Below are 72,089 nucleotides of genomic sequence, written 5' to 3' on the forward strand. Positions count from 1 at the left end.
GATATTCTTTGTAATATTCAACCTGCTGCTGCAGAACCTCTTCCTGCCGTCATCACCTTCTTGATATGACTTATACATTGCTCTGAAGGAAATTTTTTGTATTAAGTAAAATGTGTTGATATGTTTTTTTTGGACTCTATGCCATTTCTTTGACACTATAATTTTGCATATTATTATCTTGTATAGACATGGGATTTCAGAATAGATTAAATGTATTTAATGTTTGTTATTTCCTGGATGACATTGTATTTTGTGTATACCATGTGGGGGACCCTGTGTACACTATATGTCAGGGCTATTGACTTTTGTGCACTTTATATACAATTTGAAAATGTGTTATTTTTGTATACAAGTATTATCTGTATCTTAATAAAGTTTTTTTAATTAATGGTGGGACAATGTTATGTACTTGGGGTCACTTTTTTTTCCGTCACCATGTTTTCTATGTATGAATATACTGTAATAAAGTACCAAATCCACTGTCTTTGAGTGAAACTTCTTCTAACTTAACCAACTAATGGAAAAAATGGTATTATATTGAGCAGGGGCGGGCTGGGCCAGGGGGCAGAGGGGCACATGCTCACCGGGCCGGCCACCAAGCAGCTGTTGAGGGCCGCCCAGCCATCTGCTGCTTTAGAGAACGCAGGGCGGCCCTGTATATGTAAATGTGTACATGTGCCGGCCGGGCGTCTGCAGCGCAGCACAGCAGGCACTGCTCACATTCTTCTGCCTGCCGGAGAGAAGCTTCAGCCGCTGAGCAGTACCGGAGAGCAGACATCTTTGATTCCTATAAGTCTGAGCTCCGGATAGCGCTGGGACAGGAGATTTATGCTTTTTGTAGAGTGTGGAAGTGGCAGGACGCTGTTCACCTCCTGACAAGTCCAGAGGCCGGATCCTGAATGTGATCTATGGACGTTCTGCTGATGATCAGAAAGATTTATTGTAGCAGATGGACCCTTCATGCAGGTTGGGGTCGCGCTGTCAGTGTGAGGTTATCGCCCCTCATCTGTATGAATGTTCAAATCACATCGGACCCGAGATAGAGACCCTGCAGACCTGACTATAAAGACCCCTGCCCAAGACTGATCCTGCACCGACTACAGGACAACACAGATTATATATATATATACTGCCATCTCTACAAAGTGATGTCTTGTAGTCGGTGCAGGATCAGTCCAGGGCCTATATGATCTAATGTCAGTGCACAATATAGAAATATGACTATCAAAAGACTGACCGTCACTTCCAAACAGAAAACAGGTGTGTACAGGCATACCTCCCAACTTTGGAAGAAGAGAAAGAAGGACAGATCGGCAAATTTGGCCGTGCCCCTGGCCACACCCATTTACCATTTCTTATTCCCAGGGCTGGCTCCAGGTTTCAGCAGGTCCCGGGCCAAAGAGTCTCAGTGGGCTCCTTTAACACATACCATGATACGTGACCCACAGATATGGCAGAGAAATCCCTGTGCAAGCCCCCAAATGACCCTTTTCCTGTGCAAGCCCCCAACATTACATCCTACCCTGTGCAAGTCTCTCAACATGACCCCCTTCCCTTTGAAAGCCCCCAACATGACCTCCTACCCTGTGCAAGCCCCCAAATGCTGAGACTTGTAATCCTTATTCCTCACTAAGACTATGTTAATACTAATGATGACAAAAAGTACAAAAAAGTAATAGTACTTGTAGTGCCATACCCTTTCCTACTTCCATTTGCCTGATGACAGAGCTGCTGGGACTTGTAGTGCCCGATCCTACCCGGTAAATAACAGCACATTATAGCCCCTCTCTATATACTAACCCCTTCCTACTGTACTTGCATGATGACAGAGCTGCCTGCATGCTGGGACTTGTAGCTCTGTTCTCCACCCCTAATCTTCACCACACCCCTATGTAATAACAATATTACACTTCTGTCTCCCACATCTCCCTGTCAAGTACGAAACTGTATTCCCCGGCAGCCACATAAAACCACATCTAGGGAAACAGGAAGTTCAAGGATGCAGTGTATGCTAGGAAACGTAGTCCTAGTCCAATCTATATACACCCACTATGCACTTAGCATGCGGTTAGAGTCAGCCATCTTCTCAGTGCACAGTGACAATGCGCTCTCTCACCAGCTGTGGTCAGAAGTAATGAGACGGTAACAGAGTGCACTGTCATTACACATTGTAAGTAAAAAATTAGACCATTGTCGCCCCCACAAGTGATGTCAGATAAGAGATTCAGCAGCCAGGTATCAATTAACTGAATGCTGGACCAGAGTCTCACATATCGATCCACTCACCTCTGGTTATGTCCTTTCTTTGTAGTAGACCTAGATACATTTAAAAATGTGGTGCAAATTTTGTTTAAGGTCATGTGCAAATGTTGCATGTTTGATGCATCTTTTTCAGCACAAATTTGGCACTGAAAATATGCAACGTTTTGCTGTCCCAGCAAAGTGAATGCAGACATCGCTTATTTTTTTCCTAGCAGATTTGCATCAGATTCAAATCTGAAGCATGTCAATTCTTGCAGCTTTTTTCACCCATGCTAATGAGTGGGGAAAAATACGCAACAAAAATGCAAGTAAAAAACGAGGCAAAAACAGGTGTATTTTATGAAGTGTTTTCCCTGCCAAGACATCAGGATTTGCAACAGAATTTTCTGCTGCAAATCCTGAATGTTTGCACAGAACTTAAGGTTATATGCACACGTTAAGTATTTGCTGCTGATGTTTCTGCACCAAAAATGTGTCCATTGGCAGGAAAACCGCTGCATAAAATCCACACGTTTTTGCTGAAGTTTTTTATGCGTTTTTCTCCACTCATTGGAATGGGGGAAAACACTGAAAGAATGGACATGCAGCAGATATGAAACTACTTCAAATCTGCAATTAAGAAATAAGCAACGTGTGCATGAGATTTCAGATATCTCAATCACTTTGCTGTGTTTTTTGCAGCAAAAAAGTGGGGAAACCGCAGCACAAAGGCAACGTGTGCACATACCTTAAGGTGGTTGTTCTTGTTAAAATCTAAGCATTAGCTAAACGAGTGCACATTAGAAAAACCACAGAAGGAATTGAGAGGCTGCGCTCTGCAGAGCCATACACTGCACTAGTCAGTGTTACCTAGCCTTATGTATGACTAGCTTTAGGCAGCGCACACGCTTTTAGAGGTGCAGTAAAGCAAGGTACGCTGTGCTGTTCTACACCCCTGAGAAAAACCTATGCCAGGTGTAATGGTGGTCACACAAGTATAGGGGTACTACAGAGTTACCTAGAAATGTCGCTTTTTTTTTGTTTGTGTTTTTTTGCAAATCTACACACTCAAGCAAGTCACAATTGAACTCAACAACATGAAACGGGTAAAAGTATATTATATATGACTAACTTATTATGCTGTATATACCAGTATATATCAGTATTGCACATACAGTATACAGGATATATGTCTGGTATATATTATAGTATGACAACAGACATCAGATATTACACTATCACATATTATCTATATATAATATCTAATGTCTGTGCACTTAGTATGTTGCATACAGTATACAGAGGAATATGTGACTGGTGTGTGATATACAATGTGAACAGACACCATATGTCTGTACGCAAAGTATAAGGCCTCATTCACACGTGTGTCCGGTACGTGTGGTGACAGTTTTCACACGAACTGGAGACACTTACACATGTAGACCCATTAAATGAATGTGCCTGTGCACATGTCAGTGTGTTTCCACGGACCATGTGTCCGTAGGCAAAACATGCTGAAATGTCCATTTTTTGCACACCGTACGGGTCGGAAGATGTCCAACACACGCGCGCACATCTGTGTGTCATAAGTATGACACGTACCGGCGCCTGGGAATCAGCGTACAGTTAGCGCTGTTACGAAGTGCCGGATGCTGGAGGCATCTCTCATCATTGTCCCCTGCTTGCGCTGAGATCAGCCAGCAGGGGACAATGTTAAGAGTAGTATTCTGCTCCTTCTGTCTCCAACAAGTGTAAAAATAAGAATAAAATAAAAAACACATTATACTCACCTGTCCGAAGTTGAAATAATCCAGTGTTCCACGATGTAATCCATCTAACCGACATTTGTTCATCAGCGTGATCGATGGCTTAAGGCGATCACACATGCTGAGGAACAGAGGAGAATGACTCGCTGCAGCGAGCGGGCCCCTGAACTGCACTGAGTTCACTGACCAGTGTCCTGTCACTCACTAAGCTCAGAGCAGTTCAGGGGTCCGCTCGCTGCAGAGAGTCATTCTCCTCTGCTCCTCAGCGCGTGCGGTCGCCTCAAGCTACTGATCACACTGATGAAGAAATGTCGGTCAGATGGATTACAGCGTGGGACACTGGATTATTTCAACTTTGGACAGGTGAGTAGTGAGTATAATGTGTTTTTAGAGCTCGTACCTCTTCCATGCAAATTATAAAATATAACTTTTAATATCTGTATTAAAATATTGACAGCCATAAAATAACAAACCACAACATCAGTGCACAATAAGAGGAGGGGATAGTGCCTCACCCTATTTAGGCCCTATTTCACCCTACCTTGCCGCGGAGGTTGGCACCCTATTTTCCTGTACAATGGCGCCCCCGCTCAACGATGACTCTCCTTGGGATCCCTATAACACCCTATATTGACGGCCAGTGGGGTACAGGGATTCTTAGTGGAGAACACACAGTTTCTTGTGACAAATAGAAACAATGCAAAAAATGCTCAAAAAGTTTTTATATATCTGCAGCCCTGATCAGTACAATTTGACCACAGATACAGAAGGCTGCATGAATATAATCAAAGCGCATAACATGGATCAATTTTTAAAATCTTGTTTGCTCTAAATCATGCCACATAGAAAGGGGAAACGCCTTGAGTTGTACAGGCATTGAGTCATATATGCACAATATATTTTCATTCATGACATGTAATCTTAGTTGTGGAGGCATTAAGTCATATATGTATAGATTTGGTAATATATTTTGATTCATGACAGTTAAACAGTGGCCATGAGCTACATATGAATTGCCTTGAGCTATTTGGGCATTTAATTGTGGTTACATCTACTAAGCAATATTTATTTGTATTAAATGGATCCCTGGTCCAGGACAATTTATTAACTGAGATCATGAGCTATATATAAACTGATCGGGCATTGAGTATTATCTTGAAACTAGACGGTGGCCCGATTCTAATGCATCGGGTATTCTAGAATATGTATGCGGCCGACCGGGCGTGACTAATCAGCGAAGCAGTGTTTAAATGGGTTGTGCACTACTTTAAATTAACCCCCCAATGCATCCTCCCGGGGCCCCTAATGAATTCTGTGCTAGTGAGGACCGGAGAGCGGCGCTGCCTGTGCGGGTACTTCCGCAGCGAGCAGCTGACCTCCGGCTACATCCGGTACTTCCGGCTACATTGCGCTGACCTCCATGCGGCTACCGTAGGCAGATCAGCGGCTAGGGCCCCTGATCTCCCGACGGCAAGTGTGAAGGAGGGGTGCGGCGCCGCCTTGGCCGCCGGTCTGGGTACTTCTGCTGCGAGCAGCCGGGAGATGACCGGCTAGCGCCGGTCATCTCCCGGCTGCATCGCCGCTGACCTCCATGCGGCAGATGAGCCGCTAACAGCCGCCATCTTGTTCTGAAATCCCGCGTCACTGATTGGCCGTGGCCGGACCAATTAGCGACGCGGGATTTCCTGGACAGACAGACGGGATAAGCCGATTATATAGTAGATGGATCCTCTGTCCATGTCATGGAAATTAAGTAGTACACTTTAAGATTTATCCTTCTATGTGGCATGATTTCGAGCAAGCAAAAAAGATTTTTAAAATTGATCCATGTTATGCGCTTTGATTATATTCATGCAGCCTTCTGTATCTGTGGTCAAATTGTACTGATCAGGGCTACAGATATATAAAAACTTTTCGAGTATTTTTTGCATTGTTTCTATTTGTCACAAGAAACTGTGTGTTCTCCACTAAGAATCCCTGTACCCCACTGGCCGTCAATATAGGGTGTTATAGGGATCCCAGGGAAAGTCATCGTTGAGCGGGGGCGCCATTGCACAGGAAAATAGGGTGCCAACCTCCGCGGCAAGGTAGGGTGAAATAGGGCCTAAATAGGGTGAGGCACTATCCCCTCCTCTTATTGTGCACTGATGTTGTGGTTTGTTATTTTATGGCTGTCAATATTTTAATACAGATATTAAAAGTTATATTTTAGAATTTGTCTTGAAGAGGTACGAGCTCTGTGAATTGTTAGATTTGTTGGTACCGTAACTACACTGCTCAAAAATATAAAGGGAACACTCAAATAACACATCCTAGATCTGAATCTGAAACAGCCTTCCATGTGCTCGCCAGAGGTAGCCTGACTGCCATTAGGTACCGAGATGAGATCCTCAGACCCCTTGTGAGACCATATGCTGGTGCAGTTGGCCCTCGGTTCCTCCAAATGCAAGACAATGCCAGACCTCATGTGGCTGGAGTGTGTCAGCAGTTCCTGCACGATGAAGTCATTGAAGCTATGGACTGGCCCACCCGTTCCCCAGACCTGAATCCGATTGAGCACATCTGGGACATCATGTCTCGCTCCATCCACCAACGTCACATTGCACCACAGACTGTCCAGGAGTTGGCAGATGCTTTAGTCCAGGTCTGGGAGGAGATCCAGCAGAAGACCATCCGCAAGCTCATCAGGAGCATGCCCAGGCATTGTAGGGAGGTCATTCAGGTACGTGGAGGCCACACACAATACTGACCCTCATTTTGACTTGTTTAAAGGACATTACATCAAAATTGGATCAGCCTGTAGTGTGTTTTTCCACTTTAATTTTGGGGGTGACTCCAAATCCAGGCCTCCATTGGTTAATACATTTGATTTCTATTGATGATTTTTGTGTGATTTTGTTGTCAGCACATTCAACTTTGTACAGAAAAAAGTATTCAATGAGAATATTTCATTTCATTCAGATCTAGGATGTGTTATTTGAGTTTTCCCTTTATTTTTTTGAGCAGTGTATATAGATCGTTTACTGTGATTTTATAATGTGTTTTTAATTTTATTCTTATTTTTACACTTGTTGTAGACAGCGGGGGCAGAATACAACTCTCAACATTGTCCCTTGTTCGCGCTGATCTCAGCGCCAGCAGGGGACAATGATGAGAGCTGCCTCCATCACCCATCGCTTGGGAACAGTGCTAACTATACCGCTGATTCCCAGGCGCCGGTACGTGTGTTCCTGCTGTGGCATATGGGCAGCACATGGTTGCCACACGTATGCCACACAGGGAGACACGGACATCTCCGGTACTGTTTTTTTCCAGTACAGGAAATATCAGGACGTGTGAAAGAGGGCTAGCACATACAGAATAATATATTACTTGCATATAGTACTGTTATACAAACATCAGATGTTATACAGGATACACATTGTTGTATGTATATTCATATATCTGACAGTGTGTATACTGTATAACATCTCATGTCTGTACACAAAGTATAAGGGTATGTGCACACGTTTAAGCACCACTCCAGCGTTTGCTTGTTCTCAGCACTGGAGTGGCGCTTTAAGTGTAAGCCCCCTGCCCCTGGTCATATACTCATCCTCCAGCATCTTCCCCGGTTTTCAACACCGCTCCGGTCCAGCGGCGCCATCTTGTGAGTGCAGCTTCTGAGTGTCCGGAAGTCAGAAGTTACGTCACAAGCTCTCAATACAGGTCTATGAGAGCCAGAACGAGGCTCACATAGACTTGTATTAAGTTGTGACCTCCAGCGCACTCCTTGAAATACAGGAGCTGCAAGCAGGTTACTTTTCACAGGAAACAAACGGGTGCGGTGTCGAAAACTGATGAAGGCTACAGGTGGGTATCAGACAGGGGGCAGGGGACTTACATTTAAAAGCACCACTCCAGCAATGCAATAAAAAAATGCTGGAGTGGTGCTTTAAGTATTTGGTGCAGAAACTTCTGCACCCTTTCTGCATCTCTTGGCAGAAAAAATGCTGCATATAGTAGACAAGTTTTTGATGTGTTTTTTTTACTTGCGTTTTTTTTGCAGATTTTTCAACACTCATTAGTATGGGTGAAATCTGCAGCAAAAATACTTAAAAAATTTACATGCTGCAGATATTTTGCCCTTCAAGTTTTGTGACGAATATGTTAAGAAAAATCTGTCATAATTTTGCAATGTGTGCACAGGTCCTAACACACAGGATAATATATGACTTATACAGTATATACATTGCTGCATGTTTATACAGATATATCACAATGTGTATACTGTATAACAGCTGATGTCTGTATTATTCTTTATACTATAGTGGTATACTATGTGCAAAGATATACAATGAACTATGCACTGGACTGATCATTCCTGCACCTGGCACAGGATATACTGTACAAGTGCTTCTCACAAAATTAGAATATCATCAAAAATTTAATTTACTTCAGTTCTTCAATACAAAAAGTGAAACTCATATATTATATAGAGTCATTACACACAGAGTGATCTATTGCAAGTGTTTATTTATGTTAATGTTGATGATTATGGCTTACAGCCGATGAAACCACAAAAGTCATTATCTCAGTAAATTAGAATACTATATAACACCAGCTTGAAAAATGTTTTAATGTTTTTAAAATCCGAAATATTGGCCTACTGAAATGTATGTTCAGTAAATGCACACAATACTTGGTCGGGGCTCCTTTGGCATCAATTACTGCATCAATGCTGCAATGTGGCATGGAGGCGATCAGCCTCTGGTACTGCTGAGGTGTTATGGAAGCCCAGGTTGTGCTGATAGCAGCCTACAGCTCGTCTGCATTGTCGGGTCTGGTGTCTCATCTTCCTCCTGACAATACCCCATAGATTCTCTATAATAGATTCTCTATGGGGTTAAGGTCAGGCGAGTTTGCTGGTCAATCAAGCACAGTGATACTATTGTTTGTAAACCAGGTATTGGTACTTTTGGCAGTGTGGACAGGGGCCAAGTCCTGCTGGAGAATGACATTTCCATCTCCAAAAAGCTTGTCGGCAGAGGGAAGCATGAAGTGCTGTAAAATGTCCTGGTAGACGGCTGCGCTGACTTTGGTCTTGATAAAACACAGTGGACCTACACCAGCAGATGACATGGCTCCCCAAACCATCACTGATTGTGGAGACTTCACACTAGACCTCAAGCAGCTTGGATTGTGGCCTCTCCACTCTTCCTCCAGACTCTGGGACCTTGATTTCCAAAAGAAATGCAAAATTTACTTTAATCTGAAAACTATACCTTGGACCACTGAGCAACAGTCCAGGTCTTTTTTTCCTTGGCCCAGGTAAGACGCTTCTGGCGTTGTCTATTGGTCATGAGTGGCTTGACACAAGGAATGCGACACTTGTAGCCCATGTCCTGGATACGTCTGTGTGTGGTGACTCTTGAAGCAATGACTCCAGCAGCAGTCCACTCCTTGTGAATCTCACCCAAATTTTTGAATGGCCTTTTTTTAACAATCCTTTCAAGGCTGTGGTTATCCCGGTTGTTTGTGCACCTTTTTCTACCACACTTTTTCCTTCCACTCAACTTTCCATTAATATACTTGGATACAGCACTCTGTGAACAGCCAGTTTCTTTAGCAATGACCTTTTATGGCTTACCCTCCTTGTGGAGTGTGTCAATGACTGCCTTCTGGACATCTGTCAAGTCTGCAGTCTTCCGCATGATTGTGGAGCCTACTGAAACAGACTAAGGGATCTTTTTAAACGCTTAGGAAGCCTTTGCAGGTGTTTTTTCTAATTTACTGAGATAATGACTTTTGTGTTTTCATTGGCTGTAATCCATAATCATCAACATTAACAGAAATAAACACTTGAAATAGATCACTCTGTTTGCAATGACTCTATTTAATATATGAGTTTCACTTTTTGCATTGAAAAACTGAAATAAATTACATTTTTGATGATATTTTAATTTTGTGAGAAGCACCTGTATATAACATGTGATGCCCAGTATCCATACTCAGGGTTGATCAGTCCAGTGCAGGATTCTGTATTGTGTCTCTGGTCACTCTGAGGTATAGGGACAGAGATTTATTGCAGCAGACTGAACTTTCCTGTGGATCTGATGACGCTGGAGCCGATGAGCTGACACTGACAGAGCGACTCTGAGGGTTCAGACTCCTGCAATAAATCTCAGTGGAAATCATCAGATCGGCCACAGACTCAATCCAGGACCCCACACAATCCAGGTCCCGGCCCTGTATTTATCAGCAGGTGAGCAGCGTCCTGCCATCTCCTCACCACACAGAGAGCTGAAGTTCGTACTCACAGATGCCCCCTGTCTGTCCCGCCCACATGCTCCTCTCCATCAGTAAGAAGATGCAGCCACACTCCCTCTACTTCAGCAGACGGACGCACACACCATTCAGTGGACGTGTTTGCTCCACTGTGATGCGACCGGCCTGCACTTACTGTATACAACAGCATCAACCCACCAGTGGCCTTAATCAGCTGCTTAATGACCGGCCCAGGGGGCATATGCCCCTCTACCCCCTGACCCAGCCCTCCCCTGCTCACATATGAGTGAAGTGACTGTGTGATGACTGCTGGAACCTGCAAGCAGAGCTGAATCCTGACAGTGAGTATATTACACACTGTTAGGATTGGCATGCTACAGGGCTTCATTTTATAATTAAAGGGTTTCTTCAGGTTTGAGATGAAAGTCTGCAGTCACAGCACATGCAGTACACACTTTTAGGAGTCTCCCTTGCACAAGTATGCGATTTGTATACTTCTGGCCACATTCTGACTAGACGTATCCATCCTCACTCAATTCATTTTCATTGAGTTAGGCCACACATGTCTAGTCGGCATGTGACCGCATGTATGAAAATCGCCGGCACCAGAAAATCCTGACAGTGTGCAGTGCACTGTTAGAATTCAGAAGCCTGCAGTCACATAGAGTGACTGCTGACTCACCACAAACTTGGACAATCCTTTTAATGCTTCTAACATAAATAAAAATATGAGAATCAGTACTGAGTTAGTATCACAAATAACATTTACATCCAGGTACCTTATAGATGATGTTGTTTCTAGTCGTTCTCTTTCTTTTCTTCTTCATCTTGTCCAGACTCCATGATGAGTTTTCTCATCCAAAGCTCGTCTCTGCAGACTTCTATCTTCTCTGATCTTCTGCAGCACATCCCACACGATGCCCTTAAAGATAACAATGGCATTATAATGCTCCTGAATAAAAATATGTGTCCTATGCTGAACCCCTGAATAAATAATTGCCCCTCACTATATTCCCGGCATGAATTATCACCCCCACACTGTCCCTCCTATGGTACATGCTCTGTACACTGCACTCTCCTTTCCATACTGGGCCCCTTCTTCACACTGTCCTCTCACACTGTGTCCCCCTTATAGGGCCCAGTGTCTATACTATGCCCCTGCACCATACTCTCCCCCTCCTTGGCTTACAATCTCTTCCTGGCTATGTCCTTACACTGTTCCCCAATGCTTACCCCCAACTACTCAATCTCTATTCTGTGCCTTCTCATCACACTGCTCATCCCCTCCTTGGTATACTGTCCCCTCCTGGCTGTGCTCTTACACTGTCCCCCTATGGTACCCCCTACACTACTCAGTCTCTATTCTGTGCCCACTCACACTTTTATCCCCCCCTTACTGTCTCCTCGCACTATTCCCCTCAATAGTCTCCTCACACATTTACCCCTTCCTCCTCATACATTTACCCTCCCACTAAACAATACTGCCTCCTCACACATCTCCTCAATTCCCCAAACTGTGTCTGAACCCATCCCATCACCCTCACTGTCACGCCAGGTGTGGGAAAGTCTAGTGCAACACAAAGGGAAAAGGGAAAGGGAGTCCAGACTCTAGGGAAAAGGGGGAAGGGGAGACCTGCTAGTCTGGTCTAGTGTCACCCTGTCTCAACTACCCTCCCTATATTGGCTCTTCATCAATCGCTACACGGGTGCCTCGCCCTGACTTTCCCTGGCGTATGGCTAAGGCTAGGGACGGGAGGAGATGAGCACTAGTAGATCTCCACTAAACTCTATAGACAACAAGGGTAGTCAAACAGGGGGATATTGCTTAGCTTTTGACGACTCCAGACAAATGCACACATGGCCTCAAGCTCCAGAGAGGACGAAGTACTGCTCTTGCTAAAGCCTCACAAGTCGTAATGAATATCGCTGGCACCTCCCTCTCAGACACACCAGGTATTTATACACCCAGCCCAGCGAGCTAATTAGCCAGAGGGAGGTAGTCGCTGGGTCCTAGAGACAGCCAGCCTCTAACAAGATGTCTGTAATGCCAAACGTAGAGATCTCCTGCAACCAACTGCCCTTAAAGATAACAATGGCATTATAATGCTCCTGAATAAAAATATGTGTCCTATGCTGAACCCCTGAATAAATAATTGCCCCTCACTATATTCCCGGCATGAATTATCACCCCCACTCTGTCCCTCCTATGGTACATGCTCTGTACACTGCACTCTCCTTTCCATACTGGGCCCCTTCTTCACACTGTCCTCTCACACTGTGTCCCCCTTATAGGGCCCAGTGTCTATACTATGCCCCTGCACCATACTCTCCCCCTCCTTGGCTTACAATCTCTTCCTGGCTATGTCCTTACACTGTTCCCCAATGCTTACCCCCAACTACTCAATCTCTATTCTGTGCCTTCTCATCACACTGCTCATCCCCTCCTTGGTATACTGTCCCCTCCTGGCTGTGCTCTTACACTGTCCCCCTATGGTACCCCCTACACTACTCAGTCTCTATTCTGTGCCCACTCACACTTTTATCCCCCCCTTACTGTCTCCTCGCACTATTCCCCTCAATAGTCTCCTCACACATTTACCCCTTCCTCCTCATGCATTTACCCTCCCACTAAACAATACTGCCTCCTCACACATCTCCTCAATTCCCCAAACTGTGTCTGAACCCATCCCATCACCCTCACTGTCACGCCAGGTGTGGGAAAGTCTAGTGCAACACAAAGGGAAAAGGGAAAGGGAGTCCAGACTCTAGGGAAAAGGGGGAAGGGGAGACCTGCTAGTCTGGTCTAGTGTCACCCTGTCTCAACTACCCTCCCTATATTGGCTCTTCATCAATCGCTACACGGGTGCCTCGCCCTGACTTTCCCTTGCGTATGGCTAAGCCTAGGGACGGGAGGAGATGAGCACTAGTAGATCTCCACTAAACTCTATAGACAACAAGGGTAGTCAAACAGGGGGATATTGCTTAGCTTTTGACGACTCCAGACAAATGCACACATGGCCTCAAGCTCCAGAGAGGACGAAGTACTGCTCTTGCTAAAGCCTCACAAGTCGTAATGAATATCGCTGGCACCTCCCTCTCAGACACACCAGGTATTTATACACCCAGCCCAGCGAGCTAATTAGCCAGAGGGAGGTAGTCGCTGGGTCCTAGAGACAGCCAGCCTCTAACAAGATGTCTGTAATGCCAAACGTAGAGATCTCCTGCAACCAACTGCAGGGCGACTGTCTGTCACCTCTGACACACCCGTGACAGTACCCCCCCCCTCTACGAGTGGCCTCCTGGCACTCAGGACCGAGTTTCTCAGGAAAAGAGGTGTGAAATGAGCGAACCAATCTGGGAGCGTTCACCTCTGATGCTGAAACCCACATCCTCTCCTCTGGACCATAGCCTTTCCAGTGCACCAAGTATTGTAGAGAATGACGTTGGACACGAGAATCTACAATCCTCGAAATCTGGAACTCCAAATTAACATCAACCATTACTGGGGGCGGTGGTAGAGGCGAGGGTTCAAGAAGTTCCACATGTTTTTTAAGTAAGGGCCTATGGAACACGTTGTGGAATTTAAGGACCTGAGGAAGTTCAAGACGAAACGCTGCTGGGTTAATGACGGCGGTTATTTTATAGGGACCAATAAACCTAGGTCCCAGCTTCCAAGAAGGAACTTTCAATCTTATATTCCTGGTAGGCAACCACACAAAGTCATTCACATTCAGGTCCGGACCTTGCAAGCTTTTTCTGTTAGCCATACATTTATACCTGTCTCCCATGATCTTTAAATTACTCAGCACACCCTGCCATACTGAGGAGAGTGATGAGGCAAACCGTTCCTCCTTAGGAACTCCTGAAGCTTCTCCCCCACTAAAGGTATCAAACTGTGGGCGATAACCGTATGCACTGAAGAACAGTGACATGCCAGTGGATTCTTGACGATGATTATTAATGGCAAATTCTGCCAGCGGTAGGTAGGATGCCCAATCCTCCTGATTTTCGGAAACGAAACACCTGAGGTAGGTCTCCAAATTCTGATTGACACGCTCGGTCTGTCCATTCGACTAAGGGTGGAAGGCAGAGGAAAAGGACAGCTGCACCACCAGTCGAGAACAGAATGCCCTCCAGAACATGGAAACAAACTGGGTCCCCCGATCTGACACCACATGGGAGGAAACCCCATGAAGCTTCACAATCTCATTTATGAACACCTGAACAAGTGTATTGGCATTTGGAAGTGCAGGCAATGCGACAAAATAAACCATTTTACTGAACCTATCTACTACCACCAAATCCACCGTTTTGCCTGCAGAAACCAGTAGGTCAGTAATAAAATCCATGGACAATTGTGTCCATGGCCTACTAGGGATAGGTAGCGGAAGAAGAGTACCAGACGGATGGGTATGCGAAACCTTAGAACGCGTGCAAATACTACAAGCAGCTACGTGTTCAATTACATCCTGATGCAACCCCGGCCACCAAAAACGACTAGCGAGGAGGTCTACCGTTGCCTTACCACCTAGATGCCCAGAAAGCACAGAGTTATGATGTTCCTTAATTACTTTGCAGCGCAGATTGGATGGTACAAATAACTTTCCTGAAGGGCAGGAGGCAGGGGCGTCCCCCTGTGCCTCCAGCACCTCACCCTCCAGTTCAGGATAAAGTGCCGAAATGAATACACCTTTCTGTAATATCGCGGCAGGGTTCTCATGGTCACCACCACCAGTGAAACTCTGGGACAAAGCATCAGCCTTGACATTTTTGACCTCTGGATGAAAAGTGACAACAAAATTGAACCTAGTAAAAAACATGGACCATCTGGCTTGCCTACGGTTGAGACGTTTAGCTGACTGGATATATGACACGTTCTTATGGTCAGTAATAACAGTAATAGGATGGACAGCCCCCTCCATCCAATGTCGCTATTCATCGAACGCCAATTTGATCGCCAAAAGTTCCCTATTACCCACGTCATAATTTCTCTCAGCCGAAGACATTTTTTTTAGAAAAGAAGGCGCATGGACGCCATTTACCAGGGGACGAATCCTGAGACAACACAGCCCCAACCCCGACATCAGACACATCAATAAAGAGTTGAGAAACATCGGGTTGAATGAGTATAGGTGCAGTGGCAAAATGATTCTTTAAGGAAGAAAAAGCCTGGATGGAAGAATCCGACCATTTGGAAAAATCAGACCCCTTCTTAGTCATGTCAGTAAGGGGTTTCACAGTAACAGAGTGATTCTGGATGAATTTCCGGTAAAAATTAGTAAAGCCCAGAAAACGTTGTAGAGCCTTCAGGTTCTCGGGACGTTCCCAGTCAAGGACTGCACGGATCTTCTCCGGATCCATCCGAAAATCCGAAGATGACAACAAGTACCCCAAAAACTGCACCTCCTGAACAGCGAAAACACATTTTTCTAGTCTGGCTTAAAGTTTGCTATCCCTTAATATCTGGAGTACCTGCTTAACATGCCCCTGATGAGTCTCAAAATCAGTGGAGTAAAGCAAAATATCGTCCAGATAGACCACCACAAACCTCCCTATCAAATGATGGAAAATATCATTTATGAAATTCTGGAATACCGCAGGTGCATTGGCCAAACCAAAAGGCATAACCAGACTCTCGAAATGTCCTTCCGGGGTATTGAACGCTGTTTTCCATCCGTCCCCTTCTCTGATTCTAACCAGGTTGTAGGCTCCCCTTAAATCCAACTTGGAGAATACCTTAGCTCCCACAACCTGGCTGAACAAATCAGGAATCAGAGGAAGAGGGTATGGATCATGGATGGTAATTTCATTTAATTCCTGGAAATCTAAACAGGGACGTAGACCGCCATCTTTTTTCTTCACAAAGAAACCTGTAGCCACGGGCTAAGATGAGGGTCTGATATGTCCCTTCTCCAGACTTTCCGCAATGAAATCCTTCATGGCTTGTCTCTCAGGGCCAGAAAGATTATACAGTCTGGACTTCGGTAGTTTAGCTCCGGGGGTCAGGTTAATAGGACAGTCATAAGCAAGATGAGGGGGCAAATCCTGACATCCCCTCTCAGAAAAAACATCCTCAAAACCAGACAGAAAAGCAGGTAATATTTCCGTAGAGACAGTAGCAAGGGAAATATCTAGACAGTTGTCATGGCAGTAATCTCCCCATTCAATAATCTCCCCAGTTTTCCAATCAACCAACGGATTATGTTTAACAAGCCAAGGGATACCCAAGACAATCAGTGTGGGAAGATTGTCCAGAACATAGCAAGGGATGATTTCACAATGAACTGACCCCACACTCACTTTTACATTATGTACAATCTGAGTAAATGCTCTCTCTGCAAGGGTCATCGAGTTGATGGCGAAAATGGAAATAGGTTTATCTAAAGTACAGCAAACAAGACCATGAGTTTTCACAAACTCAGCATCCAAAATGATGACTCCGGCTCCACTGTCAGCAAACAGAGAAATTTTTTCCCCACAAAAAAAACCATGCCTTTTTTCTTGTGAATCTCCGGGGAGATGTATGATGCAGATACACCCCCTTACTGCATGGGTTCTTCCACCTCCCCCAATACTGGTTCACCCCCAGACCGCTCCCCTGGCAGAGATACACAACCCCAACAAGAAGGCCCCGGAGAAGGTGGTCTCACCTGTCAATCCCGAAGGCGTTTATCAAGACGTATGGCCAAAGACATGGCAGCCTCCAAGGACTGAGGGGTTTCATATACTGCCAAGGCATCTTTCAACCTTTCAGTAAGCTCCTTACAAAATTGACTTCTAAGGGCTGAGTCATTCCATTTGGAATCCGTTGCCCATCTGCGGAATTCCGAACTGAATGTTTCCACTGACCTATTTCCCTGCTTAAGGCGACGTAGCCTAGACTCAGCCAAGGCGACTCGGTCAAGGTCATCATAAATGAGGGCCAGAGCCTCGAAAAACCCCTCCACAGACTGGAGACAAACAGAGTCCTGAGGTAAAGAAAACGCCCATGACTGAGGATCTCCCTGTAATATAGATATCACAATACCAATCCGTAGCTCCTCATTACTAGTGGAGTAAGGATGAAGTTTAAAGTATAATTTGCATGCCTCCTTAAATACAAAAAAACGTATCCCTACCTCCTGAAAACCTGTCCGGGAGGACAACCTTGGGTTCAGGCTGGACCGGCCTACCTGCAGAGACCTTCAGATTGGCGACCTGTAACCGCTGATGCTGCTGCTAAACCTCACAGCGGAAGTCATTCACCTCCAGAGGCAGACTGTGAAACTGCTCTGCGAGCTCTGCAACTGAACCCGTACGTAGGGAGAAAGGAAAAAAAAAAGGTCCACGCCCAAAAACACACAGAGAAAGAAAAAAAAAAGGCAGATTTTTTTTTTCCTTTTCAAAACGTGCTCGGCCGGTGATAATGTCGTGCCTGGTGTGGGAAAGACTAGTGCAACACAAAAGGAAAAGGGAGCCCAGATTCCTAGCTTTAGACGACTCCAGACAAATGAACACACGGCCTCAAGCTCCAGAGAGGATGAAGTACTGCTCTTGCTAAAGCCTCACAAGTAGTAATGAATATCGCCGGCACCTCCCTCTCAGACACAGCAGTTAATTATACACCCACACGAGGGAGATAATTAGCCAGAGGGAGGTAGCCGCTGGGTCCTAGAGACAGCCAGCCTCTAGCAAGTTGTCTGTAATGCCAAATGTAGAGATCTCCTGCAACCAACTGCAGGGCGACTGTCTGTCACCTCTGACACACCCATGACACTCGCTCCCAATACTGTGTCCGCATACATTTTCCCCTTGCTCCTCATACTATGTCCACACTCATCCCCCCACTAACAATACTGTGTCTGCACCAACCCCACACACAGTAAATGCACTCACACACACAGTAAATGCCCTCACACACACAGCAAATACCCCCCCTACAAGCAGTAAATATACCCCCCAGGCAGTAAATATCCCCCTGCAGTAAAACCCCTCTGAGGCAGTAAACCTCTGACTGGCACCATGCTTGACCCGAGCCTCAGTAATAACAGGGCACCCCCTGTAAATGTCTGAAATAAAATTACATTGAATATTAATTGAACAAAATGTACAGCAGTCCTTTAAATCTCCGTATGCCACTCTAAAGAAAATCATTATACATAACCGCATATTTAAATAACCCTCCACAGGAGCATCATTATGATCCCTAAGGTGTCATTTGTCATTAGAGGTGCCTCATATGGTCGTCAGCTAGAACATTGAAAAAATGTTGGGACATCTGAAATGTAATCCCTCTTAAATGGGAAATGTATACTATCAACCTTCCATTTATCCTGTTGCCTATAGTTATACTGACCTATTCTGTAGTATGTGTGTAGATATTGTAATCTTTTGGCAACTTTACCTGCATATAAATATACTTATACGTTTTTCTGTGCTACAGCGCTATGTGCTGCTTGGTCTGGAATACGTGAGCTGCGGGGACTTTAACACCTTCCTACTGACGAAGGGGCGGCTTGACATCCCCAGCGCAAGGTACATTTTATGTTACCTACAATCCTGATTATAACTGTACATAAATGTCTAGGGTTGGTTCTGTTCACTTCGGTGCTGTATTATATGCCTTTGGGTTCTGGTGCTTTTTATATCAAAAATATTGTAGACTGCAGCGACAGAAACCTGAGTGGCTTCATTATTCATCAGTGGGATCTGGCAGGATTTGTTGTATGTCCTGTATATAGTCATCTTGTTCTGGTTGATCATGTAGATAATATTGGCTGGATCTTGGTGTTTCTTGTCTTCTCCTCGGGAAGCTACACTCATTCATGTCTTTTTGTCAGATTCTATGCCGCTGAACTGGTCTGTGGAATCCAGTACCTCCACTCCAAGGGCGTCATCCACAGAGACCTCAAGCCCGAGAACATCCTGGTGGCTGAAACGGGCCATATTAAGATCACAGATTTCGGTCTCGCAATTGACAACATGCATGGAGACCGAACAGCCACCGAATACGCTGGAACACCGGGCTACATGGCTCCTGAGGTGCAGACAATAGTGCTTTCCTATTTAATTTTCACAAAAATTATAGTCCATGGGGTGTTAACATTTTGACCTTTCTGTTCTCTCTTCCATGATAGATTTTTCCTGGCAAGGAGTATAACGCCGGAGTAGACTGGTATTCTTTTGGTGTCATCTTAAAAGATATGGTTACCAGTGAGTGTACGTTCCATCTGACACTCGATGAGGCATCCTCCGGCATTGATGACATCATTAAACAGGTCAGTATAACTCCAAGTTATTAGTACTAGGGGTTGTATAATATTCATTTAAATGGTGATGTCGTGAGAATGTTTTATTGTCTCTACCACTTACCTTCATGGGTTTTAATTTATTGTTTTTAGCTCCTACAGAAAGATCCAGCCAGACGCTTAGGAGTCCATGGTAACATCAGAGAGCAGGTGTTTTTCCAGTGTATTGACTGGGTCTCTGTGGAAGCCCTGAAAGTGCCTCCACCACACATCCCTGTAGTAAGTATATGTCCAGATCACATTGCACCATCATCTCTGCATAGGGGAAACAATGATGGGTAGAGAACACTTATTGAAAGCTGATAGTTGTTTCTATCATTTTTTGGTGTTGACTTTCTGTTGAGTATTATTTACCGCTGACACTAACATTGTTAAACCAACATCATCCAGAGCTGCTGGTCCTGGTCTGATGGTTCAGATCATTTCACTTTTCACTTTCAAGTTAATGTGGACATCATCCTTCTCCAGAAGGATTAAGATTTTGGCAATTTTAGTGCAGTTTAAAACCAGGAATGTGATAAAAAGTCATATTCTTAATGTTATGATTCTTTTTTTGTTTTATAGCCAACTAAAGCTCATCACCGTTCTCGACCACACCATCTGGAGAAATTAGAAGCAGCGGAGGCCAAAAAGTCACCTCTATCAGCAAAGGACCAGGCCATGTTCAAGGGATTTTCTTTTGTCAACATGGAAACCCTTGACAAGACACCAGCTCCATAGTCACCAGAGCGAGCTGTCTTCCTCAGCCTCCAGAAGACCTTGAAGAACCGAAGAGTGAACATCACTGATCATCTGGAAAAACTGCTGGAATGAAGATAACCATGGACACAACACTGAGGGACCCCAAAGACAAACTCTAAAGATGGAGAAGCCAGATATTGTAGTCATATGCTGGCGGTAAGTATAAGCGCCACAACACCTGCGCTTCACTATAATCATAGACATGTGCAGAACTTTTTACACTAACCGGTAATTGGGTTTCTTCTTGCTCATGACAGCTCCATCTTTCGGTGCTGTCTTGGGCTGAGAAGAAATAACATGGTGTGCGATGGCCGGCTATTAAGGGGAGGAAGGAGGCCGGATTTTTTTTTTAAACAAACATCATTGCACATGTCTATGATCATTTTTACCATTACCGGTAGTAAGATTTCCTCACACTCATGAAAAAGCTGTCATGGGTGTTGGGAAAAGGTGTGTGATGGCCGGCTATTAAGGGGAGGAAGGAGGCCGGATTTTTTTTTTATGCAGCTGAGCATCAAGTTGACAGCGGATCCCAATGGAAGACATCGAAGATAAAGGAGTCAGCAGATCTACTCATAAACTGGCGGTAAGTATATGCACCACAATATCTGCACTCCATTATAATCATAGCTATACGCAGAACATTTTACACTGTCAGTCAGTGCCAGTGCGCGGTTAGAGCAGCCGATTACTATGTACTGAGCAGTGACTGAAGCCGCGTCGGCTTTATTAAGATCTGGGCCCCAGTCACTCACAGCCGCAGCTACTTACACTGTATGGCCGCAGCAGAGTGGGCTGGCCTCATCTGACATCAGTGACGTCAGACACTGCCGACCCGCTCTTTGTTCCCAAGCTGCCGGCGCTCCCTGGTTCTTGCGGCACAATAGGAGTTGAGAGCCCCAAAGTGATGAGGTGCACGCACACACCCACTTGTAAAAAGAGGGTGCAGCTATGCCAACTGGTGCAGTAACAGAAGAATCTGCGGAAACACGGTCCAGTACCATGTCACCAAAGAGTCCTTCTCACAAAATGCTCCCTCCCACTGTTTTTATGGAGATGGAAGAAGAGCCAATGCCTTCATGGTCATGTTCCATTTTAGAACATGTATATGAAGGACAATCTTGCTGCCAAAGTGCAGATGTAATGCAGTTGCCGGAATGCAACGCACAGAGACACAAGGCAGGGACAGTCAGAGATGATTATAAACAGTTTATGTATATATAAAACAGGTATTTTGAGCAAGGGGATAGCAACAAGGGTATTGAACGGTAATTTGAAATATTAGCAAAATACGAAGTCTCTCAAAGTAATGTGGTGCACCCAGTCAGGGGAGTCACCACGTCAGTTCTTTATCTCTGTATATGGCTCTAGTGGGGGTCACCGGTTATTCCCGCTAGGCCGCAAGTCTTTTCCGGACAAAATCAATTAAAGCAAGTTTAGCTTCTTCCGCCCCAACTGTTCCCCTCCCAACCTGAGTACCTAAACCCAACTGGCCCCGGTACCGTGAGTGAACAGAAGAAGTGACGGCCCTGTTCACGTATGCAGCTCTTCTGCTTTCACTGGCGTGACTTTCCTGGCTCAGCAGTCTCTCAACTCCTCTCTTCCTGGCCGTTGGAGGCAGTCTCTCAAGCCGGGGATAGGGGGGTCCAGATCTCGTCTGTCGGCGGGCGACGTCGGGTTCCGCGAACTCACTCAGCACCGCAAGCAGGTTCCGACTCTCCTCAGTAGGTACAGCACTTGGGTCACATCTGTGAGGGATCCGGAGCTCATCCACCGCTGCCCGGCTATGGCACCTGGCAGGCCTCCGGCTTAGGCCTGCCACGCAGGTCTTCTCAGCATGCAGGGAGCACGTCTGCTCCTCTCTGCTGCTTGGCGCCAAAAACTCCTCAGGCTTGGCGCGCTGGCCTCTTATCTCCAGGAACTCCTTCCTGGAAGTCACCTGACCGGGTCCAGCATCTAAATCTGCTCTCTCTTCAACTTCTCTTGTATATCTTGGTTCCGCTTGACTGTGTCTGGACAGCAGATGGCAATCTCTCTCCATCTTTGAAGCATCATGTAAGAGTTCTCTTAAAGGCTCTCTCGCCTCTACTACACAGAGTCGTTTTCTTCAGAGGAGTGCATTCATGTAACATTACAAGGAGAAGAAATCGATTGGAAAGACCCAGCAATGTGGCCAGATGTCATCATGGACAAGGAAAGGGAGAAGATTGTATTTTCAGGGCTTTCTAATAACGAAGTATTGAAGCAGATAGTACAATCTCTGCCTAAGGATGTTGATGACCGTTCTTTTAGTGACTTTCTCCTATATGCCAAGTCATCTAATGGGCATGAACATTTTTTCAGGGATTGGCTAACATGGAGCCCAAGTAAGAAAGCAATGTATTGTGTAGCGTGCATGGCATTTTCTGTTGATCAGAGAATCAAGACTGGGAGCAGACTTTATCGGAAAGAAGGTTTTAATCCTTTGGTTTTCAAATGGAATCGCCTGTACCTCAAGTTACCAGAGCATGAACATATTGCACAGAACAGGAAGCACTACTGGAGTTGGAGAACCCTCCAAAATGCCCTAGGTGGCCATGCTGTTGACTTTGAGATGCAATGAAGTTTAGCGAAGGAAGCGGAGAAGCTCGTGACTCTTCTAGAAAGACTTTTGGATGCGACACTGCAATTAGGTTAATGCAACATGGCTTTCAGGGGAATATTGCAGAGAATTTGAGATCTACATAACGGCAATTTTCTTGGAACTTTGGAAATCCTGTCACAATATGACAGTGTACTAAAAGAGCATCTAGAAAATTCAAGGTTAGTCAAGAAAAGCAAAAAAATTCCAGCTCATTATCTATCTTGGACAATACAAAATAAATTTATAAATATTTATAGAAAACATGTCCTGGATGCCATATTTTCAGATAGGAAAGAAGCTATTTATTTTTATTTGTGATGCTACTTCAGATGTCTCACGCACTGAACAGAGCGTTGTACTTTTGAGGTATGTCTCCAGAGAGACATACATTTTTTTTTCAGAAGACACGAGAAGAAATTGAGGACATGGTTATATCAAGACTGAATGAGCATGCCATTGACCTAAAAACTGCAGAGGCCAGGTATATGATAAAGGAGCAAACATGTCTGGTAGGATTAAAGGTGTAAGGGCCAAAATTCTAGTGAAATTTCCAAGGGCTCTCTTTTGTCTTTGTACTGCCCATTCTATAAACTTTGTGGGTGTTCATGCTGTTGCAAGCTGTCCTGAAATGAAGACTTTTTTGGAAGCCTAAACCGGCTATACATTCTGTTTAGCAACGGTCTTCCAACTTGATGCAGTTGGAAGGCCTTTACATGGTCTAAGTGACACCCGGTGGAGCTCAAGAATAGAGGCTGCCAAGCATTTTGAAGTTTCTTGATGAAGTTCTTTCTTACGGAAAACTTACAAATGATGCACATTCAGAAGCTGAAGATGTCCAAGACTATTTTTTGTCTTTCAGGGCAGTGATTTTAGCAACATTTTGGGTAAAAGTTCTTACGACTTTTGAGAGAAAAAAAATACTACAATCTAGATCTGTCTCTTTTGGAAGTTGGAGCTGCCAACATTAAACCTCTCTCTGAAGAAACAATATTACTCAGGGAAAAGTGTCCCACTCTGCTTTCTGAAGCTGGTTTGGTAGCAGATTCCAGATTGCAAAGGACCTATTGAATGCTCAACAATAGTGCCAAAGAAAGTCAAAGCATCATGAAGCTGCAAATCCTGAAGAGCACTTCAAAGCTAATGGCCTTCTTGTGGCAATGGACACTATAATTTCTCATTTTCACCAGCGCCTCAGATCAATGGAATATGTCTGCAAGTTGTTTGCTCCAGCTCTTAAGGTGAGGACAATTAGTGAAAAAAAATCTGGTGGCATCCACTGAAGAATTCATCTCTGCATACCCTAAGGATCTAAACATCATCGTTACTTTCTGAGCTGCAACATCTTCGGAAAGTTTATGAAGGTACATTTACAGAAAATATGGGTCCACTGGATTTACTAAACGCCATCTACAAATTCAAGCTTCAAGGAATATATGGAGAGGTGTGTATTGCACTCAGAATTTTTAGCATCCTACCACTTTCAGTAGCAGAAGTACAGATAGCATTTAGCAATCTCTCATTGGTAAAGAACTATCTGCGTCCTACAATGACAGAATAACGGTTGAACAGCCTAGCCCTTCTATCAATTGAGCATGAGCTCTCCAGACGCCTGAATATTAAAGACCTGATTAATGATTTTGCTAACCAGAAGGTAAGACGACTGCCTGTTCCACATATGTCAATTTGCATCTTCACATCTTCTACATTGCAGCCAGTTTTACATTAGTGTATTTATGCCATGAATGTTCCCCTGTATTATGGATGAGTATCCTAGCCTGACTGCCGGATTACTGACCCAAAGTCCTAGTATTAGAGAGATGTAACAGATCAGTTAGTAATGTTTCAGTTGTGGGACCTGCACCTGACTGACCCAGCGATGTACTATCAGTGCCCCAAATGGGAATACCCATTTATTATTAGGGCTCAGTTCTAAGGATAGAGCGCACTATTGTCTGTTGTTCTTAGATTTATGGAAATACATCTTTATTATTATGGTTCAGTTTGTTGTTTTTATATTGCATTTTCCTGACCTCACAAAATGACCTTATTTTCATTGTATTAATTGGTTATACATCTTGTCATTGTTTTGTTTTCTGTTTGTTTTGTTACTGACACTATAATTTGCACTTTACATAATTGACCAAAGGATTTAACTAAATGACTCTTATGAAAAAGAGCGAAATGTTTAGTGGGAATGTGTTCCGAAGCTTTTATGTTAAGGGCATTGACCACTCTCTGGTTATTGTTAACCAATGTGTTTGTGAGAGGAATAAAAGGCACTTAGTGACAAAATTCAACATAGACTATATTTCTATTTCCCATATCTCATATTTAGTGCCAAAATTCAAGAAAGGCCATATTAGTAAGTGCCTTATCATCCTCTCAAACACATTGGTCAACAATAACCAGAAAATGGCCAATCCTTTTAATCATAGCTTAAAGTTTTGGAAGAATTTACTTTAAAGTTTGTCACCCCTTATATCACAAAATAATAAATATTCAGAAACTGCTTTTCTAATAGACTGACACATCCAGAAGAGATCCCTTTTCATCAGTCACCTCATTATTATAACAAGCAGGATTACAATGAGAGATAACAGAATCCAACATTCACATTAGGTAGTGTCACAGCTCACCTTTTCCCCTTTCCTGCACAATGACATCTGCATGTCACTAAATATAAGAACATGTAAAGAAAACTGTCCCAAGGAAATACATAGAGTCCCCTATAATGTCTAATGTCCATATCTCCAAATAGGCAAGAGAGCAGCTTCCATAAATGTACAGAAAACAAAATACAATAATCTGCAATCAGAAATACAGATTATAAAAAATTATCACAATCTGATTTCAATTAGTTTAAAAATGTATGTGACACATTCCCTTAAAGAAAAATAAAGAAAAATATCACTAAACAGAGTATTGGATATTTTAAGAAATGTTTAATAGGTTAGAGTAGAGTAGGGCCCTGCCAAAGGAGTCTACCTTGTCGTGGTGGCAGGCTTAAAAAATCTTTTGGCCAAAACAAAAGCTGCTGGCTATGTATGTGATATAGTGTTTGATGGGAACTGTTAATGTGTGATTGGTAAGGACGTGGTGCAGAAGTGGAGTTTTTCAAAGATTGGGTGGTGGGAGTGTGGAAGATTCAAGAGATGGAGGCGGAGCTGGGGTGGAGTTTCAAGGGGGCTCGAAAATTTTGCCAGAATGGGGTGCTGAAATTCCTGATGACAGCCCTGCTTCTTTATATATCAAAAATCACAGTCTCCTACTCTCCATAGGCTGGTGTTCAAAGGAGTACTGTCATGACAAGCACTGGCGTGTTCAGCAGACCCAAGGCTGTCAAGGCAACCCTACGTGTCATCTATTTTGGGAAGAAGAGGTTAAATATAGGGGGAGAATCTCCCCTATTTGTATCTTAATCCGCCTGTTGGTAGACCCAAAATGACATAAAAGGGATTTTGTATCATAAAATATAAATTTTATTGAATGATATTTAAAGTTATACAAAGACAATAAATAAGGAAAGGAGGGGAGGGGTTGGGGATAGGAGAGGACAGCTACAGAGGCAGGATGAGATGGTAAAGATCCTGCAAGGAGACTAACATCCCTAAACCAGCATAGATTGTATCACAAATGTGAGTGTAAGCTGCCGGCCAGGTAATATAATGGTAAAAAACCCAGCATAGATCGTATCAAAAGGTACCTTCACATAAGGAGCATTGATAGCAAAGGTAGGTATAACATGTGGCTTTCAAGGTAATAACCTTATAAGGTAAGTCAGTGACAATAGTAGGTATAACATGTAACAAGAAAAGGTAATAATAGACAATAGATTCAGAGGTTACATTATAAAAGATATCGTCATTGTCAAAGATTTCCATTACCTTGTGCCATAAAGATAAGATCTAAGGCAGCGTGCACTAAGATGCTGGGGGGGTGTAGCAGCCGCAGGTGGAGCTTCCCTCCATTCACTACTGTTAGAAGCAGATGACAGCTGAATAACACAGCCGTCATCTGCCAGCTCAGTTCCCAAGTCCACATCAAAGAACAGGGATGTATGTTATTTTTTTTATAAACATTTTATTTTATTGTTTTACTTTTTTTATTTTAGTCCCTATACAGAACGTGAACCTGGTTGCTTCATTGCGCGATGCTGCGAGGCATGATTTAACATTGCAGCTGTGGGGGCCATTGTGTAGGTTTATTGACTAAGAAAGCCCCCTAACTTTATTTAGCAACCTAGATGCCACTGTTACTATAGGTTGTGGCATCAAAGAGGTAAATTAAAGATAACAGCTAGGATCAAAGACATCGACTGCTCAGTTCCTGCAGGAGCCCCTCAGTGATCCAGCTGGAATGGCGCCACCACCGGAGGTGAGTATAGCTGCTATTACTTTACTTCGTGGAAACAGTAATTGAGAAGGGTTGGTCCTAGTAGTGGACAACCCTTATATAGACTAAGGGCTTGATTCATTAAGGGGTTTATGTTGGAATTGTGTAAAACTCCTTAACAGTGATGAGCGAGCGTGCTCACCACTGCTCGGTACTCGCCTGAGCATCACCCTGCTCGACATGCTCGGCGAGTATTTTCGGGGTTGCTCGGGCGGGAGCTCTGTTCCCCGCCATGCATGTTTGGCTCTCTTTAGAGAGCCAATGACCATGCAGGGATTGTTTGCCACACACTGTAATGTCGTTGCCATGTTGGTTGTGGCATTACAGTGATTGGCTGGCCGAATAGCGTCATCGAGTCTATATAAGACCGGGCGCCGCTATGCTCATCAAAGCCTATCCCGCAAACAGGCAGAGTAAGGAGAGGTCCTGCTGTGTGAGGGAGAGAATTGGCGGTGTAATAGTTACATATAGGTAGTGGTACTCCAGGAGTATGTATATATATATATCCATCTGAACTAACAGTTCTTCTGAGGACTAATCCAGCTGCATATATTAATCCTGATAGCACGAGTTAGGCAGGCAGGCAGGGTTTGTGGCAGTGTACACAGCACAAGAGGGTCCACTGCACGTTCTGTCTGCTCCTGCTGTTACAGATATCCGTAGACATAGCCCCAGATATCAGGGGCCAGAGCTATTTTTTTTTTATGTTAATCCTGATCATTTGCTTAAAAAAGCAATCCAGAGTACACCATTTTACTTCTCCATTTGCTTGTTAGCACTGCAGAATACAGCCAGATCTTTTCCATCATCAGACGTGATCCCATATTACAGCGATAAAAATTCAGAAATTTGTAGTGAACGTGGAAAATATTATCCTTCATTTACAGTTTGTAGCAGTTTGTCAGTGAAGCTATTCACACGTGGTCGCTGTGAATAATAGGAAACTACAAGCCCGCTATTTAAAACAGTAGGCGTCCATCAGACATATCACATATAACTGCGGTACAAATCCAGCCATTTGTAGCGAGCGTGTAAAATATTGTCTTCCATTTACAGTTTGTAGCAGTGTGTCAGTGAAGCTATTCACAAGGGCGCATTGAGGAGCATTTTTGTTTTTGGTTATTTATTTTGCCTTATATACAAGTCATAATGTAGCACCCTGAGGATTCGGCTGCTACAGGGGTATTGCACCTCAACCAGAGGTGTGGTATTCCACTCCCGGGTAAGGATGGAGTGTGGATCTGAGCTCAGAAAGCTGCATGCACTACACACATCCCATTTCCGAGGAACAGACCAACGGTACTCCCACTTAGAAATGTGCAGGTACGACCGAGTCTGTTCCTGGCTGGAGTGGGAGGGGGGGTGGTACATCCCAGTAGTGTAGGGGCAGATAGGGGGAGCAGCCTGGGTAAAGTTAGGAGCTCATTGGGTGCTGGTCACCTGAGCTCACACATAGAGGGAGTATTTAAGGTGGGCACCATCTAAGATCAGGGTCAGTCTGTCAGAGTGTAACCTGAAGAGAGCAGAGGAGCAGAGCAGCCCCAGAGAGAGTGAGAGTGGAGCAAGAAAGACCCAGAGGGGGAGACAGAAGGAACTCTGAGAACCCGAGTACAACCCTAGGGTGAAGAGTTGGCAATAGGGTACCGGATCCCAAACTGGTGGGGGCTAAAGCATACCTCAGCCAGAGACCGGAGGCCGTGGGCAGGATCTGCCACGGCCACCCACCACATCCACCCTGAAGGCAAACCACGTGTAGGGTCAGGGAACCCAAGGCCAAGGGTCTCCCAACAGAAGGCCCGAGGGAGCTGGACCTAGGTGGATCCCTGGTGGGGACGGCCAGAAGAAAGGACAAGAAGGAGGGCTCAGGGACACGCTCCGGACTTGCTTGGGGGTTGGCTGAATCCAGGACCTGGTGGACGCAGCACGGCTCGGGTGGTCACTCAAGGCCGGAGTGACCGGAATATCTGCAGTAAGTAAACACCCTGAACTGCACAACCCGACTCTGTCTTTACTTATCATCTACGCTGCACCACCACAACCCCCATCCTCTGCACCTGACCCCCTGAGGCCATACCCCTCCCGTTGGGGGTTATACTATCTAAAGCTGCACCAACACCATCAGCCTCAGCGGACCCTGCTGCAGCGGCGGCCGTAGTGACCGCAATCCAACGGGTGGCGTAGTCGACATAAAGAACTTTGTAACATCTGTAGGACTGCCACATACTCTGAGCTTGACACCCTGGGCACGGACCGGGTCACAGCCACTCGGAGACTACAACCCCCATCTGATCCGGCTCCGGGTATTCCCCTAAAGAATATGGCCCAGGGGGTGCGTCAATTACCTTGGAAAGGATGTTCCTTGACATTTTTCCCACGAAAATCCATTTTGGTTTAGTTTTTGTATGTTTCATTGTGAATCCGTAAAAGTGGGGTAATACTCTGACAACATTGTTCACAGCAGTGACCTGAGAGTCAGAGATGCTTCCAGGGGTCTTCCCCATGCTGTTCCCATGCCATTTGAGCACTGTTCCTATTGATTTGGACAGTTTTTGGCCCCCTGCAGACCTCCGGGGTGGAGGGGGTGCCGCCGAAAAAATGCTCGATTTTCCCATAGACTTAAATTGGGCTCGTTGCTGGGGTCGAGCACTCGAGCATTCCAATTTGCTCGATTCGAGCAACTAGTACCCGAGCATTTTAGTGCTCGCTCATCACTACTCCTTAATAAGTTGCAATGTTTAGCATAAACGCCAGCTCCACTATTATGAGATAGAATGTGCAGGATATGGACGGGGCGCGGCTACTCAAATCATGATACATTATGCCACTCTAGTGGTGTAACTTACTCCAGAAGTGTACTCCAGTCACTAATTGGAGGACACGTTTGGCTACAGCGCATGCTGGTTATCAGATACACCTAGTCCATGAAGAGTCATACTCTACTTAATGAATAAGGCACATTGTACTCCAGCAAGCCCCTTCATTAAAACTTATGTGCGTAACGCCAGTCTAAATGAATGTGATTCTAAATGTACACAGAGAAGCCTCAACTGAATAAAACTTAAGGCACCAACAAAAAAGTATAACCAAATTTTAGTTTACAAGCAACTTATTACTTATATACACTATTAAAGGGAATCTGACGGCAGGTTTTTGCTATGTAATCTGAAAGCAGCATAATATAGAACAAGAAAGCCTGATTCAAGCAATGTATCACTGACTGGACTGCTTGGTACAGTTTTGATATAATCCATGCTTTATCTGCTGTTAATATAGCAGCGCTATAAATGCTGAGCTCGATGTATCCCCTCCCCCACCGCTGATTGGCAGCTTCCTATGTACACTGTAGGGGTGTTGGCCCAAAATTAATTGTCTATTTTCTTCTGCTCCGTTACTGAAATGACAAAATTGGGAGCTAAAGTAACATTTTTGTGCATAAAAAGTAATTTTTCATTTAACAGCATGAAGCCCTGTGGGGTATACAAAATTTCTCAATACAGTTTTGAATATCTTGAGGGGTACACGTGACATAGGCCCCTCAAAATCACTTCAAATGTGTAAAGGGCCCCTAAAAAAAGAGAGTTTGGAAATCTCATTGAGAAAAAGAAAAATTACTGCTAAACTTTTAACCCTTATAAAAAATCCTAACAAAAAAATATCAATTAAAAATAGAGCGTATTTAATGTAGACATATGGTAAATGTTATTTATTTAAAAAAATTCTGCAGTATGGCACAAAAATAAAGTTTTTAGGGACATAAAAATTTCAAAGTTCAAAAATGGAGATTTTTTCAAAATATATGCATCAAATTTCTATTTCTTTAATATAAATGCCAATCATATTAACCTAAATCTACCACTAACATAAAATACAACGTGTCAAGAAAAAAATTATTACCACATAAAATAGCACATTGGTTTAAAAAATTTGGCCTGGTCAGGAAGGTGAAAACTACCTTAGACGGGAAAGGGTTATTCCCAATATATGTGATAACTCTGAAGTGGAGCAGACTCCACAATACAAGCTGTTCACATTATTACATAGATTTCTTAGACCCGATGAGGCTTGTTTAGTTACGTTGAAAATCCACTTGCTTTTGAGCTGAAGCATTTCCACCTGTTCACACGGGCCAATAAATACACCATTTTTGATGTAATTTTCTATAAAGTGCTACCCTCTTTTTCGCTGACTTATGTGCCATAGCTTGGTGGGTTGCAGTCTGTGTGCTGGAGCCTTTCTTTATGCTTTTCCAGCTCCTTTTTTTGTTAATCTATCATCTACATTTTGTATTAGTAACCATCCTCCAAATCCCCTTGTCCGGCCACTTTCTGAATAGTTTGGATATTCTATTTGGACACATCACGGCTCATGGAAAAAATAAATCACACAATGACAGCACATCCATATAAAAACATTCTGTTTCATTATGAAGCTTACAACAGAGTGGCAAGTGACAAGACATAAATACCAGAGATATTATCAAAATCCAAGTTAAAAACAGCATCACTAAATATGCAGGGAATCGATTGTACGAGCCAAGAGACTGTATTTTTATTTGCTCAAAATAGGAGAAGGGGAGCAAAAAATGTAAAACATAATTCACACTTAGTTGTGGGTGATAAGTAGTGTTGAGCAATACCTTCCGATATCAGGAAATATCGTATCGGATTGGATCGGACCGATACTCAAAAAGTATCGGATATCGCCTATTCCGATACCGGAAACCAATGCAAGTCAATGGGACACAAATATCGGAATGAAAATAAACCCTTTCTTTCCTTGTAGGTTAATTCTACATGAAGTAAAACAACTAAGAATAATGTAGAATGTATTACATGAAAAGCCGGCAATTCATCAGCGGCATACACCGGTACCCGACAATTTATAACAGAAAGAATAGAGCTTCACACATAGATTAGATAGATAGAAACATGTCAGTCACATATATATGAAGTACAGTGACAGTGTTGATTACTGTACTTGTCATTTAGTGTAAAGGATTTATTTAAAAAAATAATAGTGTTTTCATGCACCGTCTCTTTAAGAAAGCCGGCCGGCAATTCGGCATCTGTACCCGACAATTTAGAATAGAAAGAATAGAGAATCACACATAGATTAGATAGATAGAAACATGTCAGTCACATATATATGAAGTACAGTGACAGTGTTGATTACTGTACTTGTCATTTAGTGTTAAAATAAAGGATTTATTTTAAAAAAAATTGGCGTGGGGTTCCCCTTAATTTTAGTCTCTAGCGGAGGTTAAGCAGACAGCTGGGGCAGATGTTTGAAGCCTGGGAAGGGGGTAATACCCACGGAGCTTCCCAGGCTACTAATATCAGCCCCCAGCTGAATACCTAGCCCTTACTAGCTATTAAAATGGGGGACCCCCCCAAAAAAATGACGTGGGGTCCCCCCTATTTTAATAGCTAGCAAAGGCTAGGCAGACAGCTGGGGGCTGATATTAATAGCCCAGGAAGGGAGCCATGAATATTGGCCCCCTCCCAGGCTAGAAACACCAGCCGTCAGCCGCCCCAGAAATGGCGCATCCATAGGATGCGCCAATTCTGGCACTTAGCCTCGCTCTTCCCACTGCCCTGTAGCGGTGGCAGTGGGGAAATAGGACTGGGGTTGATGTCAGCTTATAATGCCAGCTGACATCAAGCCCAGGTTAGTAATGGAGAGGCGTCTATAAGACACCCCCATTACTAACCCCATAGTGAAAGTTAAAAAAACCCACAAACACCCAGAATAAAGTCCTTTAATTGAAATAAACACACAATTCTTTATTGTTCTAAATTAAACCATACTTACAGTCACGCCCATTCCAGCTGAAGCCAACGATCTCCTGCAATAAAAGAAAAATAATAAACCAACATCATCCTTACCTTCCCATGGATCCCACGACGGCTCCAACTCTGCTACCTTGAGATGACAGGCTGGACCGCAGCAGAACGCTGCCATCCAGCCTGTCATCCCGCAGACACTGAGAAGCGCAGGCATGCTTGCGCTCCTCAGTGTCTCTCTGTGACGGCATCCAGATGAGCCGACAATGAACTCGGCTCACCTCATGCACGTCACTGACAGCGTGGGAGAATTCTCACGCTGAAGCGCTGAGTGCAGGAGAATTTTCCCACGCTGTCAGTGACGTGCATGAGGTGAGCTGAGTTCATTGGACATGAACTCGGCTCATCTTTATGCCGTCACAGAGAGACACTAAGGAGCGCAAGCAAGCCTGCGCTTCTCAGTGTCTGCGGGATGACAGGCTGGATGACAGCGTTCTGCTGCGGTCCAGCCTGTCATCTCGATGTAGCAGAGCTGAAGCTGTCCTGGGATCCATGGGAAGGTAAGGATGAGGTTGGTTTATTATTTTTCTTTTATTGCAGGAGATCGTTGGCTTCAGCTGGAATGGGCGTGATGGTAAGTATAGTTTAATTTAGAACAATAAAGAATTGTGTCTTTATTTCAATTAAAGGACTTTATTCTGGGTGTTGTGTTTTTTTTAAATACTTTACTAGAAATTCATGGTGGTCATGTCTAATAATGGCGTTACCCCAATAATTTCGTGCTTATGGCCAGCTGTTAATGCCATGCTGGCCTTAACCCCTTTATTACCCAGTGAGCCAGCGCACCAGGGCCCTGGATGAGTTGGGTACAGCGCCAGAAGATGGCGCTTCTATGAACGCGCCATTTTCCGGGGCGGCTGCGGACTGCAATTTGCAGCGGGGGTGGCCCAGAAAGCTTGGGCCTCCCTGCGCTGCAGATTCCAGCCCCCAGCTGCCTAGTTGTACCTGGCTCGACACAAAAATAGGGCGAAGCTCCACGTATTTTTTTTTAAATTATTTCATGAAAATCATGAAATAATTAAGAAAAAAAGGGCTTCCCTATATTGTCGTGTCCGGCCAGGTACAAATAGGCAGCTGGTGGTTGGGGGCAGCCCGTTCCTGCCTGCTGTACCTGGCTGGACACAAATATAGGACGCAGCCCCACATCAATTTTTTTTTAATTATTTCATGAATTTCCTGAAATAATTTAAAAAAAATTGACGTGGGGCTTTGCACTATATTTGTGTCCAGCCAGGTACAGCAGGCAGGAACGGGCTGCCCCCAACCACCAGCTGCCTATTTGTACCTGGCCGGACACAACAATATAGGGAAGCCCTTTTTTTCTTTATTATTTCATGAATTTCATGAAATAATTTAAAAAAAAAATACGTGGGGCTTCTCACTATATTTGTGTGTCCAGCCAGGTACAACTAGGCAGCTGGGGGCTGGAATCCGCAGCGCAGGGAGACCCAAGCTTTCTGGGCCCCACCCGCTGCAAATTGCAGTCCGCAGCCGCCCCGGAAAATGGCGCGTTCATAGAAGCTGGATGCTGTACTTGGCTGGCATACAAAAATATGGCAAAGCCCACGTCAAAATTTTTGGGAAAAATTAATTAAAAAATAGATAATAATTTAGGGACTGCATCTTTATTAACTCATCAAATGTCATTTAGTGTTAAAATAAAGGATTTATTTAAAAAAAAATTGGCGTGGGATCCCCCATAATTTTAGTCTCTAGCGGAGGTTAAGCAGACGGCTGGGGAAGATGTTTGAAGCCTGGGAAGGGGGTAATACCCACGGAGCTTCCCGGGCAACTAATATCAGCCCCCAGCTGAATACCTACCCTTTACTAGCTATTAAAATGGGGGACCCCCCCCAAAAAAATGACGTGGGGTCCCCCCTATTTTAATAGCTAGCAAAGGCTAGGCAGACAGCTGGGGGCTGATATTAATAGCCCAGGAAGGGTGCCATGAATATTGGCCCCCTCCCAGGCTAGAAACACCAGCCGTCAGCCGCCCCAGAAATGGCGCATCCATAGGATGCGCCAATTCTGGCACTTAGCCTCGCTCTTCCACGCTGCCCTGGTGCGGTGGCAGTGGGGTAATAGGGCTGGGGTTCATGTCAGCGCCAGCTGCCATGAAGCCCAGGTTAGTAATGATGGGCGTCTATAAGACACCCCCATTACTAACCTACAAAGTGTTAAAAAGAAAAAACACACTACACCCAGAAAAAAATAATTTATTTGAAATAAAACAGACCATTTTATTTAATTCTTAGTTTACTATAAAAAAAAAATAGTTACCTGTCCACGTTCCTGCGCTGATCTCCCATGCACAGCTGTCACATCTGGAGATGGTGACAGCTGTGCATGGCTGCTGTAAGCTCACACTGCCGGGAACACGTCCGCTCCCGGCAGCGGGAGCCACTGACTGAGGTCACCGGAGTGCATTCAGGCAGCGCAGCTCCGGAGACCTCCTTTACGGCACTGCTGTACCGTGGGAATTTCTCACGATACAGCAGGGCCGTAAAGCAGCTAACCGGAGCAGCGCTGCCTGAACTCCGGCGAACCCGCTTATGCAGTGACGGGGCTGCTTTACGGCCTCATCACTCTAGCGGCGGCAGCGGTTCAGAGCGGTCACATTCTATGTGGCTGCTCTAAACTGGAGATCTTCGTGGGACACTCGTGGACTACTACGGAGGGGTAAGGATAAGGTTGTGGTTTATTATTTTATATTTTATTACAGGAGATCGATGGCTTCGGGGAATTAGGTGTCTAGGTGAGTATAGGTGTAGTTTTTTATTTTTTACTTTATTTTAGGTGGCGTTCGGCGGGGACAGGTAATGTATGAACTAATTTCTTTTAGGTAACCACTGGCCACCAATGACATGTATTTAACATTTATTGGGGACACAGTAGGGCAATTTATATAGCAGGATCAGGCTGATGGGAACTACTGCTCCCATCGAGCTGATCCTGCTGGCAGGAGTGGACGGGGGACAGACATAGGCCGATGGGAGTAGTAGTGTCACATCAGCCTATGTCTGCCTGCTCGCACAGACACCGCACACATCGCACAGACACCGCACACATCGCACAGACACCGCACACATCGCGCACACCCGCACACATCGCACAGACACCCACACACACCAATCATGACGGGTCTGGGAGGTGAGGCTGACCTGTGCGACCGTGGGAAAGTTCATGTGAGTTCATGCAATGCAGTCAAGCATGAACTCACATGAACCCTCTGAGGGCAACGCGGCAACTTCAAATGAACAGCTGATCAGCATCACCTGATACCTCAGCTGTTCATTTGAAATAACCGGCGGGAAAGCGCAGCACAGAACGGGAAAGCCGGCGGTGAAGTCTTTTCACTGCCGGCTTCCCCGCCCGGGTCCTTCGCTCCCCGCTCCTTGGTGCTGCGCTCCCCGCCCGGTCCTAACTTACGATCGGGATGGGAGGTGGCGAGGGGAGCGGAGGATCGGGGTAGGAGGCTGCGGGGAAGCAGTATGGGGCTGTGTGATTGTTTAAAAGCCGGCGGCTTTTTACCGCCCGCCGGCTTTTAAACAATCAGGAGAATTCTCTCACACTTGGATGGCATTCTGATGACAGGCTGGATCTCAGCTGAGCGCTGCCATCCAGCTTGTCATCCTTCAGAGACACTGCAGAGCGCAGGCATTATGGGAACTTCCGATTCCAGTATTCGATATTGTAAAAGTATCGGAATTAAGTATCGGAATTCCGATACCGCGAATATCGGCCGATACCCGATATTTCAGTATCGGAATGCTCAACACTAGTGATGAGTATAAATTACAGTGAAGTGGTAACTTATAATAAGGAACATACACTGGTAACACAATGACGTTCCTGTAAGTATAACATGTTGTAATGATGGGACATTCATTCCATGCTATGACAAACTAGCGTAACTCTCTCAGCAGTAATGTCATCTTCCACCTCTTCACATCGTCTGCACTGACTTGTGGTATTTGCCAATTACGGAAACAGCGAGTGACGGCAAAAACCAGTGCGTCGTTATACCGTGATATACAAAATGGGTCACATCTATATAAACGTCACCAATTCCTTATAACCCCATGCACTGCTCTCACTGAGATCACTTGGTTGCACATTAACTTTACATACAAATGATGAAATATATACATACAACAAAATCCCTTTAATCGGGCATCCGATAGTCCAGAAGTTCTGATTATCTGGCATCTGACCTGTACATTGGACTTTCTTCCTAGAGATTCTCTAGGTAGAGTTCATCCACAACATATACATGGCAGTCCAATAATCCAGTGTATTAGTTCATCTGTCACCTCTCAGGTCCCATCAAAGCTGAATTAAAGACATTTTATTGTATATATACATACAACACTCAAGCACCCAGATTTCTAGGGGTTTGTCCTGATTCTTAGACCCCATGTGGGGTGCAGCTTGAGAAAGGGCAACGTCACATATAAATATGGGAGAGACATGTCACATTAGATTTGTCTTCTATACTTTCCCACTTGCGTTCACTCGAGGATGACAGAAAATGAGACATATTCAGCATCTTCTTCATTCTTGCAACCTAAAGAGGCAAGTCTAATAATACAAGTGCAGCAACCGACCTCATGGCAACACCGATAATCCACACAATTGTCGCCTCCAACACAAGAAGCTATGTTGAGTAGAATCTTAACCAGTTTGTCTACGAATATGATTATTAATGCTTATTTTTGGGTTTTGTTATACATTTTTTCTATAACATGTTGGACATCAATACAGTATATACTTATATTGCTGTTTTTGATTTAAACATTTGCGCACTATGCAATTAAAAATATAGTCATTCGTATAACATGTCTTTTACAATTTGTACCACTAGAGGTCTCTGTTGTACTCTATCCAGTGGCTTCAAATACGCTGCACGCAGTACCAAACGTCACCACTAGAGTGAAATTCAGAAATCTCAGCTGCTTGTAAACAAGAGACGCCTTGGCTTTCACAATCATTGTCTTTCTTCATTGCTTCTTATTATTTCATTACTTGGAAAGATAATGTAAACTAATCCAAAGCCCTATCCTAAAATACATTTACGATCCCTTGTAATGCATACTTAACTATTGTAAAGTATTGTCCAATTAGAATTCCATTACTACTGAATCTAAAGAAATATTCAATGTGGTCACTTATTTCTCACCAACCATTTGCATCTTTATTTTACTTTTAGCATAAATCTATAATTCTTCCTCCATTACTAGAATGATAATCGTTTTTTTTTGTATTTTTAATTTGCATCCTGTCTCTTTAAAATAAATGTAACCGTACTTCCTAAATGATAAAGTTTATTTTTAAGTTATTTTATTGCATTTTCTATTATTATAATAGTCCTATGAACCTCCTGTCTCAGGTGACGTCCGGAGAAGGGCGTTCTTACCCTACAAGCTTCGTCTGGCCGGTCCGATCACAAATGTAGTTAGGGCCAACTTGTAACTACTATGTTTCTGCAGGAATCAAAAATTAAAAAAAGGCACAAATTATCTGTAAACGCCATACTTTTCTCTCTTAGGGAACACATTCGTAAAGTACAGTGAAAAGCAAAGTGTTTCATCACATTGTATGAACAGTACTTTGCACATGAACGTTTCCAGTCAGAGATCCAAACCCATATAGTATGTCTCAGAAGGTAACAGAAAGGACAGGAAAGGGTTACTCAGCTGCACAGAGATTTCAGAAAATCCAAGATAAAAGACGTAATAAAAAAGGAAAGAAAAAACAACCATAAAATTATAAAGCTTGTAAACAGACAATTGGAAATACTCTTTATTCATGGAAAAATATCATAAAAAAGTACCACTCTGAAGTAAAACTGCCGGAGTTTCCTTCATGCGCAGTTTCGAGGAGGAACACTTGAGCACAACGTGGAGTCCACCGATATTCACGTGGGTGAGAGCTAGAAAAGTCACCAGGGCGTCCTTGGTAGGTGAACGGCTGTTGTGCTTGTCGCGTTTGAGGCAAATTTTAGATCGTTTGGCACCAAAAGTATTTTGGCCTTGGAGGGAAGAAAAGTTCATGATTGTAGGACTTCTGATGTGGGCTGTGACATGTCCATTGTTCTCATTTGGATTGTAGAGATTTCTTAATTTCATTGACATCCATCTGGAATAAAAATGGATAGAGAATGTTTAGAGCAACAACTGTTTCTTGTACAAAGAAAAGAAGAATCCCCTGGACCTTCAAGATAGTCCTGGACCCACCTCTGAGGCCCACCATCAAGATCCAATGGGACCACTACCTCCACCTGAGGTAAAAAGAAAGGAACTCACCGTGGGAAGCAAAAGCCCAGCGCTGACAGGAATCACTGAAGAGCAGCAGTGAGTAAACTCCCTCTACCCCGGAGCAGCACCGCACGCCTCACTAATGACACGGAGCGCCGTGCCAGCAACAGAGCGGGCAGCGCCAATGTCATTCAGAAGCCGGGCTACTTACCAGCTCAGGAGAAGTCCCTGCACTTGGAGAATCCCCTCTTGACAGACACTAGCAACGCGCCGCAATCACGCTGTTTAATAGCAGAGCTTCTGGATACTGAGCATACAGCGCAGCTCCAAGATAAATGATGACAGGCAAAGATGAGGAACTGTCTGATAATATTATTACATATACTTCCAGTACTGCCCCTATTAATATGGACACATCGTTCACATTAGGTGGATCTCATACAAGGAATAAAGGAAAGAAGCAGGCAAGTGGCATAAAGGGTAACAATGATAATAAAAAGGACTTACACTCATCTGAAACAGATGATGGTTCAGAGGACATATCTCCCAATTTGACCCCCTCTAAACATAGACCTAAAAGGGACCATACAACTTCTCCTGATATGTCTCCTATTCTGATACCCATTAATAGATATAGTGACAACGCAAACACAATTTTAATAAAAGAGAAACCTGTTAATCTTTCTCCATGAGAAAAATACTTGCTAGACCTCCATTCATCTTTCATTCAACAACTGAACATAATTATGGTCAATGGATTCCAAAGCCTAAATGCAATACTGAAAAGATATTAATCAGAAAATCAATGACACAAATAAAAAAGTAAAATCCCCATATCTGGCACACAATACGCTTTGGAAAAGGATCATTGTTTACTTAAAAGCGAAGTTAAAACATTAAAATTAAAACTTACAGATTTAGAGGACCGCAACAGGCGGAACAATCTAAAATTTAGGGGAATACTTGAGAATGTTTCCCCGTCACAAATGGTTCCATATATTAAAGACTTAATATATAAAACACTACCATCGGTTCCTAATGCAGAACTGACAACAGACAGAGCCAATAGGCTACCAAAACCTAGTTTTCTGTCAGGAGACACTTCAAGAGAAGCGATTGCGAGAATACATTTCTTCCAGACTAAGGACCGGTCGCCTTCTGGACTATCTAAAGAAAAATTAATATCTACCTCCTCCTTACCAGTCAATAAAAATATTTCTGGACTTCTCAAAAGAGATATGCTAGGAAAATCCTTTGCTGGCATAACTAGCATCTTAAGAGCGAATAACATTTCGTATAGTGGTGTTTTTCTGCTAGACTCATAGTCTTCTTCAATGGAAAAGCCAACCTTATTCAAGACCCAAAGGACGGACGGAATATGTCCGAGAATGGTCACAATCCAGAACAAGGAAGAAAAGTAGACCCTCAGAGTAAATTCATTTTAAAGGTCTAACCATAAGTGGCTACATCATTATTTTATTGCGCAAATACTAGTATTTGAGATGTCCATAAGGCAGTACTTAGAGGGATCCTTATCCAACTCAATGCACAACACAAAAGGAAAACAAAAGAAAATATATAAAAAAAATCACCCAAAAGATTAGCAAGGCAGTGGCAAAACAACAACAAAATCCGACGGAAAAAAACTCACTTTGCCATAATAAGTCTTAGAGCTGAACTTAAATCCAAGATGGAATCAACTACATACACCCGCAAGCTATAGTGGAACAATTTGCTACATTTTATTCTTCCCTATACAATCTGAAAGACGATAAAGAAACTACCCAATTAAATATTAAATGAATAAATAATTTCCTTTCAGAAGAACTCCCGCAATTAAACTCAGAGCAAATTAAATGATTAAATTCCCCTTTCTCTACTAACAAAACTGATATTGACATCAAGAAATTGCAGGAAAATAAATCCCCCGGACTTGATGAATACCCACCAAATATTATAAATTATTTAGACATCATCTCTCTAACCCCCTAACTTCTGTTATATCAAACGACCAACAATGGCCTATTCTCAAATGAATCCCTAATAGCCACCATTGTTGTTATACCTAAACAAAATAGTAATTCTGAGGAGATGTCGAACCAAAGGCCGATATCTCTTCTAAATACAGACACTGAAAATATACGCTAAGCTAATATCTGAAAGATTCATTACAATTATGCCTATACTAATTCATTCTGATAAAGTAGGGTTTTATTAAGGGAAGACAAGCCTCAGATGACACAAGAAGACTTTTAAATTTACTTATATATGTGGAAAAACAAAAATTGTCTTCCATACTACTATCTTTAGAAGCCGAAAAGGCATTTGTTCGCATCAACTGGGATTTCATGGTCGCCACTTTAAACGAATTTGGATTTCAAGAACAAATTCTTAAAACTATTACTGCTCTTTATTCATGCCCTTCAGCAAAGATCCAAATTAACAATTTACTCTCTAAAACCTTTACTATTACTAATGGTAAACGTCAGGGAAGTCCATTATCTCCACCCTTATTTGATCTCATAATGGAACCCTTTGCTGAAATTACCAGAACCAACAACCTCATAAAGGGAATCCCACTTAATTTTAGACAACATAAAATTAGTTTATTTGCGGTTGACACGTTCATTTCCATTACTGACCCTATCAACTCTCTAAGAGTTATTACCCCAAATATCAAAGAAATTTCAGCGGCTTCCAATTATAAAATAAATGCCAAAAAAATCTAAAATGTTAATTTTTTTCTTAGATTATCAATTTACAAAATTAATGGAAAAATCCCATAATCGCTATTTTGGAATCAAATTCACTAACCTTTTACATAAAATCCTAGATGAGAACTTAAAAATATTGCAAAAGCAAATCCAAATAAGCATTGGCAACTATGATAAATCTAACACTTCGTGGATGAGTAGGATTACTATCTACAAAATGATTATACTACCAAAATTACAATATATTTTCAGAACAATTCCTATCCTAGTCCCAGAAATATGGATTAAATCTCTTCATAAACAACTGTCAAATTATAGATGGCAAAAAAAGTTTCAGAGAATTGCAAAAATGTTACTATTCAAAAATAAAAGGGGGAATTGCCCTACCAAATATCCAGGCTTCTTCTGAAGCGAATATTATTATTCAAAGCAGAAAATAGCAGAAAACGAATCAATGATAGACTTCCTCTCCCTAAAAACTTTTCATAATCTTCCAGAAGAGGAATTGTACAGCCAGACTAAAGAAAGCCTTTGTGGACTACTCTGATTCATGTTGGAGATACTGTGGACAAAAAGCCAACTTACCGTATTTTTCGGACTATAAGAAGCCCTTTTTTCCTCCAAACTTTTGGAGGAAAATGGGGGGTGCGTCTTATAGTCCGAATGTTGGAGGAGGGGGGTTGTATATATATGTGGGGTGTGGGGGGAGCAGTAGCGGTGGATGAGCGGGGAACAGGAGGCAGCAGCCGCCCGCTGCAGCCTACATTGTCCCGGCTGCTAAAGAAAATGAATATTCAGTGCTCCCCACGCTCCTTAATAGCAGCACACAGTGTAGACGCAGCGCTGCTCCTGCTGTTGCCGGAATCGCCTGTGCCCGCTGTTAAAGGGCATGAATATTCAACCTCTCTCCACGCCCATGGGCATGAGAGGGGGTGAATATTCATGCCCTTTAATAAGCAGGATCACGCGGTAGCCCGGCAGCAGCAGGAGCCGCAGCGCGGCTACGCTGTGTGTCGGCTATGAAGGAGCATGAAGTCACTGCTCCCCGTGCACACAGTACCGGCATTGGGAGCAGTGACTTCCGGCAGCTGATCTCTCCTTGCGCATGGTAGTGACGCCATGCGCGGCTCACATGGAGAGATCAGTGTGGGCAGGCAGGACGAAGCGCTGGAGGAGAGAAGAAAGGTGAGTAGGAGTGTTTTTTTTTTAATGTGCAGCATGATAGGGATTAGGGGTACCATGCATACTAGGATAAGGATGAGGGGGCCATACATACCAGGGTAAGGATGAGGGGGCCATACATACCAGGGTAAGGATGAGGGGGCCATACATACCAGGGTAAGGATGAGGGGGGCATACATAACAGGATAAATATGAGGGGGCCATACATAACAAGATAAATATGAGGGGGCCATACATACCAGGATAACGCTGAGGGCGGCATACATAACAGGATAAAGATGAGGGGGCCATACATACCAGGATTAGAATGAGGGGCCATACATACCACAATAAGGATGAGGGGTGCCATGCATACCAGGATAGGGATTAGTGGTGCCATGCATATCAGGATGGGGATTGCTGTGCCATTCATACCAGGATAGGGATTAGGGGTGCCATGCATACCAGGATAGGGATTAGGGGTGCCATGCATACCAGGACAGGGATGAGGGGTGCCATGCATACCAGGACAGGGATGAGGGGTGCCATGCATACCAGGACAGGGATGAGGGGTGCCATGCATACCAGGATAGGGATGAAGGGTGCCATGCATACCAGGATGGAGGGATGCCAGGCATACCAGGATGGGGATGGGGACCACGTATAAAAGGAAGGGGAGAGACATATATACCAGGATGGGGGATATTGTCAGAATTGGGGAACATTACCCCTATACCAGTGTCAGCAGAAGACCCCCTCCCCCTTAAAAGTGCATCATGAACACATTTTTTGCTTAATTTTTTTTTTTTTCCTCCTCTAAAACCTAGGTGCATCTTATGGTCCGGTGCGTCTTATAGTCCGAAAAATACGGTATTTCATATCTTTTGGACATGTTCTAAAGCTGCATTAATATGGAAAGAGATCTTTAAATTGTTGAATAAAATCAACAACTCTACAGTTAATATTTCACCACAACTAGCCCTTCTATCTCTTGACTCAAATTTACTCCCACAGAAGATAAAACATATTTCCATTCATATATTGGCTATAACAAAGCTACTTATTGAATCTAAATGGAAGTCAGTTAATGTTCCTACTATCTCAGAAATTATAGATAAAATGTTAGTTCACAATTCTTTAGAACATTCCTATGCGTTAAGAAACAGCTCTCTTAAGAAATACTATTCTATATGGTCTTTCTGGATCTGGATACTGGATACTTTTCCCTGAATAAGAATACCTCTCCAAACAAATAACATCTTTTAGCCAGAAAGTATACAAATCATTTATTATTTTAACATAATTAAACTGAAATCCTGTGATGCCATAACAAGGATTTATACTATAGATGATCTATTTTGTTTTCACCTCCCTTTCCCCTGTTTTCCTCATTCATCCTTCCCTTTTTTCCCCATCCCATTCCTCTCTCCCTTTCCTTCCTTTCTTTCCTTTCTTCCTCTCCGGCTATCCTTTTCCAGATTTTTCCTCCAAGTTAAAAGTTTTGTTAGGATGATGTAACTGTTGTAATACTACTATACTGTCTTTATCATATTTTATTTTCCCTTTCCCTTCTTTTGTAAAACATCCCTTAATAAAAAGTATATTATTGAAGAAAGACAACTGGATTTTCTTTACACCGTTTTAATGAGTAAGCCTATGATTGATGATGTACTAACAGGACTCTGAGAATTTCAGACTTTTATCATATCACTGGAACCTGTGGTCAGAGCACAACTACAGCATACATTTCCAAACTACTATTTCGGAAGGGCTTCAAGTCAAATATTGTGTACCTGTAATCGAAGACGAATCTTCTTTTCTTCATCCAGCTCGGACAGTAATTGTTTTATTTCTTTTCTAAAATAAAAATACAAGAACGATGGAATTAATTTTCTGGGGTAACCTCGAGTATACTAAACTATACTTTAAAAGGCGGCAAAGTGAAGAACAAGGACAATGAAACATGTGGAGAATCCGAATAAACAAATAGTTTGAGTAGGAATCTGACTCCTGAAATACTGCTTGGGGTAAGCTGTGCTGAGATCTGAGATGATATGTGCTCCACAGATTATCTATTTCACAGTCTTCTTTGCATATACTGAATAATACATAGGGAGAAGCATCTTATTTTCAGATAATTTTCATCTAATATATCACCCTGTGCTTATATTGGACACAGACAAATGTTACCAGAAAAGCAACAAATGTTCAGATGACAAATGCTCATTTGCAAAAAAAAACAAATATATATAAAAAAAAACAGTCAGCTGATGTGGACACATCATCCTGGGTTCCACATCGAGCCTCTTAATAATCCTAGGCCTACATATGTTTAAGCATAGAGCCCATGAATTTACTGCTTACGCATGGACCAATGTTTCAAGCCTAGTCTGGACAGGATCTGAATAATTCTGATGCTGAAGCCTCAAATTCATAGTTGAGCTCTCACCCCATTGCAAGATACCAGTGGTACAACCTACACCTACCACCTAAAAAACCCTTCATCTTTGGGTTGGAGTTTGGTTTGTTTGGCTTGCGAGACCTCTGAGGCTGGAAATATCCAAGGGGGCAGGTTCTGAGGAGACATGGCAGTGACAGTCCACAAAAGGATTACCCACTATGATGATTGTACTGGATCCCTAGGAGGAGATGCGACACAGTATTCATCTCCAGGAGAGACTCAGACAACCAAGTGAGAATCAACTGAACCAATCAGTTATGTATTTATGTGCGTCCACTATAATCACACCTAGGTCAATCCCTGCTGTGCCATAGTTACATGTGCTACCCTATCATCTCCTCTACTCTGCTGCCAGATACACCAGGCTCCTTATTGCTGCTCTGGTGATATGCTCAGTGACTATACGACCTGCTTCAGACACTACATCACATTAGCCAAGAGACTCCACTGTCTTATATTTCAATTTACTCCATCCTTCTCGCATTTTTAATATTGCACTAAATATAAAGACGTTTTTGTTCCACTGACCATCCATTTAAATTATTGAAATTAATTACTTTGGTGCTACCTATCGTTGGCAAATAGAACTCACAGATTGTATAGATTATAATATATCATGCATCCCAGAATTTCACTACCAAGAAAGAACTAGTCTGTCCCAAATGCTCCACCATAGGGACGTCTACAGTCACTACCATCAAGAAATCTACCCCCCCTTTGCACTCAGGCCTGAGTAATTCTAGATCAGTGATCCCCAACATTTCTTACCTTGGGAATCGCATTCAGCTCTGAGAGAGGGTCAAGAGCAACATCCAGAGCCCCCCGACTAGTGACATCCAGATCCCGCTCCCTATCCCACAGTAGTTACACCCAGAGCCCCATTACTGGTATAATAACAGCCAGAACTTCCCCATAGAAATAAAACCAAGGCAGTGTGCTTACATACAGGGGTTCTCACCGCACTCATATTCGGTATTCTCGCAGCAGGCACTCCCACCACATTATTGCATCCAACTTCAAGCAACCCTTTAACTAGCAGTATCATCTTATCTCCAGTCTCATCTCCAGACTTCATTTATCTCTCCAACTCTTAAAGGGGTTGTCCACTACTAGGACTAGGACACCAGTATTTATATGATGCAGGGCTCACGTGACATAACCGCACGAGAGCCCCAGAACGTGAGTGCCGACACCACTGGAACTGCGCCAGCACGGGAGGTGAGGACAGGGGTTTTTATTTTAACGAGGGCAAACATTCAGAGTGATAAAGGGTTGTCCTAGTAGTGGACAACCTCTTATATATGTGCATCTAGACCTGCTCTTCTGTATGGGGTTATCCACAAACGTCAGGAACTAGAGACCTGCTCTTCATATCTGTTTGTTAGACATGGTGCTAAGGCAACAAGCTGACACACAGCCGCGAGCCACACATTATAGGTCTGCGAGCCACAGGTTGGGGAGCCCTTTTCTACACCTTGTACTGTACAAGATGTAATTTTTCTTTTTCTCCTCTTAGAGCACTGTCCCAATGTTTTAGATTCCCAGTGGATCTCACTATATACCAGCAGAAGAAAGATAGGTACATTCACGGAACTTGCAAACTGGGATGTACTAAATGTAAAAAAGTATGAAAAACTATAGCAAAAATATAGTCATATAGTCACACAGTCTGAGGCTTTATTCTGCCCTGTCATAAACAGCATCTCAACTCATTTCTTTTAATGCTGGAAGCTAATAGTAAATGGACCTAAGTATATGGCTGTACATTTGCTCACTGCACCTTTAGATCCATTTAGAGAAAAGGTCCATTTTCTGAACGTATAGCAAAATTGTCTGCTTCCAATGTGCTGAATGAAGTCTTATAACATCCATTACAGGCTGTTATTAGATGAGTGTGAATAGTTTGTGTTAATTACTTCCTATTCTCTGCTAAATTGATATTTTGAACATAATTGCAGATTTGTTTTTCGTCTTTTGCACATTCTTCTTTTAGCCAGATGGAAATCACTGACTGTGACAATTATAGTGTCTCTTAGCACCGATCTGATGAAAATAAGCTCCGACTGAATTCACGCTGAGGGAAAAAATGGTATGGATTAATTATTAAGGCGATGAAATAAACAAATACTCCATAAATAATTCAATGTATCATGACATTTTAAGAGTTTCTTTCATCAGGAAAACCTGTTAGAGAGGACAACCTCCAGGGAACCTCTTTTTTGAGCCCTGACAAGCAGCGGCTCTCCATCTTGTGGACTCGGGCTATCTATGTATGACATGATAGCCATTCATTTGGTTTGTACATTATAAAAAAGTCATCCATGACATTTTTGAAACTTTACACAAAAATATTAAATCAGAACAAGTCCTTTAATTCCCGGCTGCCGGCATCTGGTATAATAAAGCTTACTTTTGCTGGTCCTTCATTGTCTCAATGATGCTTCGAAGCTCCTTGACTTGTGCCTGCAGCTCTTCTAGTGATGACTGGCCATGCTCAACTGTGTGTCTTGCATCGGAGCTACCAAAGGACGGAGAGTTTGACCTGTGACTACTTGAGGTGACAATGTGAAATGCTGATGGGGCTCCAGGAGCGCCGTGTGAGAAACTAACACTTGAAATCAAGCCTCCTGGTTTGGGGGGCAATGCAGCTCTGTTCTCTGGTACCTACAAGACAGGAATACACTGAATATGTACAGAAAACTATTATTATTAAAAGGACACATGTAGTAATCATAAATGAATATTTCCCATATGCTGGTAAATCATTGCCTAAATACAGCGGTATTATATGTGCTATTAGGTGGTCTTCATTATTGAAAGATATTAAGAAAATGCAGGCACAACTGCAGCCACAATTACAGCTCAGTCATAGGCAATGCTCTGATTAACGAGAAAAAAAACACAAAAAAAACACTTTCATTTAATATTCTAATGTATACAGTGACCCCCATAGATGGTACAGAGCTGACTTGGCTAATGCAGCATAAGCTATCTATTAGATAGGGGATAAATGTAAGATTACTGGGGGTCTGTTCGCTGGGACCTCCACCAGTCATGAGAACAGGGGTCTTATTTCTGCAATATGGAGCAGCAGTGCACCACAGTGTGTGACCACAGCTCCATTCACTTCTATGGTTTTGTGGAACAGCAGTATGTGTGACCACCTGTGCCATAGGCAGTCAACAGAGCGGCGGTCATGCATATGCCCTAATGCTCCATTCACATGTGAAATACAGTCCTCAGGATTGGTGGGACTCCCAGCAGTTGGACCCTGCATCATCATATAATCACCTGTTGTTTGTAGCACTGGTGTATACAGACAGAAAAGGGCCCGGGTACAAGAACAATATATGGCCCTTTGCAGTCCAAGAGCTCCTAAGAATGCAAAATTGCACCTGCTTTGGAGGTAGAAATGGGCCCCCTTATCTCTTGGGCCCCTGTGCGGCCCCATTGGTTGCACCAATGATATGTCCGCACCTTGTTTGTAGGATAATTCCTTTGAAGGAGTTGTCCCAAGTAGCAAGTTACCACCTATGTACAGGATTTGAGTGATGGCTGTGCATGTGCACTGCTGCTCCATTCAATTTCTATGGCCTGCCAGAGTTCCACAGACAATGAATGGAGTGGTGCTGTGCTCATATCTTGAGAGTGTGGTAATCACAGCAGTGGGACCTCAAGCAATCTGCAATAGAGATGATCAAAAAGATTTGCGGGATCCTTATTCAACGACTACTTCAGTAGTCAATGGCCGCCGGAGCAGAGCTCTGTGAACCTCCTTTTAACGGCCAGGATCCCTGGTGCTTGTTCTGATCGGCAGGCCTGGCTAAGCGTCATGTGTGCGTTGTACCAGAACAATGACAGTGAGCCAGGCCTACGGATCAGAAGAGACACTGGGAACACCAGCAGGTAGGAGGAGGTTCACAGGGCTCTGCTCTGGCAGCCATGGACTACCAATATGGCAGCTGGACTAGGGTCCTACAAATCTTTTTGATAATTTCTAATCAACAAATTATCACCATTCCATGCATGTATGGGTAATAACTTAGTCAAGTTGGACAATGCCTTAAAGCATGCAATCTATGATAAACTGGTAAAAATCTACTTCTAGAAAAAGGTTTTCCCACAATTACTTATTTAGCTTTTATAAGGGAAGAGAGTACACCCGTGACATTAGGGACCATCAGCGCAACAGGAAATAGAGCAGCTACAGTAGGCAGCTATATTGCTATACTCCCCGATAAGCATGGATCATCTACACCTTTCCTCCATGGTAAGATTACAGATTGACTTTTAACCCTCCCAGTCCTAATTGTATTGATCCACAACAGAGAGCACGCTCCCCTTACTTACCTGTGATGTAAGACTACGTGGGGCTTTCTTGGATGAGTCTATAGGTCTCTGTGACAGGTGATTGATATCATCCTTGTCATCTTCTGGACTTGGAGAGTCAAAGAAATCAGGACTGGAAAGGGAGGACTACAAAAGATCGTAGTGAATAAAAGTATACTGAATGTAACAATATTTCCTACATGACAAGAAGATGCGTAATCAGCCAGCCATCTCCATTCTTACCAGCACAGCTATAAAGAGACTCTTGACCGTGTACGGCCAACCCGGGTTCCATTGTTCACATTCCCCCTCCCCTTTTCACCCATACCAAATAAAACACAGCACCTGTAATTTTCTCTTTGGATAAATTTGGCCACAGCGGCCGTTTTATTAACAAACAACAATATTAAACATATAAACATTATAATAACAAGGGTAAGGGTTCTTGGAGTTAAAAAATTGATCTGGCATAAACCAAACAGTACTTGAACCACCATGTTACCCTCAGCCGTACCACGCCAGCTCAAGGGCACCAAAAGCTCCCAGGGTAAAACCCCGTCCAGAGCCCCCAAAACCAAAATGCCAGATCACCCCCCTTAATCAAGCCAATGCCTGTAACTTGATAATCTCCTTTTTTACCGACACTTCCGTGCCAACTCCAAGAACCCCAACCCCCCCCCCACCAGCCACTGCGACAAAGACATCTTAACACATCACTAAAATTTTTATATATATATATATATATATATATATATATATATATATATATATATATATATATAAAACCCCTCCTAATACACCCTAATTATTAGACCTCCCTGTTCTTCTTCCTACAAAACCCGCCCTTTTCCAATGCAATTTAAAAGAAACTAACAAACAACCGAAAAAAGGGGTGGGTGGGACTTTTCCAATGCTTTCTTCTCTGAACTGACTGTTTCTCACCCCACCCTTTCTGCTTTATCTACGCCCCCCTCAAATGCCCGCCCCTCAACCTATATCCAATCCCTATTCTTTTAAGTTCAAATTACACCCTCCTGTCCCCTCCCGGTCATGTGGGGCTTCCATCTAGGTTCCTTGCCTCCAGCCCCCTTCTTGACCATGTACGGCCAACCCGGGTTCCATGGTTCACATTCCCCCTCCCCTTTTCACCCATACCAAATAAAACACTGCACCTGTAATTTTCTCTTTGGATGAATTTGGCCACAACCCCCCCCCCCCGCCACAAACGAACAGCCCTGACCACCTCAGGCTCGTGAGCGCCCCAACACCGCCAAAGCCCTTTCAATCCCGCCTTGTATGGCCAATGCCCATAAATCGATGCGTATATCATTCAAATGCACGCCATCCTTTGCCCAAAATTCTCCAACTCCCGCTTCCAGATCAAGATGCCATACGCTTACTCCCCCATTCCTGTTAACAAAAGCTGATATGGCTCTGTTCAACTTTATACGTGCCCTATTAATTCCCTTCAATGATCTGGCCTCCCTCCATGTTTTTCTGGGCACCACCTCAGACCAAACAGTCAACACCTCAGGAAACGATCTCCATAGCCTTAAAAGATCAATTTTAATGTCCCTCATCAATTCCCTGACCGGTCGAGCCCCCAAATCATTCCCTCCCATGTGCAGCACTAAAATATCCGGTGCCCGATCCAAATGAGCTGCTTTATGGAACTCTGGCAGTACTCTTCTCCACACCATCCCTTGGAAACCCAACCACCGAACCACGGCTTGCTCTCGGCTGAAGCCCAATTGCCTACCGTCGGGCCTCACGTCCGCCCGCAGTGCCCCCCAGTGGACAAAAGAGTGCCCCATAATCCACACTAACAACGGGACTCCACCTGCAACAAGACAACCAAAAATATTTAAAACCAAAAGATAATTACATTAGACCGAATGCCTAATTCCTTACATAAGACAGGTATCGATCGGAACTCCATCTCCCAATGCGTTTTATCACTTACTTGCCTAACCCCAAACCATCCGCTTCCGACGACGCGCCAATTCTGAAGGAATGTGACCCATATACCTCAGGGCTAAGGCCCAACTCAGCAATACCCTTCTTAAACACTGCTATAAACTGGAAACGCGATAAAAATTCACCATTTTCATGACACAATAATGGGCCCTTCCTCCCTGACCAAACCTGCCAGTAAGCCATTAAACATGTCCTAGGACAAACCAAAGATCTCTTAACCTCACCTAAGACCACACGTTTTCCACTGCCCAATTGATCTGTCATCCCCCGTCTTATCCAAAATTCAATGCCCCCATCTCGACTGCTCATATCCTCAGCAAACAAACCCCCAACCTTATTCTTGCTTGGTGCCACCAATTCACCTACCCTTAGTGCACCAAAAAATGCCAAAGCAAAAGCTAATCTAAACAATGTGGCCTCGAAAAATGAACAACAAATCCTATCCATTACCAAACCCAAACGTTCCAAGATACTAAAGGTTACCAGCCTACGTTTATCCAACACTTTACCTCCTTTCCTAAAGCCCTTCAAAGCTTGCTTCACCAAAAAGGCCTTCGTAACATCCTTCGTACCCAGCAATTTAAAACCAAATGCTAATCCTGCCACAAACTTGCCAACTTTTGAAACCGACTATCCGCTCTCTGCCGCCCTTCCCAGCAGAAACAACACAGCCGTCTCTCTATCTACCTCACTCTCCCCTCCACCCCACTCCCGAATCCAACTTTGCCATACTCGCAACGATGCCACGTATGATGCCCAGGTCTGCCTTGTGATAGACTCTTGTATTAACCGTCCCACTCCTCCATAACCATCTGCCACAACCGCGAAGGGCATTCTTGACCCACGTCCTCTGCCTCTGGTGCTAGTGCCCGAAAACGATCCCACTGAAAACGAGACAAGGCATCTGCTATGGAATTTTTTACACCTGGCACATGGACTGCTGTAATCCAAGCATTCAACTTAAGACAACAAAGTACAAGTTCCCTCAGCAACCTAATCACAGGCGGCGACAAGGCCGACAAACTGTTGATGACCGATACAACTCCCATGTTATCGCAGTGAAACCGAATTCTCCTGTTGGCAAAACACTCCCCCCAAATATTCACCGCCACAACAATAGGAAACAACTCCAAAAATGCCAAGTTCCTTGTAAGACCCCTCTCTTTCCACAAATTCGGCCACTCACCTACACTGCACCGCCCTTTCCAGTATGCCCCATAACCAGCACCTCCTGCAGCATCCGTAAATATCTCACAATCATAACTGTTCAAAAACTCCTCCTGTATTAACGATCTTCCGTTATAATTTTGCAGAAACAACTTCCAAACTTTCAGATCCTCCTTGTGTTCTTTATTTAAGCGAATAAAATGATGCGGAGCCCGCACTCCTGCTGTCGCTCCAGCCAACCTGCGACAAAATATTCTACCCATTGGCAAAATCCTGCCCGCAAAATTCAAACGCCCTAACAGTGACTGTAACTCCTTCAGTGTCACCTTGCACAATCTCCCGAACCTATCGACCTCCTGTTTAAGCAAAATCAATTTATCATCTGGTAACCGACACTCCATCCTTTCAGTATCAATTACAATGTCCAGGAAACTTAGGGTTGTGCAAGGGCCTTCCGTCTTTTCTACTGCCAAAGGTACGCCAAAATGCTCTGCCTCCCACTCCATAGTACCTAACAAATTCCTACACAACAATGATTGCGGGGGACCTATAAACAAGAAGTCGTCCAAATAATGAATGACCGACTTCACAGAAGCCAGGTCCTTCACTACCCATTCCAAAAAACTACTGAAAGTTTCAAACAAAGAACACGAAATTGAACAACCCATTGGCAAACATCTATCAACATAATACTCCCCTTCCCAAAAACATCCCAACAACGGGATGCTATCCGGGTGAACTGGCAACAACCTAAAAGCAGACTCAATATCAGTCTTAGCTAGCAACGAGCCTGGCCCATACCTCCGTACCCATTGTGCCGCCGCATCAAAAGATGTATATTGGACCGAACACAACTCCTGCGCAATGCCATCATTCACTGAAAGCCCTTTAGGGTATGACAAATGCTGAATCAAGCGAAACTTATTCACCTCTTTCTTGGGCACAACTCCTAACGGTGAAATAATCACCTTGTTGCTAGGCAATTCCTGAAACGGTCCCGCCATCCTGCCCAATTCAACCTCTTTAGCTAACTTCGTCTTAACCACCTCTGGATAACGGTGAGCCGACATTAAATTTTTAACCGAAAAAGGGACTACATGATCAGGAGCTGGTATTCTAAAACCATCCAAAAACCCATCCTCAATAACTTTAGCCTTCAACTGATCCGGATACCTATTTAGAAAGGGGGCCATCGCGTGAACCCTCACCGGAGTAACCCCCTTGACCGGTAACCACCGACGGCTTTCCTTTTCCTGTCTTAAAGCATTTTGATGCCATTACAATGGGAGCACACATGCTTGAATTTACAGGAGTTCCCGTACTTGCATTGGCCATCATTAAATTGCCAGCAAGTTCCCGCTTCCTTTTTAATGTTTTGCGCCCCCTTACTACCTCCCCCATGTCCAGCTGATTGATTCCCGCTACTGTTGTTCCCGTGAAAGGACTGCCCATACCTCACTGGAGCCATAACCCTCAACCACAACCCAATGTCTTTCTGATCCCATCTGATCTCCGGTCGGACTGCTTTTCTCTGCCGAAATTGCTCATCATATCTTAACCACGCCTGACCCCCGTAAGTCCTCTGGGCCTCCCCGATAGCATCAAGGTAGTAGAATAAGCCTGAGCAATTATCAGGAGCTTTCTCCCCAATAACACTAGCCAATATTGCGAAAGCATGTAACCAATTTACAAACGTCTGAGGAATCAATCTCCACCTACGCTTCTCCTCCTCCTCTTTTCTACTCTCATCCCTTTTTCCCTTATCCAGGTTAAACTTTTCCAATGGAAGAAGGGAAAAAATCTCTACGTACTCATCCCGCCAAATTTTTTCCTTTACCTCTTTTTTTAGGTGTGCCCCCAACGGCCCCTCAAAGCACACATAAACTTCCCCTTTTGCCCTATCGCCCAGTCTTACATTATCCGCCTTGTCCTTTTCTGTCTGCACACAAACCGATACCCCAGAAGGTATAATGTCTGCACTGACCCCCGACCTGCCCATCTCGCTTCCCACCTGCAAAGACACCGGTTGACTAGGCACCCACGTCGCTGCCGCGGATGCCAATCCACCCTGATTAACTCCCCCCACTATCTATTCTAGCCAAAAATTGCGACATATTAAACAAAATGTCTCTAAGACCCATTATATCAGACCCGCAACCTCCCCTAATATTTTGCCCGCTGGGCCCCGCCGACTGCCTATCAACTCCCTCATACAGTAATGACCCAGCGGGCGACAAACAAGACATAGAAGCAAACTCACCCAGCTGCGCAGGTGCTGTGTCCCTGCCAGCCGAAATTCCTGTGTCCTGCCGACGCCTGGATTCACCTCTATCCTCCCCACTCTCCGATCCGTCCGACTCCCGCTGCAGCGCAAGGCCCGCGCCCCTGGCCTCCTCGTCACCAGGGGGGACCTGAGCACTCGCCTCCGTCTCCGCTGCTCATCCTCAGTCAATCCTGGCTCTGGTCCTTCCTGCCGTCCGTGACCTTCCTTGATTTCCAGACCCCGACTCTCGTGTCTGGCCTGTCGTGTTCCAAGTTTGACTGCCAGGCATCCCAGTGCTAATGCCCGCCGCTCCACCGCCTTGAATGTGTTGCATCGAGCCAGGCAGCAGATCTTCAAATTGCCGCTGCCTGCCCGTGAAATTCTGCTGCTGCATCCCTGTCCCATTGTTTCTAGCAGGCACCCCGACTGGAGCATCGCCACGTGTACCTGCCGTGCAAATGATCCTTCTGCTGCTCCCCCCGCTACGCGTCCTCTGTGGTCACGGTGCTTTGAATTGGCGCCTTTTCTTGAACTGGGGGGCGTGTGCATATCTCCGTCGAAGACTTCCTGAGTAGCCCCGTCATGTGATGCCGGTTCCGGAAGTGACGTTGCTAGCACTTCTGGTGATGTCCCGCCCACCGGAAGCTGACGTGGCTGTATCGTGGGCATTGCTTCTGGCGCGGCCCGGGCCCTGGTATTGCGGCGTGACACCGGAGCAGGCCGCAGCACAGCCGACCGGGTTCTTTCAGTTGAGGACTGCGATACACTGCAGATGGAGCCCGCAGGGCGGCTAGGCGGATTCCTGCCGCGGCGGGCACGCTGACGGGGAGTTCCAACAACACGCTCACCGGACGCAGGGTCCCCTGAGGGGCTCCGCGGCCTGCGCCTGCTGCCCGCACTAACCGTGTCCGGAGAAATCCTAACGGGGGGCCTCGTCCTCCTGCTGGCCCTTCCAGATCTCGATGGAGGTGCTTCTGCCCCATCACTCCCCAGCAATCCAGACAGCTGGGACTCCAGCCACCCTCCACTTCTGGATCTTGCAGCCTCCCTCAGTCTTGCGCTCAAGGAATCTACAGTTTCCATATTCTTGGTAAGTGTCTTCACACAAAAGGACTTTCTCCAATGTTCTTGTCTCTGGGACTTTTCCAATGCTTTCTTCTCTGAACTGACCGTTTCTCACCCCACCCTTTCTGCTTTATCTACCCCCCCCCTCAAATGCCCGCCCTCCTGTCCCCTCCCGGTCATGTGGGGCTTCCATCTAGGTTCCTTGCCTCCAGCCCCCTTCTTTAGTGAAAATGAATTGACTAGAGAACAACACTAATATGTTAGCTAAGTGCTGTGTTGCGCTTTTTATTATAGTCTACCCTTTGGGACCATTTGAGTTTCCTCCATCCCCAGCTTCCTTCTTATTTTCACAGCATTAAAGTGAAGGTGCCGCAGTTGGTTTTTTTTTGTATTCATTTTTTGTTTCATCTGGTCTTATCCTTCAGTCACCTCCAGAACTGCACTCACTATTCTGCTGTTACATCTTGTCTTATCCTCCAGAGCTGCGGTCACTATTCTGCTGTTACATCTGGTCTTATCCTCCAGTCACCTCCAGAGCTGCGGTCACTATTCTGCTGTTACATCTGGTTTTACATCTGGTTTTATCCTCCAGAGCTGCACTCCCTATTCTGCTGTTACATCTGGTCTTATCCTCCAGTCACCTCCAGAGCTGCGCTCACTATTCTGTGTCATCATGTAACAGAATAGTGAATTCTGATCTGGAGGTGACTGAAGAAAAAGACAGCACGTCTTATCCTCCAGTCACCTCCAGAGCTGCAGTCACTATTCTACTGTTACTTGTCACTGGTACCTAATCCATAACATGAGAGGTCACATGACCAGCGACCCTTTATATTTGCATTAATAATGAAAATGCAAATTACTAAATAAAACTGAAACATTTAAATACATTATATACAAAATAAATAGTAAGAACACAAGGACAATATTCAGTCCAGGCCTGGGCCGCAGAGCTGACGCTCTAATATCAGACCTCAGTGACCGCTCTGTACTATATACTCTTGTATATCCAGGCCTGGGCCGCAGAGCTGACGCTCTAATATCAGACCTCAGTGACCGCTCTGTACTATATACTCCTGTATATCCAGGCCTAGGCCGCAGAGCTGACGCTCTAATATCAGACCTTGCTGCATAAGGATCTGCATGTAGTTGTGTGTTGGTATCACTTTGTGTCTACAACAAAATGGCTCCTCACTGTGAGAGATTCTAATTCCTAAACTTCATTGTCTCTTATCCATTTGTAAACACCCAGAAAGGGAGGGGGGAGGAGGAGACATCAGACATGGAGCAAATCCAGCCCAGATTTTCAGCAGTCGTAATGCATGCCAGCTCTACACAAGGTTTTCATGCCAAATTTCAGTAGCGGCTCCCCCTAGTGTTTCAAAGTGGAACATGTCAAACTTTTTAAATTATTTTTCATATTTTACTCCATTAAAAAATAAGATAATATTGGAGAAACGAATCAAAACAATAATACTTTACATTTTCGCAAATGTTGAAAACATTTTTTTTGATGGCACCTTCCCTTTAAGGCATCTGTACTCATGAGAAGTCTTTACACTCCTTGAAAATTGCACGTGTCTATACATTTACCAGCTGGGTTCAGGAGAGTGACGACTTATAGCCAGGACAAACAGAATAATGAGAAGAATGTGTAAGGCTGGGTCTGTCAGTGGTGTAAAGTGATCCCTGCCGCTCAGGTCTCCTATTCTGTAGGACACTTCTGTAGATTGCATTATAGGCCGTCCCTTAGTCATGAGCAGCATTTAGTTGTGTGGAGCATGAATTGCGGCACATACATACGACGTCAGAGACTGGGAAGGTGGACGTCTCCCGCTGGATTTAGGCCTTGAAGCAGTAGGAGGACTAAGTTTCTCTCCAGTTGACACAAGGGAATCAAAGCCTTCAACATCTAACAGATAAAATACAGATATGGCAACAAATCTATCAACTAAGTGACATCTCTTTCTCTTCAAGTTGGATACGGTCAAACAGCTTCTCTGTCTTATACACGGCCATTTATTCTTTTCATCAGTATTATAAGTACTCAGTCGACTTCCCCAGAAATATAAAGAACCAGGAGGAACTTCTGTTCTATGATGAAATCGGCCTCGTGTTATAGATTTACTCCATTCAGGAGCAGAGGTTTCCCACAACGTAGTGATCTACTGCCATGAAGCTTCTACACTATTCTAATCATTGTATCCTGGGTTTTTATATGTATTGCTTGTATAAATAGGATTTCTAGTTGTAATGATGTACGTTAATCTATAACTGCTGGGCTACCGATGACCAACACAGACTAAAATACATCACATGCCGAAATTTCAACTTATTATCTGTCCCATCTACCCAGTTCTTTGCACAAAAGAACACAGCCAATAAATGGCCAAGGATGGTAAAAAAAAGGCAGAATTTTACATTTGGCCAACAGTTTCTGATGCCAATTTCAGTGGGCTAAAAAACACAAAGCGCTTTTATAAGACGTGATTTACTGTCATTCATAAGAATTTGCAAATAAAATGGTGAGCAAAAACAGATTGAAACTGAATGAGAGCGGCACTCACCACTAGTACATGAAAGTACAGCACTTTATTGTGGTTGTCACATGAGGAGACATAAAGACTAGTGTTGAGCCACCCCCGTAGTGTTCGGGTTCGGTTCGGTTCGTGGAACACCTTAGAACACCGTCGAACACCGTTAAAACCAATGGCAGGCAAACAAAAACACATAGAAACACATAGAAAACACCTGCAAAGGTGTCCAAAAGCTGACAAACTGCTCAGAAGACACTCTCTAAGGTAAGGATGAGGTTGCTTTATTATTTTTCTTTTATTGCAGGAGATCGTTGGCTTCAGCTGGAATGGGCGTGATGGTAAGTATGGTTTAATTTAGAACAATAAAGGATTGTGTCTTTATTTCAATTAAAGGACTTTATTCTGGGTGTTTGTGTTTTTTTTAACTTTGACTATGGGGTTAGTAATGGGGGTGTCTTATAGACGCCTCTCCATTACTAACCTGGGCTTGATGTCAGCTGGCATTATAAGCTGACATCAACCCCAACCCTATTACCCCCTGCCACCGCACCAGGGCAGCGTGGAAGAGCGAGGCTAAGTGCCAGAATTGGCGCATCCTATGTCTGGGGCGGCTGACGGCTGGTGTTTCTAGCCTGGGAGGGGGCCAATAATCATGGCTCCCTTCCTGGGCTATTAATATCAGCCCCCAGCTGTCTGCCTAGCCTTTGCTAGCTATTAAATTAGGGGGGACCCCACGTCATTTTTTTGGGGGGGTCCCCCATTTTAATAGCTAGTAAAGGCTATGTATTCAGCTGGGGGCTGATATTAGTAGCCTGGGAAGCTCCGTGGGTATTACCCCCTTCCCAGGCTTCAAACATCTGCCCCAGCCGTCTGCTTAACCTCCGCTAGAGCCTAAAATTAAGGGGAACCCTACGCCAATTTTTTTAATAATAAATCCTTTATTTTAATACTAAATGACAAGTACAGTAACCAACACTATCACTGTACTTCATATATATGTGACTGACATGTTTCTATCTATCTAATCTATGTGTGAAGCTCTATTCTGTCTGTTATAAATTGTCGGGTAACGCTGCTGAATTGCCGGCCGGCTTTTTTAAAGAGACGGTGCATGAAAACACTATTATTTTTTTTGATAAATCCTTTACGCTAAATGACAAGTACAGTAAGCAGCACTTTCACTGTACTTCGTATATATGTGGCTGACATGTTTATATCTATCTAATCTATGTGTGAAGCTCTATTCTTTCGGTTCTAAATTGTCGGGTACCGGTGTATGCCGCTGCTGAATTGCCGGCTTTTCATGTTTCACTGTTGGCACTGTTCCCATCGATTTGGGCAATCACTGTAATGCCACAACCACCATGGCTGTGGCATTACAGTGAGTGGCAGACAATCCCTGCATGATTGGTGCTCTAAATAGCACCAGACATGCAGGACACGCTTTTGGTGCACGAACAGTTATCGAACATAACCTCGAACAGCCGAATTTTTTGCAAATCGTTCGGGTTCGTCGAACAACTCGAACACCGCCCAAAACAGCTCGAATTTGAGATTGGCGAACAGTTCTAGTCGAACACCGCTCATCTCTAATAAAGACATAAATAAGCGACAGCTGTTTCACGTAAACTATGCTTTTTCCGGCTGAGCCTGAAGAAGTGTAGTTTATGTGAAACAGCTGTCGCTTACATTCCTCTTTATTCAGGCTCGGACTGGCCCATAGGGCAGCAGGTAAATCCTCTGGTGGGCCCCAACTCCACTATATGGGCAGTACTTGGCATAATTTACTTGGAACAGAAAAAAAGCAGCATACCATCATTCATTCACCAAAATACCCAGTTTATTATTATATAGAGGTATAGGTAAATTTGTGAACAAGGGTAGTGTAATATTTGCATGCAGTTGAAAAGTGGGTCCCCCAAAGTCAATGTTACTGGTGGGCCTTTGGCACCCCAGTCCGGCACTGTCTTTATGTCTCCTCATATGACGACCACAATACTGTGCTGTATTTTCACGTATCAATTGTGAGTGTCGCTCTCATTCAGTTTTTCATGCTGTTTTTGCTCATAATTTTGTACTGTTTTATCTCAAGATGAGCACCACTATATCTGGCAATCCGCTAGTTATGCTTGCCCTAATGCATTCCTGGAGGGTGTGTTAGCAGCACGCGAAATTCTGCTAATCTGTTATTTATTGGTCAAATAAAATGGTGCACAACATAAATTGAATTAAAGGGCTTGTCCCGTGATTTATTTTCAGGAGCGCACCGCTCTCCAGGCTCACAGCTACCTACTTGCTAAGAAGCAGTGCGCTCCTGCTTGATTGACAGTTCAGGCCAGATGTGAATCTAGCGCTCCCTGATGTTATATGAGGCAGCATTAAAGAAGTGCAGTGGTACTGAAGCTGGCCAGAATCGGAACTAATAGCAAGTTCCAAAGATCCTGTCCAGTTTCAGTGCCGTGTTTGCAAGCTCACTATTTAAGAGCTTGTAAGTGCATCTTTAGCCACTGCTACTGTTTAGCCTATGAACAGTAAACAATAAAAAAATGCAATTTTAATTATCAGGGGGCAGATATTAAAGGGAATCTGTCAGCCCAATCTGACATTATAAAACAAAACCCTGTAGGGGATATAGTCACTCGAAAAATTACACCTATAGTTCCAAATCCTGCCTCTATTCTGCAGTAATTGAAGCTTAATCAAATAAGCAAATTAGGGAGCTTGATGCATCCTTAGTGTGACCAAGAGGCTCTGCAAACCGATCTCCCACTGATTTTGCACCCTCACTGGTGACTGTCAGCCTGAGCTTTTTCTGCAGACAGTTCTAGCTCCAGGCAAGGCAGCGCTGTCGATCACTAATGAGGGAGGCGGGGCATGCAAAACCAGTGTACGGAACGGTGCACTGAGCCTCTAGACCACTCTAAGGGTGCACAGTGAACTATAATAAGCATATATGATTACAGAGAAACTATCAGCAGGTTTTTGCTATGTAATGTGACAGCCGCATGATGTAGGGACAGAGACCCTGATTCCAGCAATGTATAACTTAGTTACTGGGTCCAGCACTTATGATAGAGTCACAATTTTCTCTGCTAAAGGTCTAGCAGACCTTGAAATGTTGAGCCCTATGTAATCCAGCCCATACCACTGATTGTACACAGAAAGCTGCCAATGTATATTGACAAAAAGCTGCCATTCAATGTTGGGGTGTGTGGATGGCCTAGGAGGCATGCGGGCAGCTTGTCCTATAGTGATAATCTCCTGCTGATAAAACTCTGATTGTACTGAAACAGCAAAACACAGTCCAGTAAGTGACACATCGTTGGAATCAGGCTCTCAGCCCCTACATCATACTGCTCTCAAATTACAGAGCAAAAGCAGGTGACAGATTCCCTTTAAACTTCAGTTTCTCAAGAAAAGAGGCAGTGATTTGTACCACTAAATATATCTACCCGTCTATGTGCTAAGTTTATATTGTCAGCTTGAGCCGCATTAAATAAATAGTAAATTAGAAAGTTGCTTGTTTTTACAAGCGCTTTCCAATTATACCTGACTTTGAAGATGGGAATAACCCTTAAAATAGATAGAAGTTAATACTTGTGGTTGATGCTATATTTTAAAACATTTTTAAAGGGTTCATTATTGCATGAATGTAGAATTTTGTATGTTCTCCCTGTGACGCCTCTTCTCGGAAGCCCTTTTCTTTACCCTGGGAGATGGGGGACTCGGAGTCGGGTCCTAAGATGGAGAGATGGGGTGCAGCCGTGGCCCGGACCCGCTCCGTGCTCAGGGCCGTCACAATTTAAAAGGGATGGTATGGGCTCATCCGGGTTGAGTGGCTGATTACAACTACGCCACCTGTGGCACCTGGTGAAGGCCACCAGCGCTGCCGCAGTCCGCTGAGGCCTGGTGTTAGGGCAGCTGGCGTTGTTACTACTCCCCACAGGTGGCGCAAGGCCTCAGGGCAGAGAGACAGGACGGAGGCGGGGTAGTAGTCTAGAAAGTCTGTGTCGTGCGGTGTAGCGCCGATTAAAGAAAGTCCAGAGGCCATAGGGGTGAACTTCCAAGGCTTTACTCACATAAGAGATGGCAGAAGGAAGGCGACTCCCTGCTCCTCGCGGAGTTCTGCGGCCACCAGGGACGGGGGTCCGACAACCTCCGAGCAAGTCCAGTGTTAAATCAGGATCCTGCACCAGAGTTTTCCTAGACTTCAGACCGGGTCCTTTCCCGTCTGTGTGTGTGTGGATAGGCCGGGTCTCCCTCTGAGCTCTTCTCAGAAAAAGGGTACGGGTGGCAGCTCCGCTCCTTCCGATACCCGGTGGGATCCTCAGGGCCTACCGGGCTTACCGACCAGGACGTGGAGTAGCAAGTTCGGGTGTCGGGGGCCGGTACCCCTCTTGCAGCCGGACTCCCTCTGAATATATCAGGTGGGCGAGGACAGGTGGCGTCTACCGCTCCGTCTGCATCCTCCCTAGGATCCATTTGCCATGGAGCTACACTCTTAAGCTCCGGGCCTTCTTGGTCATGGTCCTTGACCGGGCTGAGACGTTCATCATCTCCAGTCGTCCCAAGGCCAAGGTACGAGGGCTGTGTCTCCATCCGCTGCAAGTCCACACAGGATCCACACTCAGGGTCGGAGATCACAGTGTTCACAGTTCCAAGACTGGTCAAAGACCAAAGGACCTCCCAAAAGACCATGAACCAAGATGGCTTTTTACTAAATATGAAATTTAAAGTGTCACTAAAATGTGAGTCCTCCACCCTCACCCACTAAATGGTTCCCCTAACTCTTGGTTCCCCAATCTCCCTGTAACCAGGAGGGCAGCACATAGTGCATTCTAGCCCCCTCTGGTGGGAGAAGTGTGGTGTTGGATGTGAAGGAAGGGTCCTGACCATCACACTGTTCTTACCTCAGAGGAGGAACACTACACTCCATTAGAGAAGTGCAGCATTCCTGTGGCGGTCGAACCCTCAGGGGCGCCACATCCCCGTGTTCGCATGGGTTTCCTCCCACACCCCAAAGACATATTGATAGGGGATCTAGATTGCTAGCCCCCAATGTGGATAGTGTTGATAATGTCTGTAAAGAGCTGTGGAATTAATGACGCTCTATAAGTAAAATAAAAAAAAAGTTCACATGTTGCAGCTGCATTGCATTTTTTTGCCATTTCTATCTCGATTGCAGCAACAAAAAAACGAAGAAAACCCTGCAAAAGCAAAGTGTGAATGCAGCCTTAAATTCAAAATCAATGTCAGCTTTCACATATCTACAACAATCTTGCATTCAAAAACTCATATCCCAAGATAAACTTGTCCTGTTTCACAGAATATACCCATATCTTGTAAAATGCTACAGGCAATAAGAAAGCAAACCAAAAACTATCAGCAAGGAGGGGGCTGGAGACAGAACAGCTAGGGGGAAGCCACCCATGACCGGGATTGGTCTGGAGGTTTCACCCCCCCCCCCCTTTTGAATGAGGCAGCCTTGGGGATTGGATAATGGGAAGTTGGGGGATGGGTAGTGGGAGAGGCGCATATATAGGGAAAAGTATGGGAAAACCGCCATTCCCTGAGGAGCAGCAGAGTGATTTACCCAGAAATGGCGTCCGTCGAATCCCTGGTGGGCCAGCTCAGAGACGTCGCCATGACAACAGGGAGGCAAGCATCTGCGGGCAGGCAGCAGTCCAGGGAACCACTGCTGCCTGGCTCACATGGACGACGCGGAAGGTAAGGAGCGGCGGGTAGCGACACCGCTCTGCCTGGCAGCGTCCAGGCCTGTGCGTCTGGGTCTGGTTGCCGGAGGAGGCCCAGAGCTGCATCCAGGAGTGCAAGACGGTCTGGCGGGAGGCGATCGTCAGGGAGAAGCCAGTCTGCAGCATCCGTGACCATTCAGGTCCCCCTGGTGACGCGGAGGCCAGGGGCGCGGGCCTTGAGTGGCGAATGGACACAGAAGGGTCCGATTCCAGCAGTGACCGTGACGGAAGAGGTGATCGTCAGGACTCAGGAATTCCGGCTGGCGGGGACACAGCACCTGCGCAACTGCGTGAGTATGATTCTATGTCTTGTTTGTCGCCCGCAGGGGCTGTTTTGCTAAGGGGAGGTAGCAGTCAGTTTGTAGGGCCAGGGGGGAGGAGTTTAGGTGGTCCCGGGGGTGCAGAGGTATCGGGGATTAGGGATATCTTGCATAGCATGTCACAGATTTTGCTTAGAATGGAGAGCGGTGCAGCGGGTGGGGCAAGTCCATCCCCCGTAGGAGCTTCGTTACCAGGCCAGGAGGTGTTGCTGCAACCCAGTTGCGTTACGGTAGGGTCTGCGGCGGGCACAGAGGTAGCATCTATGGGCGTTTCAGTATCGGTTCAGACGGAAAAGGACAAGGGCGATACGGTGAAGCTGGATGATAGGGCAAAGGGTGAGGTGTATGTGTGCTTCGAGGGGCCACTGGGGGCACATTTAAAAAAAGAGGTGAAGGAGAAAATTTGGCGTGATGAATATGTCGAAATTTTCTCCCTCCTTCCCTTGGAGAAGTTTAATTTAGACAAGGGGAGGAAGGATAATAGCAAAAAGGAAGAGGAGGAGAAGCGCAGGTGGCGCTTGATCCCTCAGACTTTTGCAAATTGGCTTCAAGCATTCGCTATATTGGCTGGTGTCATTGGGGAAAAGTTTCCTGAAAATTGTCTATTCTGTTACTTAGAAGCGATTGGGGAAGCGCATCGTACTTACGGGGGACAAACATGGCTGAGGTACGACGAGCAATTCAGGCACAGGAAGGCGGTGCGGCCTGAGATTAAGTGGGACTAGAAAGATATTGGCCTTTGGTTAAAAGTGATGGCCCCTGCTAGATACGGGCAGTCCTTTCACCGGAGCGGGGGAAGCGGGAGTCAATCGTCGGGACAGGGGGGAGGTAGTCAGGGAGCACAGGGAGGAAAAGAAAAGTCGGGAACGTTCTGGCAATTTAATGATGGCTAGTGCAAATAAGAGAACGGCTGTAAGTTCAAGCACGTTTGTTCCCATTGCAACTGGAGCTCCCATGGGGCTGCAAAATGCTTCAAAAAAGGAAAAGGAAGGATGTCGTGGGTACCGGTCAAGGGGGTGACTCCAGTGAATCTGCTAGGGATGGCCCCCTTTCTAAGTAGATATCCCGATCAATCGAAGGCCAGGATTATTAATGATGGTTTTTTGGAGGGTTTCAGGATCCCGCCTCCTGACCATACGGTTCCTTTTTCTGTTAAGAATTTGAGGTCTGCTTTGTTGCATTCAGAGGTTGTCGGTGTTAAGTTGGTAAAGGAAGTGGAGTTAGGTCGTATGGCAGGGCCTTTTGATAGTCTACCGGTTGAAGGCGTGATCATTTCTCCTTTGGGGGTAGTGCCTAAGAAGTAGCCAAATAAATTTCGCCTGATCCGGCATTTGTCGTACCCAAAAGGTGGTTCGGTCAATGACGGTATAGCGCCGGAATTATGTTCAGTTGAATACACATCATTTGATGCGGCTGTGTCATGGGTTCGTAGGTACGGGCCTGGGTCACTGTTAGTGAAAACTGACATTGAATCAGCTTTTAGGCTACTTCCGGTTCACCCGGCTAGCATTCCGCTATTGGGTTGTTTTTGGAACAAAGGTTATTACCTAGATAGGTGTTTGCCTATGGGTTGTTCTATTTCATGTTCATTGTTTGAAACTTTCAGTACTTTTCTGGAATGGGTGGTCAGGGATGTTGCAGGTGTGCAGTCCGTTATTCATTACCTGGATGATTTTTTGTTCATAGGTCCCCCAGATTCGTTTGTCTGTGGTAATTTGGGTGTCGCATTGGGGGGCGATAGAGAGTGACGAGGATAGGACGTTGGCAGTCTTGTTTTTGGTTGGTAAGGCTGCGGACTTAGGGTGGTCGGCATCTAGAATTAGTAAATTTGTTGCTGGGCTCGCATTCAGTTTCAAGTTACAGGGTTTGACTGATGTTACTAAATCCTTTTTGGTCAATCAGGCACTTAGAGGTTTTCGAAAAGGTAGCAAGAGTTTGGATAAGCGTAGGCCAGTCACGTTTAGTATGTTGGAAAGGTTAGGTCTGGTTTTGGAAAGGATTTGTTGTTCTACTTTTGAGGCGGCTCTGTTTACGTTAGCCTTTTCCTTAGCTTTTTTTGGGGCGATGAGAGTAGGCGAGTTGGTCGCCCCCAGCAGGAATAGGGCGGGAGGTTTATTAGCCGAAGACACGAGTTGCTGGGCCTGGGGTATCGATTTTTGGATTAGACGCGCAAAAACTGATCAGTTGGGTAGAGGTAAGCGCGTCGTTTGAGGTAGAGTGGACGGCGCTCTGATGTGTCCAAGAAGGTGCTTGGAGGTTTATTGGCAAGTGTGGTCGTGTAGATCCGGCCTACTGTTACGTCATTGCAACGGGTCATTTCTTTCCCGTTTCCAGTGTATAGTGGTCCTAAAAAAGGGGGTGCAGGAGTTGGGCGTTAGCCCGGGTGTTTATGGTTCACATTCCTTTAGGATTGGCGCAGTGTATGAGGCTGATAGGCGCGGTTTGGGGGCGGAGGTGATAAAGCGGATTGGAAGGTGGAGTTCGGACCGTTATTTGACGTATGTTCGCCGTTAAATAACGCAGGACTTTGTTCATTTGTGAGTTGCTGAATATGCTTGTTTCTTATTCTTTTAGGTGGCTTCCCCGTGTTAGCTTGGATTTTCGGACATTCGTACGTGCATTGGGGGGCGCTGCATGCTGACGTAAGGCGTGACGGTAGGCAGTTGGGCTTTCCGAGGGTACAAGTGGTTATAAGGGGGCTAGGTTTTAGAGGGATGGTATGGAGCCGTTTTTTGTCGGAGTTTCATAAAGCGGCCAGATTGGACAGAACACCGGATATTCTGGTTGTGCAGTTGTGAGGGAACGATTTGGGGGCAAGGCCCGTGAGAGAGTTAATTCGGGATATCCGTTTTGATTTTTTGAGATTGTGGACTTCGTTCCCGGGGGTTCTGACGGTTTGGTCAGATATAGAGCCCAGGAAGAAATGGCGGGTGGTCAGATCAGAAAAAGGTATAAATAGAGCAAGAGTGAAATTAAATAGGGCCGTGTCTAGCTTTGTGTCAAGGAATGGTGGGATAAGTTTTAGGCACTTTGAGTTGGAATCGGGGGTTGGTAATTTTTGGTTGAAGGACGGTGTTCATCTCAATGATATCGGTATTGATCTTTGGGCCCTTGCAATACAGGAGGGGATTGAAGGGTGTTGGTAGCTTTGGGGCACTCACGAGCCTAAGGTTTCAGGGCTGTTTGTGGTTGGCGGGGGGTGGGGTTCTTGGAGTTGGTACCGAATTGTCGGTGGAAGGAATTGGGAAAATTCCAGGTCGTTTAAATTGAGTGGGGGGTGATCTGGCAGTCGGTTCTGGGCTCTGGACGGGGCTTTACCTCGAGAGCATTTAGTTGGTTGGTCTTTCACGGAATGTGGAAGTTTTTGGTGCCCTTGAGCTGGTGCTGAACGGCTGAGGGTAACATGGCGGTTGATTTTTTAAGTTAATTTAAAGCCAGATCTATTAGCTCCAAGAACCCTCCCTCCATATATATATATATATATATATATATATATTCCATTGTTATTTTGTTTGTTATTTGTTGTTTGTTAATAAACGGCCGCTGTGGCCAAATTTATTCAACGAATAACAGGTTGTAGCGTCTTTATTTCAGGGACGGGATCATGGGATCCCTTGGTATGTTGGGAAGAGGGAAGCCATCAGGTAGGAAACCACATTGGGCGTAACAGGTCATGCGTAGTTATAGTTGTTCATTAAAGTCAGATGCTTCCTAATGAGTCACGATCACCCATGGGTCAACAGGTCAATAGCAACAATGCCAGAGTGTTAAATGATTGCACACAGTCCTTATAAAACAGCATGGAGCCGGCCCCCCGAATCATCACCGAGGTATTATACACTTTACAAGTCACAAAATATAAGTCCAGCCGTAAGTGGCACAGTATAATGTGTTGGCAAGTAAAGTGACAGGCAAAGTAAGATCAAAGCTGGTGGAGATTATCCTGCAAAACATTATTGGAATTTAGAAGTTAAATTAAAGGGATTCTATCAATTCTGACATCCAAATCAAAGTCATCACAGGTCCTTGTTGGGGTTCTTGCACTTAGGCCATTAATGACATCAGTGTGCAATCAGTGTGTGATCAGTGTGCGATCAGTGTGTCATCAGTGTGTGATCAGTGTACCATAGTGTGATCAGTGTGCCATCAGTGTGCGATCAGTGTGCCATCAGTGTGTCATCAGTGTGCAATCAGTGTGTGATCAGTGTGCCATCAGTGTGCGATCAGTGTGCCATAGTGTGTGATCAGTGTGTCATCAGTGTGTGATCAGTGTGTCATCAGTGTGTGATCAGTGTGTCATCCGTGTGTGATCAGTGTGTGATCAGTGTGTGATCAGTGTGTCATCAATGTGTCATCAGTGTGTGATCAGTGTGCCATAGTGTGATCAGCATGCCATCAGTGTGCCATCAGTGTGTCATCAGTGTGTCATCAGTGTGTCATCCGTGTGTGATCAGTGTGCCATCACTGTGCCATTAATGTCATTGGTGTGTCATCAGTGTGTGATCAGTGTGTCATCAGTGTGTAATCAGTGTGTCATCCATGTGTGATCAGTGTGCCATCAGTGTGCCATTAATGTCATTGGTGTGTGATCAGTGTGCCATCAGTATGTGATCAGTGTGCCATTAATGTCATCAGTGAGCCATCAGTGTGTGATCAGTTTGCAATCAGTGTGCGATCAGTGTGTCACCAGTGTCATTATTGTGTCATAGTGTATGATCAGTGTGCTATCAGTGTGCGATCAGTGTGTCACCAGTGTCATTAGTGTGTCATAGGATATGATCAGTGTGCGATCAGTGTGCCATCAGTGTGTGATCAGTGTGTGATCAGTGTGCCATTAAAGTCATCAGTGTGTGATCAGTGTGCCATCAGTGTGTGATCAGTGTGTCATCCGTGTGTGATCAGTGTGTCATCCGTGTGTGATCAGTGTGCCATCAGTGTGCCATTAATATCATTGGTGTGTGATCAGTGTGCCATCAGTGTGTGATCAGTGTGCCATTAATGTCATCAGTGTGCCATCACTGTGCGATCAGTGTGCCATCAGTGTGTGATCAGTGTGTGATCAGTGTGCCATTAAAGTCATCAGTGTGTGATCAGTGTGCCATCAGTGTGTGATCAGTGTGTCATCCGTGTGTGATCAGTGTGTCATCCGTGTGTGATCAGTGTGCCATCAGTGTGCCATTAATATCATTGGTGTGTGATCAGTGTGCCATCAGTGTGTGATCAGTGTGCCATTAATGTCATCAGTGTGCCATCAGTGTGCGATCAGTGTGTCATCAGTGTCATTAGTGTGTCATAGTGTATGATCAGTGTGCCATCAGTGTACGATCAATGTGTCATCAGTGTGTGATCAGTGTGCCATTAATGTCATCAGTGTGTCATAGTGCGTGATCAGTGTGCCATCAGTGTGTGATCAGTGTGCCATCAGTGTGTCATCAGTATCATTAGTGTGTGATCAGTGAGCCATTAATGTCATCAGTGTGCCATCAGTGTGTCATCAGTGTGTGATCAGTGTGCCATCAGTGTGTCATCAGTATCATTAGTGTGTAATCAGTGTGACATTAATGTCATCAGTGTGTCATCAGTATGTGATCAGTGTGCCATCAGTGTGTCATCAGTATCATTAGTGTGTGATCAGTGAGCCATTAATGTCATCAGTGTGCCATCAGTGTGTCATCAGTGTGTGATCAGTGTGCCATCAGTGTGTCATCAGTATCATTAGTGTGTAATCAGTGTGCAATTAATGTCATCAGTGTGTCATCAGTGTGCGATCAGTGTGATATTACTGTCATCAGTGTACCATAGTGTGTGATCAGTGTGCCATCAGTCTGTGATCAGTGTGCGACCAGAGTGTCATCAGTGTGTGATCAGTGTGCCATTAATGTCATCAGTGTGTCATCAGTGTGTGATCAGTGTGCCATCAGTGTGTCATCAGTGTGTGATCAGTGTGTGATCAGTGTGTCATCCGTGTGTGATCAGTGTGCCATCAGTGTGCCATTAATGTCATTGGTATGTGATCAGTGTGCCATCAGTGTGTGATCAGTGTGTCATCAGTGTGTGATCAGTGTGCCATCAGTGTGTCATCAGTGTGTGATCAGTGTGTCATCCGTGTGTGATCAGTGTGCCATCAGTGTGCCATTAATGTCATTGGTGTGTGATCAGTGTGCCATCAGTGTGTGATCAGTGTGCCATTAATGTCATCAGTGTGCCATCAGTGTGTGATCAGTGTGCCATCAGTGTGCGATCAATGTGTCATCAATGTGTCACCAGTGTCATTAGTGTGTCATAGTGTAGGATCAGTGTGCCATCAGTGTACGATCAATGTGTCATCAGTGTGTGATCAGTGTGCCATTAATGTCATCAGTGTGTGATCAGTGTGTTATCAGTGTGTGGTGAGTGTGCTATCAGTATGTCATCAGTGTGTCATCAGTGTGTGATCAGTGTGTGATCAGTGTGCCATTAATGTCATCAGTGTGTTATCAGTGTGTGATCAATGTGCTATCAGTATGTCATCAGTGTGTGATCAGTGTGTGATCAGTGTGTCATCCGTGTGTGATCAGTGTGCCATCAGTGTGCCATTAATGTCATTGGTGTGTGATCAGTGTGCCATCACTGTGCCATTAATGTCATTGGTGTGTCATCAGTGTGTGATCAGTGTGCCATAGTGTGATCAGCATGCCATCAGTGTGCCATCAGTGTGTCATCAGTGTGTCATCAGTGTGTCATCCGTGTGTGATCAGTGTGCCATCACTGTGCCATTAATGTCATTGGTGTGTCATCAGTGTGTGATCAGTGTGTCATCAGTGTGTGATCAGTGTGTCATCCATGTGTGATCAGTGTGCCATCAGTGTGCCATTAATGTCATTGGTGTGTGATCAGTGTGCCATCAGTATGTGATCAGTGTGCCATTAATGTCATCAGTGAGCCA

General features: G+C 44.6%; 1 protein-coding gene across 1 annotated transcript; it reads right to left on the reverse strand.

Annotated features, from left to right (window-relative positions):
- Nucleotides 1–39,256: 39,256 nt before the first annotated feature.
- On the reverse strand, nucleotides 39,257–58,573 carry LOC141219258 (SH3 domain-containing kinase-binding protein 1-like). Its single transcript, XM_073666026.1, has 6 exons — nucleotides 58,540–58,573; nucleotides 58,354–58,466; nucleotides 50,104–50,229; nucleotides 48,164–48,417; nucleotides 45,086–45,149; nucleotides 39,257–39,298 (listed from the first exon to the last, which is right to left on the reverse strand). The coding sequence occupies exons 1-6, from the start codon at nucleotides 58,571–58,573 to the stop codon at nucleotides 39,257–39,259; spliced, it is 633 nt and encodes a 210-aa protein (XP_073522127.1).
- Between the last annotated feature and the right edge of the window lie 13,516 nt (nucleotides 58,574–72,089).

This window comes from Phyllobates terribilis, unplaced genomic scaffold (genome assembly GCF_046119375.1).
Source record: "Phyllobates terribilis strain yellow unplaced genomic scaffold, ASM4611937v1 Scaffold_258__1_contigs__length_2716348, whole genome shotgun sequence".
NCBI classification, from domain to species: Eukaryota; Metazoa; Chordata; class Amphibia; order Anura; family Dendrobatidae; genus Phyllobates; species Phyllobates terribilis.

What these genes read in the sequence shown, in the direction of transcription:
- LOC141219258 (XM_073666026.1), bottom strand. Translation starts at nt 58,573, where the DNA reads ATGGCCGTGTATAAGACAGAGAAGCTGTTTGACC. An exon ending in CACGTAGTCTTACATCACAG is followed by an intron (nt 48,418 to 50,103) that starts GTAAGTAAGGGG and finishes CCTGTCTTGTAG; the next exon opens with GTACCAGAGAACAGAGCTGC. An exon ending in AGATTCGTCTTCGATTACAG is followed by an intron (nt 39,299 to 45,085) that starts GTACACAATATT and finishes TTTTTATTCCAG; the next exon opens with ATGGATGTCAATGAAATTAA.